Here is a 72,089-nt window from a genome sequence, read left to right on the forward strand (position 1 = left end):
CTAAACTCTTCTATTAGTTTCAGTAGTTTTCTTGAGGATTCTTTAGGTTTTTCTGTATATAAGATCATGTCATCTGCAAACAGAGATACTTTTACTTCTTCTTTGACAGTTTGGACACCCTTTATTTCTTTATCTAACCTAATAGCTCGGGCTAGGACCTCCAGCACAAAAGTTGAATAAGGTTGTAATAAAGGGCAACCTTCTTTGGTTCCTGTTCTCAAGGGGAATGCTTTCAGTCTCTCTCCGTTTAGGATGATGTTGGTTGTTGGCTTTGTATAAATGCCCTTTATAATGTTTAGGAATTTTCCTTCTATTTCTATTTTGCCGAGAATTTTTATCATGAATGGGTGTTGAACTTTATCAAATGTCTTTCTGCATCAATTGTTTATTTATGTGATGGATTACTTTCATTTTTTTTTTTCTAATGTTGAACGATGCCTGCATACCTGGTATGAATCCCACTTGGTCATGGTGAATTATTTTTTTGATATGTTGTTGAATTCTATTGGCTAGAATTTTGTTGAGGATTTTTGCCTTAAGTCCATGAGGGATATTGTTCTGTAATTTTCTTTTTTTGTGGAGTCTTCAGCACATTTTGGTATGAGGGTTATGCTAGCTTCATAGAATGAATTTTCTTTATGCTCTGAAATACTTTTAGTAGTAGTGGTGGTAACTCTTCTCTGAAAGTTTGGTAGAATTCTCCAGTGAAGAAGCTATCAAGGCCAGAGCTTTCCTTTGTTGGGAGTTTTTTCATTGTTTTTCAATCTCTTCTTTTGTTATAGGTTTATTTAGTTGTTCTGCCTCTGTTTGTGTTAGTTTAGGTAGGTAGTGTGTTTCTAGAAATTTGTCCATTTCCTCTAGGTTTTCAAATTTGTTAGAGTACTACTTTTCATACTACTCTGTTATGATTCTTTTAATTTCAGTTGGGTCTGTTGTGATATTGCCCATCTTATTTCTTATCCGGATTATTTGCTTCATCTTCTGTTTTTCTTTTGTCAGTCTGGCCCATGGTTTATCGATTTTGTTAATGTTTTCAAAGAACCAGCTTTTGGTCTTGTTAACTGTTTCAATTACTTTTGTTTTCTATTTCATTTAATTCTGCTCCAATTTTTATTATTTGCTTTCCTCTTGTGCCTGAGACTTTCTTTCGTTGCTCTCTTTCCATTTGTTCAAGTTGTAGGGATAATTCTTTGATTTTGGCCCTTTCTTTTTTTGTATGTGTGCATTTATTGATATAAATTGACCTCTGAACACTGCTTTAGCAGTGTCCCAAAGATTCTGATAGGAAGTGTTTTCATTCTCGTTGGATTCCATTAATTTTTTTTTTCCGTCCTTAATTTGTTCTGTAATCCAATAGTTTTTGAGCAAAGTGTTGTTCAAGTTCCATGTGTTTGATTTCTTTTCCTTGATTTTTCTCTTATTGATTTCTAGTTTTATGGCTTTATGCTCAGAGAAAATGCTTTGTAATATTTCAATGTTTTGAATTCTGCTCAGACTTGCTTTACTGGCCTAATATATGGTCTATTCTAGAGAATGTTCCATGTGCACTAGAAAAGAAAGTATATTTGGGTCCTGTTGGGTGAAGTGTTCTGTGTATGTCTATGAGGTCCAGTTGGTTAATTGTGGCTTTTAGCTCTTCCGTTTCTTTATTGAGCTTCTTTCTGGATGTTCTATCCTTCACTGAAAGTGGTGTGTTGAAGTCTCCTACTATCATTGTGGAGCTATCCATCTCACTTTATTATGCTGTTATAGTTTGTTTTATGTATCTTAAAGCCCTGTCATTGGGTGCGTAGATATTTAATATGGTAACATCCTTCTGGTATATTGTCCTTTTAATCATTATATCGTGTCCTTCCTTATTACTTGTGGTAGATTTAAGTTTGAAGTCTGTTTTATCAGAAATTAGTATAGCTCTTTTTTGATTGTTGCTTGCTTGATATATTTTTTTCCATCCTTTGAGTGTTAGTTTGTTTGTGTCCCTAAGTCTAAGGTGTGCCTCTTGTAGGGAGGATAAAGATGGATCATGTTTTGTTTTTTTTTTTTTATCCATTTTGCAACTCTCTGTCTCTTTATTGGTGCATTTAGTCCATTTACTTTCAATGTGATTATAGATAGGTATGAATTTAATGCTGTCACTTTGATGTTTTCTTTTGTGTGTGTGTTGTTGACAGTTTCATTTTTCCACTTACTTTTTTGTGCTGAAAATTTTTTTCTTTATAAATTGTGTGTTCTTCTTTTTCACTGTAGTTGAGTATGTTTTTGCTGAGTCTATGTTTTTCTTGTTTTTTATTTTGAAGTGTAGGATTGTTAGTCTTGTTTGTGCTTACCTTAATATTTACGCCTATTTTTCTAAGTTTAAACCTAACTTGTGTCTCCTTATATCGCCTTGATTTCCTTGCCTTATGGACAATCTATGCCTACTTTATCTATTCCCTCTTTATTATGTTAATGTTGTCATCTTTTACATAATGACATCACCGATTCCTTGTTTTGAGTGTTTTTTTTTTTATTTTGATTTGTTTTTGTGATTTCCCTATCTGAGTAGATATCTGGTTGCTCTATCCTCTGTTCTAGTTTTGTGTTCATATCTGATATTATTGATTTCTAACCAGAGAATTCCCTTTAGTATATCTTGTAGTTTTGGTTTGGTTTTTGCAAATTCCCTAAGCTTCTGTTTATCTGTAAACGTCTTAATTTTGCCTTCATTTTAGAGAGACAATTTTGCTGGATATATGAGTCTTGGTTGGCAGTTTTTCTCCTTCAATGCTTTATATATCTCATCCCATTGCCTTCTTGCCTGCTTGGTTTCTGCTGAGTAGTCTAAACTTATTGATTCTCCTTTGTATGTGCCTTTTCACTTATCCATGGCTACTCTTATAATTTTCTCTTTATCTTTGGTTTTGGCAAGTTTGATGATAATATGTCTTGGAGAATTTCTTTTGGGATCTACCTTGTATGGTGTTAGATGAGCATCTTGGATAGATACACTTTTATCTTTTACAATGTCAAGGAAGTTTTCTGCAGACAAATCTTCAACAATTCTTTCTGTATTTTCTGTTATCCCTTCCTGCTCTGGTATTCCAGTCATTTGCAAGTTATTCTTCTTTATAGAGTCCTACATGATTCTTGTGAATCATGATTTTCCCCCCACGTGTCTGTCAGTTTGTCACACTGTGGGGGCTTGTGTGTTGCTGTGATGCTGGAAGCTATACCACTGGTATTCAGATAACAGCAGGGTCACCCAAGGAGGACAGGTTTCAGCTGAGCTTCCAGACCAAGACACACTAGGAAGAAGGACCTGGCAGTCTACTTCTGAAAAGCATTAGCCAGTGAAAACCTTATGAATAGCAGTGGAACATTGTCTGATATAGTGCTGGAAGATGAGCCCCCCAGGTTGGAAGGCACTCAAAAGATGACTGGGGAAGAGCTGCCTCCTCAAAGTAAAGTCGACCTTAATGATGTGGATGGAGTAAAGCTCTCGGGACTTTCATTTGCTGATGTGGCCCAACTCAAAATGAGAAGAAACAGCTGCAAACATCCATTAATAATCAGAACCTGGAATGTATGAAGTATGAATCTAGGAAAATTGGAAATAGTCAAAACTGAAATGGAACACATAAACATCAATATCCCAGGCATTAGTGAGCTGAAACGGACTGGTATTGGCCATTTTGAATCAGACAATCATATAGTCTACTATGCTGGGAATGACAACTCAAAGAGGAATGGTGTTGCATTCATCGTCGAAAAGAACTTTTCAAGATCTATTCTGAAGTACAACGCTGTGAGTGATAGGGTAATATCCATACGCCTACAAGGAAGACCAGTTTATACAATTATTATTCAAATTTTTGCACCAAACACTAGGGTCAAAGATGAAGAAACAGAAGATTTTTATCAGCTGCTGCAGTCTGAAATTTATCAAACATGCAATCAAGATGCACTGATAATTACTGGCAACTGGAATGCGAAAGTTGGAAACAAGAAGAGGGTTCAGTCGTTGGAAAATATGGCCTTGCTGATAGAAACAATGCCAGAGATCGAATGATAGAATTTTGCAAGACCAACGACTTCTTCATTGCAAATACTTTCTTTCACCAACATAAACGGCGACTATACACACAGAAATTAAATTGATTACATCTGTGGAAAGAGATGATGGAAAAGCTCAATATCATCAGTAAGAACAAGACCAGGGGCCGACTGTGGAACAGACCATCAATTGCTCATATGCAAGTTCAAGCTCAAACTGAAGAAAATCAGAGCAAGCCCATGAGAGCCAAAATATGACCTTGAGTATATCTCACCTGAATTTAGAGACCATCTGAAGAATAGATTTGATGCATTGAAGACTAGTGACTGAAGGCCAGACAAGTTGTGGAATGACATCAAGGACATCATCCATGAAGAAAGCAAGAGGTCATTGAAAAGACAGGAAAGAAAGAAAAGACCAAGATGGATGTCAGAGGAGACTCTGAAACTTGCTCTTGAGCGTTGAGCAGCTAAAGCAAAAGGAAGAATTGATGAAATAAAAGAACTGAACACAAGATTCCAAAGGGCATCTTGAGAAGACAAAGTAAAATATTATAATGACATGTGCAAAGAACTGGAGATGGAAAACCAAAAAGGAAGAACACACTCGGCATTTCTCAAGCTGAAAGAACTGAAGAAAAAAATTCAAGCCTCTAGTTGCAATAGTGAAGGATTCCATGGGGAAAATATTAAACAAGGCAGGAAGCATCAAAAGAAGATCAAAGGAATACATAGAGTCATTATACCAGAAAGAACTAGTTGATGTTCAACCATTTCAGGAGGTGTCATATGATCAGGAACTGATGTACTGAAGGAAGAAGTCCAAGCTGCTCTGAAGGCATTGGCTAAAAACACAGCTCCAGGAATTGATGGAATATCAGTTGAGCTGTTTCAACAAACAGATGCAGTGCTAGAGGTGCTCACTCGTCTGTGCCAAGAAATATGGAAGAGAGCTTCCTGGCCAACTGACTGGAAGAGATCCATATTTCTGCCTATTCCCAAGAAAGGTGATCCAGTCAAATGTGGAAATTATTAATGACATCAAGGACATCATCCATGAAGAAAGCAAGAGGTCATTGAAAAGACAGGAAAGAAAGAAAAGACCAAGATGGATGTAAGAGGAGACTCTGAAACTTGCTCTTGTGTGTTGAGCAATGTGGAACAATATCATTAATGTCACACGAAAGCAAAATTTTGCTGAAGATCATTCAAAAACGGCTGCAGCAGTATATAGACAGAGAACTGCCCGAAATTCAGGGTGTCTTCAGAAGAGGACGTGGAACCAGGGATATCATTGCTGATGTCAGATCTATCCTGGCTGAAAGCAGAGAATACCAGAAGGATGTTTACCTGTGTTTTATTGCCACAGGCAATAAAATGCAAAGGCATTCGATTGTGTGGATCATAACAAACTATGGATAACACTGCGAAGAATGGGAATTCCAGAACACTTTATTGTGCTCATGAGGGACCTTTACATAGATCAAGAGGCAGTTGTTCGGACAGAACAAGGGGATACTGATTGGTTTAAAGTCAGGAAAGGTGTGCATCAGGGTTGTATTCTTTCACCATACCTATTTAATCTGTATGCTGAACAAATAATCCGAGAAGCTGGACTATATGAAGAAGAACGGGGCATCAGGATTGGAGGAAGACTCGTTAAGAACTTGCGTTATGCAGATGACACATCCTTGCTTGCTGAAAGTGAAGAGGACTTGAAGCACTTACTAATGAAAATCAAAGACCACAGCCTTCAGTATGTATTACACCTCAACATAAAAAAAAAAAACATAAAGAAAACAAAAATCCTCACGACTGGACCAACGAGCAACATCATGATAAATGGAGGAAAGATTGAAGTTGTCAAGGATTTCATTTTACTTGGATCCACCATCAACAGCCATGGAAGCAGCAGTCAAGAAATCAAAAAACACATTGCATTGGGCAAATCTGCTGCAAAGGACCTCTTCAAAGTGTTGAGGAGCAAAGATGTCACCCTGAAGACTAAGGTGTGGCTGACCCAGGCCATGGTATTTTCAATCACATCATATGCATGTGAAACCTGGGCAATGAATAAAGATGACCGAAGAAGAGTTGATGCCTTTGAATTGTGGTGTTGGTGAAGAATATTGAATATACCATGGGCTGCCAAAAGAATGAACAAATGTGTCTTGGAAGAAGTACAGCCAGAATGCTCCTTAGAGGCAAGGATGGCGAGACTGCGTCTTACATACTTTGGACATGTTTTCAGGAGGGATCAGTCCCTGGAGAAGGACATCATGCTTGGCAGAGTACAGGGTCAGTAGAAAAGAGGAAGACCCTCAACAAGGTGGATTGACACAATGGCTGCAACAATGAGCTCAAGCATAACAACAATTGTAAGGATGGTGCAGGACCAGGCAGTGTTTCGTTCCATTGTGCGTAGGGTTGCTGTGAGTCGGAACCGACTTGACAGCACCTAACAACAACCACACATGATTCTTAGGGTTTCTTCATTTTTTTTTAATTCTTTTATCTGATTTTTCTTCAAATATATTGTTGCTAAGTGTTTTATCTTCTGTCTCTCTAATTCTGCCTTCCAGTTGCTCCATTCTGCTCCTCTGACTTTCTATTGAATTGTAGAATTCTGTAATTGTTATCTTCTGAATTTATGATTGCTGTCTCTCTATGGATTCTTGCAGCCTATTAAATTTTTCATTATGTTCTTGAATAATCTTTTTAATTTTTTCAACTTCTTTATCTGTTTTCCTTGGCTTTTTCTATGTGTTGCCTGATCTTGTTCCTGATATCTTGAAGAGTTCTGTATATTAATCTTTTGTATCCTACATCTGGTAATTCCAGTAATATGTCTTCATCCAGGAGTCCTTGATTCTTTGTTTTGGGAGTTGTTGAAGCAATCATGGTCTGCTTCTTTATGTGATTTGATATTGACTGTTGTCTCCTAGCCATCTTAAGTTATTGTATTAATTGATTTTATGTTTGCTCGCTGTGTCCTAGTTTCTTGCTTTGTTTTGTTTTGATATGCTCATATAGGCTACTAGAGTGAGCTAACTTGATTACTGGAGCCTTTGAAGAACTAATGTCCTGTTACTGGATGGCTAGACTTTTTACCAGGCATATGAGCCTAGGAGTCCTTTCACTATTCTTGTATAGATTCAGCTCACGTGTCCTTATAGTCGGTCACCTAGTGTGTGGTGTAGGCTCTCAGATACTGTCTTAGAGGAGCAGTGGTGATAGGTGTATGCACAGGTTTCTGGTAGCAGCAGGGGGTCACACTCTGAGGAAGGCAGGAGGCTGACAGCCTTCCCCAAAGTGTCAGTGAGGAAGGAACGTCCCTGTTCTCTAGAGTGCTCTGGTGGGTGGGCTCTGCATCGGTATCTTAGGCACTCAATGCTTATACCCGTAAGGACTGGTGGGCACCACTATCCTTGGACCCATTTCGTGGGTGGTGAGTTGGCGTGGATGGAGCCTCCAGTCCTCAGACCCCTGCTGTGGGTAGGTAAAGGCCCTGTTTAATAGGCAGAGTGGTATCAAACCTCTAAAACCTGCCTCTCCACTGCAGAGCTGAAACAATTATAGTCAGGCCTCAAACATATTTGCCCTTGCAATATAACAGCCAGATCTTATCTGGTGTAGTCAAGCCACCAGGATTCATGCAGAGTGAAAGACAAAGTCTGTAGATCGCTTGTGCCAGGGCTGGAGCTGCTTCTGCTCTGAGCTTCCAGATTAGGAGAGTTGGCAGAGTATTTTCCCCCCGTGTGTTAATTTGTTCCCTCTCCAAGGCCAGGAGAATGACTCAGGGAGCACAGCAGAGCCTATCTCAGGCCCAGGGAAATCAACCGCTAATGAAGTTGGCTGGGGCAGGGGGAGGACGGATCAGATACATAGGAGAGAGTTCTTTTGAAAGAAGGAGCTATTAGATCCTTGCAGTAAATTAGACAAAATCACTTATCTTGTGATGAGAGTGCTGTTTTATCTCAGATTCCAGAGGTGTGTGTAGCCTGTGTGTGCTGGCTGGGTCCCCACCGAGATCACCCCGGGGGTTAGAGCTGAGTCCTGTGCTTGCCTTCTTTCTCTGAAGCAGCTGTGTCCTAAACTCCACCGCCAGTCCCGTGGCTGTCACACCAGGGGGCCAGGGGTGCCAGCACTTTGGTTGCCTTCTTTCACTGAAGCAGCCACTTCCTCAACTCCACTGCCAGCCCCGCTGTAGAAACGCCACAGGGTCAGGGGTGCAACACTCTGCTTACCTTCTTTCACCGAAGCTGCCATGTCCCGGGAAACTGCCATCAGCCCTGCTGCAGTTGGGCCAAGGAAAGCACCAAGGAATCAGAGCTGAGGCACTGCCATGGGCTTGGCAATTCCTCACTGCTTCTGCACCATATCTCCCTTCCCTGTCACTCGGTCCAATTCCTTAACTTTGCCTTTGATGCTCAGGGTTCCTACCTCGTCATATATGTAATTGATTCACTTGTTTTTTTGGGTGTTTGTTGTAAGAAGGATCACCAGAAGCATCTGACTACTCCCCCATCTTGGCCCCGCCTACTGGGTTTTTCTTAATGAAAAGTTATAAAATAATAGAAGAATGTTAAACTGATTGCCAATAGAATAGCAAAGAAAGACAAAGGAAAGAGTCAAGGGACCCTCCCAGCAGAACAGAAATATTTAGAAGGTTATTAGAAAATAAGACGAATAAAGTAGAAATTGATGGGATTTCATTTACATGTAAGTGGGTATAATGCAATGGAAAGTACTTTTATGATTCTGAAACAGTTGCTGAAAGTTTAGGAAGACTGTTAGACTGAGAGGGTATGAACAAAGTTAATAGGATCAAGAAAAAGTTCGATTGAAAAATTGGAACGTTTAAATAGATTTTTGCCATATAAAATACTTAGGCTTATTCAGTATGTTATAAATTGCATAAGAAATGTTACCAAATCAGAAGATATACTTAATTTTAAGTTGAATATTATTAACAAATTTCAGAAATTGTATAAGTTCCTAGGGATTTGTCAATATTCTCTCTGCCTCTAATATGTTGGAATGCTACTTTGCCTAATAATGAATATTATTAGAATATCCTGACATTTTAGTATTATGTCTGAAAATTATTGTGTGTTGTATCTGAGCTCTTTAAGTTATTATTGAGTTGACTTTATTTAGCTTTACATTAGTTGTGTAATTAACTTTCATCAGGTCTTTCACTTTTAAGACTTATTATTATAAATTAACCATAGCCATTTTTAAGTTAGTCATCATCAGATAAGTTTTACTTTACCAATTCACTGAAAACACTTAACCAAAATATTTTAACAAAAATACTGTATTTGACTTAGAAAATGAACCACACTTAGTTCTCCATCCTTGTGCAACAAAATTAGAAGGAGTTAAACCTTGGATCCATTTGTCCCAAATTAGGAGGGCTAAGGCACCTTCCTAGACTTGTCAGCCCTCCAAAACCAAAGTCTGTTGCTGTCAAGTTAATTCCAGTGACCTAAAAATTACATTTAAACACCTTCATGGCCAGAATCAGATTACTTTAGAAGTAGAGAGCTAATCCCAAGTGTCATGGATTGAATCGTGTCCCCCCAAAATATGTTCCAACTTTGTTAGGCCACGATTCCCAGTATTGTGTGGTTGCTCTACATTTTATGATTGCAATTTTATCTTAAAGAGGATTAGGGTGGGATTGTAACACCCTTACTAAAGTCATAGCCTTGATCCAATGTAAAGGGAGTTTTCCTCGGGTGTGTCCTGAACCACCTAGTATCTTACAAGAGATAAAAGGAAAGGGAAGGGAGCAGAGAGGGAGGGACCACATGTCACCAAGAAAGAAGCACCAGGGGCAAAGTGCATTCTTTGGACCCAGGGTTCCTGCACAGAGAAGCTCCTAGTCCAGGGGAAGATTGATGAGAAGGACCTTTCTTCAGAGCCAACAGAGAGAGAAAGCCTTCCCCTGGAGCTGACACCCTGAATTTGGACTTCTAGCCTACTAGACTGTGAGAAAATAAACTTCTCTTTGTTTAAGCCATCCACTTGTGGTATTTCTCTTATAGCAGCCCTAGATGACTAAGATAGAATTTGGTACCAAGAGAGTGGGGTGTTGCTCTAACAGATACCTAAAATGTGGAAGCAGTTTTGAAACTGTGAGTGGATAAAGGACAGTCAGTGTCAGAAAACCAGAGGCAGCAGAACCAGGAGACCAGGACCAGACAGAGCTGGAACTGACCCATGGAGTGAAAGACCTGAGTGCCTTTGTACAGGAGGCTTAGTGGCCTAGTGGGGTGCCTTCAGGCACTTATTGGTGGAGCTAAAGAGCTTCGGAATGGGTGAGCAGTTGAAGAACAGTGGATTATCCTAATCATGAAAATTTGAAAAGTACTTAAACATTAGAATAAAAAAAAATTATACAGAGGAAATATACCTGATTTTTTTCTCAAAAATAAAAAGAAAATTAAACAAGGGCAAATATATAAATTATTCTTATAAGAGTCCGCTTGCTAAGTATTTCTCTAAATTCTTCTTGCTACTAATCCTTAAGAGTCTCAATGATTTCTGTGCCTAATATCACATCATCCTTTGCTAATTAAAAAGTTTTCCAAGTCCATCATCTGCCTTTTATGATTCATTAGCTTCACCACAAACAAATGATCTGGAATTTCAGTGATATGCCCTTTCATCTGAAGTGCCCCTCTTTTCCTTAATAGTGAATAGCCTCTCATCTTCTAAAACCCAGGCCAAATATCATCCCGTCTGAGAAGACTTCCTCCACTGCTTTTCCCCCAGGCAGAACCCATCCTTTATTGAAATGCGTACTCACAGGTCTTTATACATATCTCTTTTAGACCTCCTATATCACTGTATTATAATTATTTGTTCCATGAACAAATGTTTAACAGTCATTAAGAGACCTATTAATTTTCTATGACAAAATAAATTCAAAGGTAGGCAGGTCAAGATTGTTATAGTGGCTCATGTCATCTTTCTACTGTCTTCAAAGCTCAAACTCTGCCTTCCAAGCTCAAGCTTTCCTCAATGTCACAAGATTTTTGTTGTAGCTCTGCTACTACAGTCATGTCCTAGATAGCTAGAAATGCCCCTCCAACAGTCCTGAGTATACCTCCTTCCCTTTCTATTGAGACCACTTCTTAGTTGATTTCATTTATGTCCAGGAAATGTTGTGAAGTGTGGGCAACCTTTCCCCACTGAGGTGAGACCAGTATGTCAGTGGGGAGTGCTGCTGGGGAGGTGAGTTTAATTATGGTGGTGGTGGTGTGAAGGAGAGCAGTGAGAAGGGAGCTGCCACTGCTGTTGCTATTGCAGCTCAGAACAGGAAGTTCTTGAGCTCTGCATTCTGGTCATATCCATGGCCCCTTGAGGTGGAGACCTTGCTCAGTGGTGATATTGCATCTCCCAGCACAGATACTGGAAGTGCAACTGTGATTAGCAATTGTTCTCAAAAGGAGTAAACTAATTGATGCCTTAAGTGCTGCTTAGCTCTCATAGTAGCTACACTTGAACTGGGAGTGGCCATGTTAAGAGATAAGTGCTAGACATTTCCCTATAATTTCCTTTACCCATAACCCTGACCCATCCAGGAAGTCTGTACTCATTGCCTCTAGATAAGAGTGACACAGTAGAAAGAGATTTTAAGAATGTTGTTACCTGGCTTTTGAGTTTCAAATATAGCCCCTCAAGTTATAACACAAAAGATTCATGGATATAGATAATGCAATACATTTGGAAGAATGCAAATGGTATAAAAACAAAGCTTCTCACTCAAACAGAAAAGATCTCTAGGAAATAGTTTTTTTTTTTTTTTTTTTTAGAAGGTGGTGGGTTCTTGAGGATAGAAACACTGTGCCCTGTGCCTCTTCCAGGGAAATGTCATTAGTGAGGGAAATAAATGGAAAAAAAAATTGGTTAGGGGTGTCTGAGTAGAGGAAACTGTTGTCTTCCTTCCCTAGTGGAACCAAAGGAGACAGCAAGATCCCAATGCAGCAAAAGCTGATCCATATGTTTAGATACTAGTTTAGGCCTGAGACAGCCTGTCTCAGCCTGTGTACCTGAGAGGGGCATGGATAGCTGAGATGGAGCTGCGTCTGATGGAGCTTTTGGGGTTTTGAACAAGAGATGACATAGTAGTGACCTATGTCCCAGCAGATCCCAGCCTGAATAAATGATGACTCACCCAGATACTTCCCTCTATCACTGATATCTAGGTCCGTTCCATATAACTTCCACCTCCAGCACTGGAACTCAGACTCAACCCCGGGGGAAAAGGAAGTAACCCCAAATTGATTAAGGCTGCACCACCACCACTTGGTCGAATGGAGGCTCATAGCAGAAATTAAGTTCAGTTACACATCTTACACATCTGTGTTTTGGTACTGAAACCTGTATTCTCAACACATTGAATACAAATTATCCATTATTTTGTGTGGTTATTTGACTAATGTTTGTCTACTTCACTAAATCATAAACTTCATGAGAGTGGGAACTGAACTTGTTTTTGCTCAAAAATATATCCCCAACACCTAGCATTTTCCCGGCACTTGAAGGCACTATGTTTATTTTCTAAGAGCATGACAAGGCCATTGATGAATGACTAATGAAAGAAAAAGAAAGAAAGAAGGAAAGCCAAGATATCTCAAATATCTCATTGGTGCTATTAAGTACCAGGCCTTGTGTTTGCTGTTTTATACTCATTATATCAATCATTAAATCCTCACACAAAGTATTATTATTATCATTATTTGTATTTTATAGAGGAGAAAATGGAGGTTCAGGAAGGTTAACTCACTTGTTTAAGGTCATTTAGTTAATAAGAAGTGAGTCTGGGTATGTCTGACTACCACACCATACTACATACCATGCTATCTCTCAGAAATCTAAAGACTTGATGAAATTTTTTTCCCTCACATATAAGAAAATATATGCGGATCAAACTTTATTCAGCATGTGTATGTACATCTTTACATCACTGGCACATATGATGGAGAAGGTAATTAATATAGTGGCCTTCTTACATTTATAGAACACTTCTCATTTTTTCAAAGCATTTACACATTTACTTTCTAAATAAATCTGACAATACAGTTGCACTTCATGAATAGTTCAAAATGAATAGTAGAATGTGGACTAATTCACCTAGCCAAATAAAACAACTTACTGATCATATGTAATCAGTGCAGAATATCAGAAAAGCTTTTTTATTTTAAGAGTGAATTATGGTTCTCCCTTCTAGTAGAATATCCATTTCAAAGTATATTGTCTCCTTGGTGCAGAGCTATGTGGCCAGTGGTCGTGCATTATAAAATTCAAAACTATCTAGTGGTGAAAGTGAGGCCACATTACTTAATCTCGTAATGGTTGACTTTGGGATATCTATACATCTTGAAAAAATAAAAGCTTTTTAGTATTTTCTATAATAAATGAAGAAGCAGATGTTGGCCCATGGGAGAAGAAAAAAAAATCAATATTGAGAATAATGCCAGACAGATCTGTGTCAGAACTAGGCCCTTTGGCTGCTATATGAAATTGTAAATCCATTGGTTTTACTCCACAGAATATGCTAAGAAAACTATTATAAAATCAGACCAGGAATCATAGCAAAAACTGTTAACAAAAATCTTAAATATTTCTGAAATTCCTGCTTAAATTCCTGGCCCCTGAAGACATTGCTAGGTGGCCTATGCCTGTCTTTTATGCCTTCTTCCTGAAATAAAACATTCCCTTCCCTCAGTAGGTACCAGGTACTCTCATACTGTCTCCTCTCATCATTCCAGATCTTTTCTGTCTAAATGATGCTCTGAGCTTCTCTGTTCATCCTTCCTATTATACAGTTCTCTGTGGAGTTTTCATATTGCAAATCATTGGATAGATTAGAGATGACTGATAATATATTATTTCAGCCAGGAAGATTGATTTATTAGCTACGAATGCATTCTGCTGAAAATAACAGAAAATTTCATTATAGGAGCTTAAAGAGAGATGGGTTTGTCTCATACAACAAGAGAGTAGGTAGTCTAGAGCTGGTGCGGTAGCCGAATGATGCCACAAGAAATATAGATTCTTAATAATTTCCTTCTCTGTCGTTCTTAGCAATATAGGCTTGTTGCGTCATGGTCATAGATTAACTACTATGCCTTGGCCTCACAACTGAGGTTCTTGGCAGGAAAATGGGAGGTAGTATGAAGGGACAAAATGGTTAAGGGCTTTCATGTAGTTAGGTTTCACCTTTGGATTCGGAAATAGATGCCCTACTCAAGAACCTCCCCATACATTTCGTTGGCAAGAGCTATGTCTCATGTATACTCACAATTATTTTACACAGCTAACAGGGAAACTGGGAAATAGTTTTATTTTTGGCTGATGCATTACCACCATGAACAAAATCAGGCTTCTAATAGTAATAAATAGGAGGGCATATGTATTTGATAGGCAACAACCAGTATCTGCCACAATAGGTATTCTGAGAGAACATGGAAAGAAAGAAAGAAGGGAGGGAAAGAGGAAGGAAGGAAGCAGAAAGAAGAAGAAAAAAAGGAAGGAAGAGAAGGAAAGAAAAGACAAAAGAAAATTTTTTTAAAAATCCAACGGTAGAATTCCAGGCATCAATGAAGCCTAGAGGAGATATTTTGGAGAATATTTGGAGGACTTTTTTTTTTTTTGAGGTATTTTTTGTGACTCCTCGAATTATTCATATAGACACAGAAGCCTCCATATAGAATCCAACAGATTTTTGTATGTTTATCTTGTATCCTGATACTCTGCTGAACTCTTCTATTAGTTAATGAAGTGATGTTTGGAATACTCCAACTATTGTAAAACTATCTGTTTCTGCCTTAAATTTTGTCAGTGTTTGCTTTATATATTTTGGGGCCCTGATGTTAGGTACATATATATTTGTCATTATTATATCTCCTTGATGATTTGACCCTTCTATCATTTTATAATGTCCTTCTATGTCTCTTATAACAGATTTCAAAGTAAAGTCTATTTTGTCTGATATTAAAATTCCCAGCCCAGCTCTCTTTTGGTTACTATTTGCATGGAATATTTTTTTCGATCTGTTCACTTTCAACCCATTTATGCCCTTGGATTTAAAATGTGTCTTTTTAGACATCATGTAGTTGGATATTGGTATCTTTATTCATTCTACTTCCTTCCTTTTGACTGGAGCAGTTAGTCCATTTACATTTGCAGTAATTTCTGATAAGGAAGGACTTACTTCTGTCATTTTTTTTTTCTGTATCTTATGCCGTCTTTGTCCTTCATTCCCTCCAAAAGTGCCAACTTCTGTGTTTTATTGATTGCTTGTAATGAACCATTTTGATTTTCTTATCCTTTCCTTTTGTATTTTTTAGATATTTTCTTTTGGTTATGATGTTTGCTTCTAACATCTTACGTGTGTAACAACTTGGTTTTAATTGATAGGAACTTAAGTAATATACAAACCCTTTATACCTATGCTGTTCCTCCCTTCCTCCTCATTTATGTTATCACTTATTATGTATTTATACATCAAGTGTCCTGTAACTTAAATTTATACTTATTTTTATGCATTCATCATTATAAAGCATAAAGGATGTAACAATTAGAATTATCAAGCAAAAATACCTTTAAACTTGCCCTTGTACTTGCCCATGCAATTAACATTAATGGAGGTCTTTTTTTCTTTTTCACCTATGTATAGTTTTGAGTTATTTTCTAGTGTCCTTTTTTTTTCCTTTCTGAAGGACTTACTTTAACATTTCTTGTAGGATCTGTCTAGTGGTTATGACCTCTCTCAGGTTTCGTTAATCTGGGAATTTCTTAATTTCACCCTCATTCTTGACAAACAGTTTTGCTGGATATAGTATTCTTGGATGACACTGCCTTTCTTTCAGCACTTTAAATATGTCATTCTACCATAATTGGGATGACATATTTAAAGTGCTGAAAGAAAGGCTTCCAAGGTTTCTGAGAGACTAACATTTAATCTTACTAGTTATCCTTTGTATATGACTATTTGCTTCTTTCAGGATTCTCTCTTTACCTTTAGTTTTTGAGAACCTGATTATAATGTGCCTTGATGTGGATCTCTTTGGGTTAATCCTACTTGGAGTTCAGTGAGCTTCTTGGATTTGTAAGTTCATGTTGTCAGATTTGGAATGTTTGATGCCATTTTTTTTCTTCAAGTATTTGTTTTTTTCCCCTTACTCTTGCATCTCCTTCTGGCATTCCCATGATGTGTATGTTAGTTCTCTGGATGATTTCCCACATTTTCATTAAGATATGCTTAGCAGTTTTGAACCTTCTCTGTTGTGGTTCTTCATTCTAATTAATTTCAATTACCTTATTCTCTAGATCTCTGATTTTTTCTTTAGATGGTTGAAAGCTGTATTTCTAGTGAGTTTCATTTTAGTTATTGTTTCTTTCTGTTCCAGTATCATTGTTTGGTTTCTCTTGATAATGTGTGTCTCTTTTTACATATATTCATTTTGTTCATGCATTGTTTTCCTAATTTCATTTAGTTCCTTGAGTTTTTCTTAATCCTTGGAACTTGTTTAATATTGCTCATTATTTTGGTTTTCAGAAATATGACTTATCTCTCTTCTCTTGTTAACTTGTGGGGAATCATTTACAGTGTCTTTGTGTGTCTTGCAATTTTTTGTTGAAATAAATACATTACAATTGTGTACTTACTACAAAATTTTGAGCCACAACAGTAGAAGGTGTTAACTTTCTTAATTTCCCCAAATATACAGTGCTTTCAACAGCATGCATTTCTGCAAGAAACTCTTAGAAAGGCACCATCTTCAGACTTTGATTACTACTCCATCTTCTTCTTTGCGTGTCTTAAGTTAGCTAGTGCTACTCTTACACAAATACCACATGTGGGTAGCTTTAATGAACACGTTTTATTTTCTCACAGTTCTGGAGGCTAAAAGACCAAATCAGGGTCACAGTCATATTGCTTTCTTTCTGGGCATTGCATGTTTCCTTGATCCTCACATGACATCTGCCTTTTGCCATTTGTGCTTGCCTCTGTGTCTTATCTGCACTTTTTATAACTGAAAAGTGATTAGGTTTAGGACACACCCTACACTGATATGGTCTTATTAACGTAACAGAGAAGACGTATTTCCAAACAGGATTACATCCACAGGTATAGGGGTTAGGATTCCAACATGTATTTTTGAGGACACAATTCATTCCATAACACTGTGATATCTTCTGCTTAGCCCAGACCAAGGTTTCAGTTTTTCAGCAGCTCCCAGACAGATCTGAAAACACACAACTTAAAGGGGTGCAGCCTTTAGACTTTGGTTTATTTCTCCCTCCTTGCTCTATGAGGCCCCCTTTAGTGGCTCCAAAAGTGATCTGAAAACACACATTGAATAGAACACCCTCAGATGGGTATATCCCATGGTCCTTAGTCATCCCTCTCTGCTCTGTGAAAGCTATGAGTCCTATCAGACTGCAGGTTGAGTGTTTTAGGCTACCTCCAGACATAATGGAATATACTTCCTGAACAGTCCAACAGCAAGATCTGTCCTATCTATTTCAGAACCGGAGACTGGGGCTCTTCTCAGTGCACAGGAAAGCCATGGGTCAACTAGGGCTGTGGCTGCATCCATCCATCTGCCACACTAGGAGGGGAGGGGCAGAGTCACACTGAATAGTACACTCAGGAGGTCTATACTGTTGGTGTCGGAGCCAGAGATTGGGGCCTTTCCCAGTGCACAGGAGATTTGTGCATTGGCTGGTTGTGCAAAGTGGCTGCAGGGCCACTGGAGCCTTATCTTGAGGGCAGGAATAGTGGAAGAAGAGATTTTCTTACCATATGATTTATCCCTGTCTTTATTCAGTTTGCAGATCCTTGCTGTGGTTCTTTTTCCGTCATTTCAGAATTTTCACAGGGCCAAATATGGGGTTCTAGTTGCTTTTCTTGGAATTCTTGTGGACCCAGTGGGGATCTTGGATCTGCTCATGCTGCAGTCTTCCCAGAATTCTCTGTACATACTGTTTTGAAGCCTATAGTTTAACTTAGCACTGGATTGTGAATATTTTCCCAAGTCAATAAATATTCATCAGCAGCATGACTTTTAATGGCAGTATAACTTACTTCCATATGGATTTACTATAATTTACTTAAACATTTTTCCATTGGTGGACATTTTGGCTGTTTATTTTTTTCATTATTATGAATAATATCATGACCAAAATTCCTACATATCAATTTCTGCATAGGTCTTTGGTTACTTCCTTAGTATAATTCCCTAGGACAGAAATTGTTATATGAAAGGTCATGCATTTTTTAAGACTTTTAAATGTTCTTTGCCAACATATAGCTGACCTTATCATACTGTGTTTACATTTTGTTGCAGAAAAAGAAACTAGCTTTTTTTACATGAAGAAACAGCTACACACATATGCAAATTATTTACTATTCTGCACATGATGAAACATCTGTAAAAAAAGGCATTTATTTCTATCAGAAATTTCCATCTAAACACAGATATCACAAAATGAGGATGAAAAAAGACAAGCACCAAGTGATTTTCCATTAGCAGATTTGTGCTCTTCCAGAGTGTGTGTATCCTGGACATTCAACGTAAATGGAAGTGTAGTGGGGACAAAATGGTAGAGGTCATTCAACAAGCCTATATTTAGTCTGTACTTGTCAAGGTATTATTACTCTGCATTTGCATGTGCATAGGACAGGAATACTGTTGACAGTCATTTAGAGAAAAACTGAGACTCTGGTTTCATGAACTGCCAGGAAAAGTTTGCCAAAGAATGTAATATTCAATTAATGGGCTACATGTAGCAAGGGATGTAGAAAGCCATCTGACCAGGCAAAACCAAAGCCAGATGGGTAGGTTACAACTGAAAAAATTGACTTGTGTTGATCAGAATTGAAGTTTGTTTTAATAATTATATCTTAATCTCATTACCATTCTCCTACATGGAAAAGGGCCCCCCAAAATATGCTATAATGTGACAGAAAATATTCATATACTGAATATAGACAAATAGAAAATTTTCAAATAAGTCCTGAACCTAATGCTCCATTGTAAATATGTCTGTAGAAGGAAAATAGATGTTCAAAAAAGGAAGATAACATATAATAAGGATGGGGATGGGGGGGCTCATTGAGTTCTTTGAAAACATTTGTGCTCTGACTTACTAATTTTACATTGATTCTTTGACCACCTACTCTATGTTAGACACTGTGCTAGGCTTTGAAAAAACAAAAACAAATAAGGCAAGGTCCTAAAGGTCTTTAAGGCCTTATCTAATGGAGAAAATAATAATAATGGATAATTTATTTTGAAGGCTTGGTATATGCATCAGGGTTTTTGGTTGTAAGAAACAAAATTTGAATGTGGCTAATTTAAGCATAAAAGTAGTTCATACATTCTCAGTCTAACAGGACCAGATGACCAAATTTAAAGGTTTCACAGGTTGTGCTGCTGAGATCACTGACACTCAAATCTGCCACTGGAAACCTTATTTCTACTGTGTCTAGTAACTGGATGTAATTGTTTTTGTCATAAAAAAAAAAAAATCCCAGTGCCTTCAAGTTGATTCCGACTCATAGCGACCCTTTTTTTTTTTTTCACAGCCAGGATTATTTCTGGATGATCCCAATGCCTTCACAATACTATCTTCCATTTAAAGTGTGGGGTGGGTGCTTCTTATTTTCAGAGGCAAAGTATTCCAATGCCCTATTTTCAAAGGAATTTGGGAAAGTTATTATCTATTATTTTTCTCTTCTATAGTGGGAAGTGACATTTCAGAAGCAGATTGCAAGGGCTGTTTTCCAAAGTACGTCTGGGCGGATTCAAAGCTCAACATTTCCACTAGTAGTAGAGTGCTTAACCATTTGTGTCACCCAGAGAACACACTATGAAGCAGTTCTACTCTGCACACATGGGGTCACTATGAGTTGGAATTGACTAGAGGGCAACTAACATCAACAATACTGGGAAGGGGGTTATGTCTCATAAGATGAAGGATTGCCCAAACATATGAAGATGTTCAGGTGCTAGGGAGCTACAAAGAATTACAAATATCCTCTATGTCACGTACCATGCTAAGTGATTTATGTACATTTTCTCTTTTAATCTGCAGAATCATGTGTTAAGTAGATGTGGCTACGTTTCACTGAAAAAAATAAACGACCTCCAAAACTCAGTGGCTTATAACAACAAGGATATCTCACTCATGCTACATGTCCATTGTGGGTCAGCAGGGTGTGAGGGGATTGTTCTCGTTGCCCTTACCAGGTATACAGCCTGACAAAGCCTTTACCATTTTGTAACACCACCATCTCAGTACGAGACACCAGGGTTTACTATATCAGAGGATGAGAGAGCAAGAGTTAAATCATGGTGATTAAGTGTTTTTTAGTCTGGAAGTGACCAGTCATTTCTACTCCCATTTCAGTGGCCAGAACTACTCATGTGACCATGTGTATCTAACTTAAAGGAAGCTGAGAAGTATGATCCGTCATGTGGACAAAAGTAGAAAGTTTATTTTGGGGAATATTAGTAATGTCTACCATAGTAGGCACTATTGTTATCAGCGCCTCCATTTTGAGGAAATGTAAACACAGAGAAATTAAGTAAGATAGTAGTAAGTAACAGAACTAATATTTGAATATTTTCTGTTACATTAAGTTTTATAATAACAATGATATCTAACATGCAATGAGAATTACTAAGTGCCATTTTAATTTCCACAACCCTTTGAGATAAGTCCAATTAATGTCTCAATTTAATAACTAAAAAAAAATTTTTTTTTTTTTTTTTTAGGAAAAAGGCTATGAAAAGTTCTGCAATTTACCCAAGATCACACAACTAGTAAATGGTGGATCAAGCCTGGAAATAGATGTTTTGACCACTATATTATATCACCTCCACATGCTCTGCTTTCCAACACAATATAGCTAATGTAAAGAAACTAGTCTGTTGTAGATTGAGTTGCATACCCCAAAATATGAGTTTGAATCCTAACCCCTATACCTCATGGTGTTATGTTAATGTGGCTATGTAAGTGTGTTTTCAGCCAATCACATTTGAGATATAAAAAGAGCAGATTAGGCACAGAAGCAAGGAAGCACAGCTAGGGAAGGATAGGTGCCATGCCACATGAAGATTGCCAAGGGATCCAGGAACAGAAGCTGAAAAAAGCTGACAGAGAGAGAAAGAAAGCCTTCTCCTAGAGCCAGTGTCCTGAATTTAGACTTCCAACCTCCTAAACTGTGAAAAAATTAATTTCTGCTTGTTGAAGCCACCCACTTGGGATATTTCTGTTATAGCAGCATTAAATAACTAAGACATTGCCCATTTGAATGAGTGTAATCTTTTATTCAAAATGGGTTTCTTATAATAGATCTTTAGAGCTGCAAGAAACTTTAGAGATTGTTTAGAGATTTTTGCACATGAGGAGATTGATGTCAAAAGAGGGAAAGGGGTTTATGTGGAGTCATCAATATTAATTGGTGGAGCTGGGACTCAAATGCAGGTTTTCAACAATGCTTGGTCTGCTATTGAAATTTCTGGAAGTTTTCTGCATCTTTAGACGCTAGAAGTACCTCAGAAGCTCACCCTATACCATATCTCATCTAGGGGTCACGGATATATACTCCTTCATCCAATTACAAGTATATTCTCACTTATTTGCAGGGAAGCTGTGGTGTGGGGAGAGGGAGTGGGAGAAAGAGTATTCAAGTAGATCGACTAATCAAATTTAATAGGGGAAAATTAGTTAAGGGTCTCGTAGAGTGTGTTTCTGCTTTAACAACTGTGAATTGACTAAAGGAAGAGGAATAAAAACTAGGCTTATCAATAGCCAATTAGGCAGAGAATACCTGGAAATATGCCTTTATAGCTGTCCTAAATGGGCCCAAATCAGAAACTGGTCTAAAAAAATAAAGTGAAAAAAGGTGAGCAGGCTTCATCTTCTGAGGTTCACATCCATTTATAGTATTTCACTCTCATTCCAACTGTTTGTTGTGATATTTAGAATAATGTTTGCTTAGAAAACTCCAATCCCACAGTTAGGATGCACTATTGTTACTTATATTTGAGTTAACAGATAATTCTATTGGAATCCTAATTACACAGAATGCTCAGTGTGCATTGTTGAAAAAAGTGGCTGTAAAACACTGTTTCAAATCAAATCAACATTTATAGCCCTTGCCTACTATGTGGAAGGTACCATGCAAAGTGTTTTGTCCCAGAAATTTTATAACAGCTTGAAATTCAGGAGCAAGAAGGGCCAGATAGGGATGAGTCAGAATCTAATTATTAGGAGAGGAAGCAACTCACTGGTGGCTAAAATTAGGGTATAAATGTGTTCTTCTGACGTACAGAGAATGACATTTCTGAATGTAGGGCTGGACAGTAGTTAGGTGTTGGATAGAATCCATGTTTATTAATAACTACACAATTAAAGTAGATGTGTTGTTTCTGTGCCCCTTGATGGTTTTATGCAACTGATTTCAGCTATCATCATTGGAGATTTAACACAAATTCTGCTCCCATTGGAAATCCACAAAATCAAATTAATAGCTTAAACTTTCTCCAAACAAATTAATGCCACATGCTACAATGAACAGCGATCTGTTTTATTTATTTATTTGTTTGTTTGTGGGGCCAAGATGGCAGAGTAGTCGGATGCTTTCTGTGGTCCCTCTTACAACAAAGACCCTAAAAAACAAGTGAATCGATTATGTATGAAAATCTAGGAGCCCTGAACATCAAAGATAAAGTTGAGGAGTCAGACTGAGCAGCAGGGAGAGGGAGAGACAGTTCAGAAGCAGCAAGGATTTGCCAGACCTGACCTTTATACGTTATTCCCTCTGACTGGAACATTTTCTTCAGGAGACCTCCCCTGTTATATGATCCAGAAGACCCTTACAATTCTTTTTCACAAAATACCACCTTTGTTTTTTTAGTTATTTTATGCCTGCTTCCCACACTTCTCCATGAAGAAAGAGAATGCACCTGTGTTGTTCACATTCTATACTCCAATGCTTACCACATATCATTTTGTAACCTGCTTTGTTCATCTAACACTGTATCATGTACATTTTTCTAGGCCGAAAAACATAGATCTATTCACTCATTTTAACTACTGTGTAATAGTCCATTGTATGAATAATTCATTATTTATTTAATGAACGGTCTATTAAGGGACACAAGTTGTTCCTAATTTTTTGATAATTTAAACTAGGCTTCAATGAGCATTTTTTACTTGTCCAGTTTTTCCTTGGAATAAATTCCCGAGAAGAATTACTTCATCACAGTATATGTGCTTTTAAAATGGTCAGACTACCATTTTTCAGACATGTTAAGAGCTTGGAAGTTGTTACTCCTGTACTTTCAACAAGTTAAAGCTTGGAAAACTGAAAATTGACTTTTATTGAACCCATCAGAGAACTGAAGTCACAGGGAAAACTGCCACCCTGAAATCTGAACAGATGGGTGAATCCATAAAGTTACAACTGAGATCTGCTTATGTGGGGCAGAAGCTACTGGAGCCATAAATTGGTAGAAACAGTTAAGTTGTAAGTTTGAAAAAATTGCTGGATGCTGAGCAATGTATGGAAACCCTGGTGGCGTAGTGGTTAAGTGCTATGGCTGCTAACCAGAAGGTCGGCAGTTCAGATCCACCAGGTGCTCCTTAGAAACTCTATGGGGCAGTTCTACTCTGTCCTATAGGGTTGCTATGAGTGAGACTCAACTTGACGGCAATGGGTTTTTCTGGTTTTGGGCAATATATAAAAAATAATACACACAACCAGCTAGGGTTCATTTCAAGGATACTGGGATGGTTCAGTGTTAATAAACCAACCAATGCAATTCCTCACATTAACAGCTTTAATAAGAGAAACCATATGATCATATCAGTAGATCCAGAAAAAGCATTTCACAAAATGCAATACCCCTTCAGGATAAAAACTCTTAACAAACTAGGACTAGAAGGGAGCTACCTTCACCTAGTAAAGATTATTATATACGAGAAAACCTACAGCTAACACCATACTTAATGGTGAGAGACTGAACACTTTCTCCCTAAGTTCAGGCACAAGGCAAGTATATCCTCTCTCTCACCATCCTTACTTAGAATAGCGCAGGAGTTCTTAACTAGTGCAATTAGGCATGAAAAGGAAATAAAAGGCATACAGTTTGGTAAGGATGAAATTAAACTGTCCCTATTTTCAGATGGCATGATTGCCTACATAGAAAATTCCAAGTAATGTACAAAAAACTGCTAGAAGTAATAACTGAGCTGAAAAACAAGAATTAAGTGAAACGACTAACACTACCCAATTTTAAGACTTACTTTAATCAAAGTTACCATAATCAAGACAATGCTGTATTGGCAAATGAACAGAAATATTAACCAATTGGACAATATAGAGAGCATAGAAATAGTGCCGTTGCCACTGAGTCGATTCCAACTGCCCCACAGGGTTTTCAAGGAATGGCTGGTGGATTCGAACTGCTGACCTTTTTGGCTAGCAGCCGAGCTCTTAACCACTGGGCCACAAACTCACACAAATATTGTTGTTGTTGTGTGCTGTCGAGCCAATTCTGACTCATAGTGACCCTATGGTCAACTGAGTTTTGACAAAGATACAAAAGCAATTCAATGGAGAAAGAAAAATCTTTTCAACAAATTGGACATTTATATGCAAAAAAGGAACCTAGACACAGACTTTACACTTTATGCAAAAAATAATTAAAAGTTAATCATAGACCTAAAAAAAATTCCAAAACTATGAGATTTCAAGAAGAATCTATTGACCTTGGGTTTAGTGATAAGTTTTTAGATACAACACCAAAAGAACGATCAATGAAAGAAAAAATGGATAATCTGAACTTTAGCAAATTTAAAAATTTTTACTCTGTGAAAGACACGGTTAATGGAATGAAATTACAATCCAGAGATTGAGAAAAAATATTTTCAAATTCAGGACATACAAAGGACTCTTCAAACTCAATAATAAGGGGAAAAAAAAAAGCAATTAAAAAGTGGGCCAAAGATCTGGACAGACACCTCAACAAAAAAGATATAGGGTTGCCAAATAAGCATTTAAAAGATGCTCAATATTGTTTGTCATTTGGGAAATGCAAATTAAAACAGCAATGAGATACCACTATATTGGCAAATATATAAAAAAAAATCTGACTAACAACAATTACTGGCAAGTAGGTGGAGCAACAGGAATGTTCATTCATTGATGGTGGGAATGCAAAATGGTACAGCCAATTTGGAAGTCAGTTTGACAGTTTCTTACAAAACTAAACATAGTCTTATCATACGATCCAGCAATCACACTCCTAGGTATTTTCCCAAATGATTTGAAAATTACATCCATACCAAAACCTGTACCTGAATGTTTAGAGCAGCTTTATTCATAATCACCAAAAGCTGGAAGCAATCAAGATATCCTTCAATAAGTGAATGGATAAACAAACTGGTATATCTACTCAATGGAATAATACTCAACAATAAAAAGGAGAGGGTTATTAATTTACTCAACAACATGAATAAATTTTAAATGCATGCTGTTAAGTGAAAGAAGCCAGTCTGAAAAGGCTGCATATTGTATGATTCCATTTATATGGCATTCCGAGAAAGGCAAAGCCGCAGAGACAATAAACAGAGCAACGGCAACCAGGTGTTCAGGGAGGTTGACTAGGTGAAACGTAGGGGTTTTTTTAGGGTGATGGGACTATTTTGTATGATATTATGGTGACTGACACATTATGCTACGCTTTTTTCAAAATCCAGAGAAGTTTGTAGCACAAAAAGTGAATCTTAATGTACAGAAATTAAACAAAATCAACTAGAAAGTCAAGGTATCCCAGGACAGTATGCAGATTGTGGCAAAAGATTGTAACTGCATTACAAATGTATGAAAGAACCTCACTGAAGACAGTGGGGGCAAAAGGTGCTGACTTAAGTAACCTGGGAAGTGAGTGGAGACTGTAAGGCTAACTACAAAAGAAACGATTCATACCCACTGCACCTTACCATAGTTGTTTTCCATAGGGGTATTGGTAAACAATTCTGAAGTCACTATAATATATACCAGAACTGAAAAATTAAGTAAATGATAGATTGTGATATCCAGGCTACTTATTGTTGGAATGGAAGTTTACAACCAAGCAAAGGGAGAGGGCTAGAATGATTGATGTGGTAATGGGTAGTGTTGGAGATGTCAGCATGAACTCGTGTTTATCTTAATATAGATATAGATAGATACATATAGAACACTTAAAGATATACGCATATACACCAGTTAGTATATACACACGTATATTTCCTTATTCTGTCAGCAAGAGGGCCTGGAAACCATGCCATCCCAGTAGCAACAAGCACACCTAGCACCCAAATTTTGGTTTCTGATATCATTTCCCAGTATGTGCAATCGGGGCTCCTTGGAGAAAGAGCTGATTTTAGCGCTGGTGCAAGGAATATACAGATGAGCCCGGAACATCTTTTAGTGTCTGAAAATTCTTGTATGTGCTAAAAACAAAACAAACAACCTCCCCTCCACACACACACATGCAAAAAAGGTATGTCAAAGGGACATAGGACCCAAGTGAAAGGTTTCTGAATGACCAAAACTGGAAACAATTTTAGCAACAAAAACAAATAAAGTGGTCTTGGATTATAATCCAGAATATAAAATAAATATCCATGAGCCCTTAAGGATATAAACCAATTATTGAATAAATAAGCGAATGGAAGACAATAAACAAATCTCCATTAGAATAATTCCAAATAATTTATGTGGATATTCCACCTTCAAAGAAATGAAGCATAGTGCTGGACTCCTTAAGTGTGTGCTGTGCATTGTGTCTTCCCTCCAAAAAGTATAGAACGGAAAGGGGAAAAAAAATAGTAACCTTACAGTAGAAAAACCTGACAAACACTACCTCAGCCAGGTGATCAAGGTTAACATCAACAGTCACGAATCATATTGACAATGTTTATCCTTGATATGATGTAATAACTATGACATTTTACCTCTGTAGACTTCCTCCCCAAAGCCCATAAGCCAAGTCTAAACATGAGAAAAACATCAGGCAAATATTCTACAAAATACTTGGCCAGGTCTCCTCAAAACTGGCAAAGCTCTTCTCAATACTGTCAAGGTCATTAAAAAGAAGGAAATTCTGAGAAACTGCCATACCCCAATTGTAACACAGTAACGTCAACAGTTTTTTTTAACGTCAACAGTAGGGGAAACTGAGTGTGGGGTATATGGGACTGTCTATAATACTCTTTCAACTTTTTTGTAAATCTAAAACTATTCTAAAATAAAAAGTTCATGACTTTTTTCAAAGGAAGTAGGCTAGAGTATAAGATTTCTACTAGTAAATATAATTTAGTGATTAAAAGTTTAGTGCTACGTCAGGAAAACGCAAACAGATCGGAAAGAGTTACTCTTGTTGTTGTTAGGTGCCATTGTGTCGGTTTCAACTCATAGCAACCTTTTGTACAACAGAATGAAGCACTGCCCGGTCCTGCACCAGCCTCCCAACCGTTGTTATGCTTCAACCTATTATTGCAGCCACTGTGTCAATACATCTCATTGAGGGTCTTCTTCTTTTTCATTGACCCTCTACTTTACCAAGCATAATGTCCTTCTCCAGGGACTGACTCCTCCTGACAAAATGTCCTAGGTATGTGAGACATAGTCTCACCATCCTTGCTTCCAAGGAGCATTCTGGTTATACTTCTTGCAAGACAGATTTGTTCATTCTTTTGGCAGTCCACGGTACATTCAGTATTCTTCTCCAACATCAGAACTCAAAGGCATCAATTCTTCTTTGGTTTTCCTTATTCATTGTCCAGTTTACACATGTATAGGCAGCAATTGAAAACACCAAGGCTTGAGTCAGGAGCACCTTAGTCTTCAAGGTGACATCTTTTCAGCACTTTGAAGAGGTTTTTTGCAGCAGATTTGCCCAATGCAATGCGTCCTTTGGTTTCTTGATTGCTGCTTCCGTGGGTGTTGATCGTGGATCCAAGTAAAATGAAATCCTTGATAATTTCTATCTTTTCTCCATTTATCGTGATGTTGCTTATAGATCCAGTTGTGAGGATTTTTGTTTTCTTTATGCTGAGGTGTAATTCATACTGAAGGCTGTAGTCTGTGATCTTCATCAGTAAGTGCTTTAAGTCCTCTTCACCTTCACCAAGCAAGGTTGTGTCATCTGCATAATGCAGGTTGTTAATGAGTCTTCCTCCAATCCCTATGCCCTGTTCTTCTTCATATAGTCCAGCTTCTTGGATTATTTGCTCAGCATACAGGTTGAATAGGTATGGTGAAAGGATACAACCCTGACACATACCTTTCCTGACTTTAAACCACACTCTACCCCCTTGTTCTGTTCAAACTACTGCCCCTTGATCTATGTACAGGTTCTTCATGAGCACAATTTAGTGTTCTGGAATTCCCATTCTTCACAATGTTATTCATAATTTGTTATTATCCACACAGTCAAATGCCTTTGCATAGTCAATAAAACACAAGTAAACATCTTTCTGGTATTTTCTGCTTTCAGCCAGGATCCATCTCACATCAGCAATGATATCCCTGGGTCCATGCCCTCTTCTGAATCCAGCTTGAATTTCTGGCAGTTCCCTGTGGATATACTGCTGCGGCTACTTTTGAATGATCTTCAGCAAAATTTTACTTGTCTGTGGTATTAATGATATTGTTCAATAATTTCAGCATTCAGTAGGATCACCTTACTTGGGAATAGGCATAAATATGTATCTCTTCCAGTGGGTTGGGCAATTAGCTGTCTTCCAAATATTTTGGCATAGACAAGTGAGTACTTCCAGCACTGCATCCCTTTGTTGAAATATCTCAATTGTTATTCTGTCAATTCCTGAGCCTTATTTTTCTCCAATGCCTTCAGAGCAGGCTGGACTTCTTCCTTCAGTGCCACTGATTCCTGCTCATATGGTACCTCCTGAAATTGTTGAACGTCGACCAATTCTTTTTGGTATAGTGACTCTGTGTATTCCTTCCATCTTCTTTTGATACTTCCTGAGTCATTTAATATTTACCCCCACAGAATCCTTCACTATTGCAACTCGAGGCTTGATTTTTTTCCTCAGTTCTTTCAGCTTAAGAAATGCAGAATGCTTTCTTCCCTTTTGGTTTTCCATCTCCAGGTCTTTGCACATGTCATTATAATAATTTACTTTGTCTCTTGAGCCACCCTTTGAAATCTTCTGTTCAAGCCTTTTACTTCGTCATTTCTTCCTTTCGCTTTAGCTACTCGACATTCAAGAGCCAGTTTCAGAGTCTCTTCTGACATTCATTTTGGTCTTTTCTTTCTCTCCTGTCTTTTTAACGACCTCTTGGTTTCTTCATGCATGATGTTGTTGATGTCATTCCACAACTCATCTGGTCTTCGGTAATTAGTGTTCAACGTGTCAAATCTTTTCTTGAGACGGTCTCTAAATTCAGATGGGGTATACTCAAGCTCATACTTTGGTTCTCATAGACTTGTTCTAATTTTCTTCAGTTTCAACTTGATCTTGCATATGAGCAATTGATGGTCTGTTCCACAGTCAGCCCCTGGTCTTGTTCTGACTGAGGATATTGAGCTTTTCCATGGTCTCTTCTCACACGTGTAGTCAATTCGATTCATGTGTATTCCATCTGGTGAAGTCCATGTAGTCACTGTTTATGTTGGTGAAAGAAGGTATTTTCAATGAAGAAATCATTGGCCTTGGAAAATTCTGTCATGTGATCTCTGGCATCATTTCTATCACCAAGGCCATATTTTCTAACTATCAGTCCTTCTTTGTTTCCAACTTTCACATTCCAATCTCCAGTACTTATCAATGCATCTTGACTGCATGTTCGATCAATTTCAGACTGCAGAAGTTGGTAAAAGTCTTCAGTTTCTTCATCTTTGACCTTAGTGGTTGGTCAGTAAATTTGAATAATGGTCGTATTAACTGGTCTTCCTTGTAGGCGTACGGATATTATCCTATCACTGACAACATTATACTTCAGGATAGATGATGAAACCTTCTTTTTCACAATGAATGCAAAGCCATTCCTCTCCAAGTTGTCCTTCCCAGCATAGTAGACCATATAATTGTCCCATTCGAAATGGCCAATACAAGTCCATTTTAGCCCACTATTGCCTAGGATATCAATGTTTATGTGTTCCATTTCATTTTTGACGACTTCCAATTTTCCTAGATTCATACTTCGTACATTTCATGCTGTGGTTATTAACGGGTATTTAGATCTGTTTCTTCTCATCTTGAATCATGCTACATCAGCAAAAGAAAGCCCAAAAACTTGACTCCATCCACTTCATTAAAGTCAACTGCACTTCGAGGAGGCGTCTCTTCCCCAGTCATCTTTTAGTGCCTTCCAACTTAAGGGGCTCATCTTCCAACACTATATCAAACGATGTTCTGCTGTTATTCATAAGGTTTTCACTGGCTAAATCTTTTCAGAAGTAGACTGCCAGGCCATTCTTCCTAGTCTCTCTTAGTCTGGAAGCTCAGCTGAAACCTATCCACCATGGGTGACCCTGCTGGTATTTGTATACTGATGGTATAGCTTCTGGCATCACAGCAACATGCAAGCCTCCACAGTACGATAAACTGACAGACATGTGGGGCTACAGGCCTAACAGTCTACAGAAACTACAGCCTCGTCTTCCCTGAGACCAAAAGAGCTAGATGATGTCTGGCAACCACTATGAACATTTCTGATCAAAGCCACAATAGATGAATTCTAGTAGAACAAGAGAAAAATGTAAAAGGGAACCTCAAATTCTTAAAAAGTCCAAACTTACTGAACAGGTTGAGACTAGAGGACTCCCTGAGACTACCGCTCTGTGATACGCTTTAAACCTTAAACCGAAATTATTCCTTGAGGTCACCTTTTAGCTAAATAACAGATTGGCTCATAGAATAAAGAATATCCCCTGTGAGTAATGAGATACTTTAAAAAATTATCGGTATGAGACAGAATGGTCAAAATCACCCTAAAGAAAAGATGAGATGGTAAGGAGGCAGGGAACCTACAGTACTGGAAATGGTACAATGAGAAAGGAATAAATGAGAATGATGATACATTATGAGAAATGTAACCAATATCACTGAATAATTTGTGAAGAAATTGTTAAATGGGAACTTAATATGCTTTGTAAACTTTCACTTTAAATGCAAAAAAAATGTGATTTTTTAAAAAAGAAATTATTCAATTGTTCCACGTACTCTAGGAAGATCTAGATCAGATAAACAGACTGGTAAATTTAATATGACATATATTACTGGGTATTGTTTTATTTAATATACAAAGAGTTAATTATGGAATTTTAAAGCTATAGTTAGACACTTTATTACCTATTTGTATACTTTTGTGTTTTTCTAATTGCATATATATATATAAATATTTATTAATAAATAATCATTTGAAAATTATTATGTGAATAATGTGGTAAAGGGGATGCCTTGGAGAAATTCAAAGAGGCTATCAACTGTGAGAGACAATCCTCTATTTGTAACAAAAGGAAATGAGAAAAACTGCTATGCTCACTGAATAAAGGCAATATTTGGTGCTGGCAGGATGGGCAACTCATAGTGCCAAATCATTTAAAAATCGATTTTAGTAAAAATGTTGATACTTCTCATAATAAAAGAGATAAATTGGCCACAATATTAAACCAACATTGATGGAATAATTTTATAGGTATTGGCAAGGATGTTTCCAAAACATGTCTTAACTGCCAATGACACAATCCTGACAAAATTGAAAAGATGGGACATATGCAGAAACCAAAGCTTCGAGGCCTCTTAAACACCTCTAAATGGACTTTATACAAATGCCTTCTGCAATGGATCATGCATGTGTTCTGGTTAGGGTTTTTATTTATTTTTTATTCCCAGGGTGGATTAAAACTTATACCTGCCCGAGGGCTACGGTCCTAACTATAACAAAAATGTTACTTTATTTTGTTTTTCTAACCTCAGAAATTCTCACTTTTCTCCCTAGTGACAGAGACTTTCACTTTGTTGGCATTGTTATTAAGAAACTTTTTGTAAAAATTTGCCTTCGTCTCAAAATCTTAACTGTCCTAATCGTCCACAGTCCTCAGATAAAGTAGGGAGGGCTAATGGAATCCTAAAATTAAAATTAGCAAAGCTCTTAGGAACCCTTGTTCTTCCATGGCCTAATATATTACCATTAGCTTTAAAGTTTATAAGGTAAACCTTCCTGGCACCCACACTTTATCTCCTTATGAATTTATAACAGTCTGTCCCATGCATTCCATAATTTCACTGTCAATCTTAGAGTCTACCCTATTACAAGGCAGATAAGATTAACTCCTGCAAGGGGCTCATATGATACCTCCAGTTTTATTACCATCAGATATTAGATACACTTCCAGAATATCCACCTAAACAGCCTCTGCATAATACACAGCCTGGAAATTCAGTCTTCTGGATAAGACACCAGACAAAAACTGCTCTTGAGCCTCAACAAAAAAGACCCAATCAGGTACCTCGACACCTGACATAGCAGTAATATTTCAAAGTATTTATCTTTGGATTCATGTTTCCCAACTCAAAAGATAAAACACTTCATCCTGACTATTGCACATCCATTGCAATCTGAAAAACTTAAGCTAAAGATTCATAGGAATCATCCAGAAGCCACGAATTCTGAGGTGGACCACCGTCACCTAAGGCGACAGAACAAGACGATGACTTCAGAAGTGGACTGTTTCAACATAAGACTACAGAACAATATTAGTTTCGTGATTCTTCAATACTCTTTCTTGCCCATTTACTACTGATCTTTTCCTGTTATACACTTCGATATCTCTAAAACACTAACAAGATCTCTCTTATCTTCATTCTATTATTTCCGACTCCTTATGGTCTCCTTTTACGACTTAAGGAAACACAAAACTCTCATATGTTTTTCCAGACTATGGATGCTTCCCTGAATTTAACTGATTTCTGGACCTGCCATCCCATACCTGACCCTGCTGACAAAAAGTGTTAGCTAGTAAGAAGCAGTTTGTGCTATAACAAATACATCTTATTGCATCTGTATAAATATTATAGGACAGATACAGGAGTCTGTGATTAAGCCAAAAGAAAAAAGCCACGTGATTCTCTAAAACAGATCCAGCTGGAGCCTGGGACATGTTTTAATGGCCTTCATTTCATAATCTAGGCTTCTGGATTTATTTCTGATAATTGTGTGTACTATAATTGAACAATGTATTCTGCCCAGAGTCTAAAATGTAACTGTGCAGCCATTGTCTTGTCTGGTGGTTCAAAAACCCATCTTACAACAGGAGGAGGAGAAAAAATTAACCTTGCATCAGCTACACACTACCGCTACCTTCAATGCGTGTTCCTCTGATCCTAATCAGCAGAATCTTGGCAATGGTGAATATCTGAATGTTATGTAACAATGTATTGTGTCCAGACCATCTGCCCTTGCCCCAAAGAGGAAAACAAGAGAAAAAAATAGCCCCTTAGATACAGGGTCTGACCTGACTTCACAACAATGTTGTTGTTGTTAGGTACCCTTGGGTTGGTTCCTACACAGCTGGTAAGATGTGTTTTCATTCTCATTTGATTGTGTGATTTTCTTTATAGGTCTTTAATTTTTTCTATAACCCAAGAGTTTTGAACAAGGTGTTGTTCAGTTTCCACGTATTTGATTTTTTTTCCTTGCTTTTTCTGTTATTGATTTTGACATTTATGGCTTTATGGTCAGAAAAGATGCTTTGTAATATTCCGATGTTTTAGATTCTGTTAAAGCTTGTTTTGTGGCCTAATATGTGGTTTATTCTGGAGAATGTTCCATGTGCATTGGAAAAGAAAGTATACTTGGCTGCTGTTGGGTGGAGTGTTACGTATATGTCTATGAGATCAAGTTGGTTGATTGTGGCTTTTAGATCTTCAGTGTCTTTACTGAGCTTTTTACTGGATGTTCTGTCCTTCACCGAAAGCAGTGTGTTGAAGTCTCCTACTGTTATTGTGGAGCTATCTATTTCTTTTTTCAGTGCTGTTAGAACTTGTTTTATGTATTTTGGAGCCCCATCGTTGGGTGCATAAATATTTATTATGGTTATGTCCTCCTAGTGTATTGGCCCTTTAATCATTATGTAATGTCCTTCCTTATCCTTTGTGGCGGATTTTGCTTTAATGTCTATTTTGTCAGAAATTAATATTGCCACTCCTGCTCTTTTTTTATTGTTTTTTGTTTGATGTATTTTTTCCTTTATTTGAGTTTTAGTTTGTTTACGTCTTTAAGTATAAGGTGTGTCTCTTGTAGGCAGCATATAGACCGATAGAGTTTTTTATGCATTCTGCCACTCTCTTAATTGGTGCATTTAGTCTGTTTACATTCATCTTAATTATTGATATGTATGAGTTTAGTGCTATCATTTTGATGTCTTTTCATGTGTGTGTTGTTGGCAGTTTCTTTGTTCCATTTAACTTTCTGTGCTAAGTCATTTTTCTTTATGTATTTTCTTTTCATCTTTTTCACTGTGGTTGATTTTTTTTTCTGAGTCTTTGTGTCTGTCTTTTTTTTTTAATGTGTGGGATTGTTAGTTCCTTTTGTGGTTGCCTTAATATCTACGCCTATTTTTCTAAGTTTAAACCAATCTTTTATTTCTTTATATCATCTTGACTTCTTCTCTGTATGAAAGATTTATGACTACAGTTTTTAGTCCCTCTTTTTTGTTTTAATGTTGTTGTCTTTTACATATTGACATCTCTGCTTCCCTATTTTCAGTGTTTTAGCTTTGATTTATTTTCACGAGTTCCCTATCTGGGTTGAAACCTGATTGTTCTGTCTTCTATTCTAGTCTTGGGTTGTTATCTGATGTTATTGATTTTCTAAATGGAGGACTCCCTTTAGTATTTCTTGTAATTTTGGTTTGGTTTTTACAAATTCCCTAAACATTTGTTTATCTGGAAATGCCCTAATTTTGTCATCATATTTGAGAGACAGTTTTGCTGGATACATAATTCTTGGCTGGCAACTTTTTTCCTTCAAGGTTTTATATATGTCATCCCATTGCCTTCTTGTCTACATGGTTCCTGCTGAGCAGTCATAGTTTAGTCTTATTGACTCTCCTTTGTAGGAGACTTTCCTTTTGTCCCTAGCTACTCTTAAAATTCTCTTTATCTTTGGTTTTGGCAAGTTTGATTATAATATGTGTTGGTGACTTTCTTTTGGGCTCTACCCTGTGTATGGTTCAATGAGCTTCTTGGATAGATATCTTCTCATCTTTCACAATAGATGAAAACGAGGCAGTTGATCAAGCAGAAAAATGGGTTACCTCGTGGTTTAAAATCAGGAAAAGTGTGTGTCAGGGTAGCATCCTTTCACCATAGTTATTCAATTCGTATGTTGAGCAAATAATCCTAGAAGCTGGACTATATGAAGAATAACAGGACATCAGTATTGGAGGAAGACTCATTAAGAACCTGCATTATGCAGATGACACAACCTTGGTTGCTGAAAGTGAAGAGGAGTTGAAGCACTTAAAAGATGTCCCAGACTCTAGCTGGATCTGTTTTAGAGAATCATGTGGCTCTCATTATTGTGAGAGGTTTTAGCCCAGTTAAAGAGGTAGAGAGGCAGGGAAAAACTGTAAAATTATAATCTGGACTTTAATTCTGTATTCTGAGAATCTAAAAAATAGATGTGTTAATATGATTGTTAAATGATGCTTTTCAAGTAAAACAAAAAACTCTTTGTGTAAAGACAAGGCCGTGGAAGCTCCATAGACACATCCAAACTCATTGAAGAACCAAATTGCTGGGCTGAGGGCTTTGGGGACCACGGTCTTGGGGAACATCTAGCTCAAATGGCATAACACAGTTTATAAAGAAAATGTTCTACATTCTACTTTGGCGAGTAGCGTCTGGGGTCTTAAAAGTCTGTGAGTGGCCATCTAGGATACTCCACTGGTCTCACCTCACCCCTTCAGGATCAAGGAATAATGAAGAAAACTAAAGACACAGGGGAAAGATTAGTCCAAAGGACTAAAAGAACACAACTACCACAGCCTCCACCAGACTGAGTCTAGTAAACGAGATGGTGCCTGGCTACCACCACACCTACTGATCTGAAAGAGACTGGAGAAACTCGGAGAGTATGGCCCCTGGACTCCCTTTTAGCTCAGTAATGAAGTCACTCCTGAGGTTCACCCTTCAGCCAAAGATTGAACAGGCCCATAAAACAAAATGAGATTAAAGGGGCACAGCAGCCCAGGGGCAAGGACCAGAATGCAGAAAAGGACAGGAGACCTTGTAATAGGGAACCGAAGGTCAAGAAAGGAAAGTTTTGACATGTCTTGGGGTTGTAAACCAACGTCATAAAACAAGATGTGTACTAACTGTTTAATGAGAAAGTAGTTTATTCTGTAAACCTGCATCTAAAGTACAATAAAAAAAATTTATTAAAAAAATGCATGTTGCCTGAGAAACAAGAAGCAGGGCAAAGCAGAAAAAAAATTCTTTGTGTAGATTAAGGTTTGTTATTGTTAGTTTTTGATCCCATGGGTGGAGGGTAGAACTGCCCCATAAGGTTTTTAAGCCTGTGACCTTTTGGAAGCAGATTGCCAGGCCTTACTTTCAAGGCACCTCTGGATGAATTTGAACCACCAACCTTCCGTTAGTATTCCAGCACTTAACCATTGCTCCATGAGGGGTTCTAGACATTCTCAATTCATATGAAAATACAATTCCAAACCAACTCTACTGCTTGAGGCTAATTTTCATATATAATTTGTGTGGCATCAGAGGGCATACCTATTCTTCTTCAAGGGGAGACATGAGGAAGAATAAAGTTATTTTGAAATGTCCTATGTGCAGAACCAGGGGCTTGGATAGTGCAAACTGTTTAGCACTTGACTACTAACTGAAAGGTTAACAGTCCGTGCCCAACCAGAGGGAGGTGCCTCAGAAGACAGGCCCGGCAATCTGCTTTAAACAGCTCACAGCCTTGAAAACCCTACAGAGCACTTCTACTCTGCACACGTGGAATCACCATGAGTGGACTCGATAGCAACTAACAACAACAACATATGTAGAGGCAATTATAGGGTCCAGACTGAAATTATTAGAGGGAAAATATCAGTAGGGCTTGTAAGAGGTATTTCTGAGCCATCTCGTATCAGCGATTCTGTGCCCTGTTTCTAAGCATATCTAAAGATCTATTGGGACACTCAAGATTACGATAGTGGGCAATATTGTATAGATTTCTTTCTTGAATGATCCTCCAATGGCTTTTCAGTAAATGCTTTAAAATAGCTCTGCATCCTTCTATATTTTAATGGAAGAATCCTGTTGAGAATTACCCTTCAGAGCTGTTGCTCCAGTTAGCCATCTAAAGTAACATTCCCAAAGAGAGAAATATGAGAATCTGGCACACTAGAGTCCTGCTGATAGAAACTGTTAGGGAGACATCATTCTGAGTGTTAGAATTGATTTTACTGTTTCACTACCATCAAACAGACTTGCCAAGAGTCTCTGGGTGGGAGGGTTTCTGTAAGGTGGGCCTTAAGGCAGAAAAAGAATAGGGATTTTTTAAAATCTATTTAATGAGGTTTTGAATAAAGGTAGATATGACAGATCCTCAATTAATACCCAGGTGCTGTATCATGTGAATCAAAGGGAATCCAGACTATCCATTTTGAATATAACCCGTGTTCATGACAAGGCTCTATTATTGCCAAGAGGGCTGTTTTTGACCCAAGACGGCAGTAATATTTAACCAAGTTTGATGATAGGCTGAAGTAGGAACTTTTCTAAGTGCCAATTTAGCCTGGCTGAATTTGATGTTCAGTTAAGGAGCTTACTTCGTCTTACATACTTTGGACATGTAATCAGAGGGACCAGCCCCTGGAGAAGGACATCATGCTAAGTAGAGGGTCGGCAAAAAAGAGGAAGACCTTCAACGGGATGGATCGACCCAGTGGCTGCAACAACGGCTTGAACATAGCAACAATTGCGAGGATGGAGCAGGACTGGGCAGTGTTTCCTTCTGTTGTACATAGAGTAGCTATGAGTCAGAACCTACTTGACAGCTCTTAACAACAACAACAATGTCCAACCCTGTTAGACTTTCACAGGCTAAAAGAAAATGTCAATGAGAAATTTCCAAAAAAATATTCATTGTCAAAACACTATGCCCCAAAGGATATGCACCACCTCGGAAGGTTGCCTTTAAGAACTCTATGCCCCTCACATTATGATCATATTAAATCCATTAACCCAAGAAGGATGAAGCTTCAGGAGATTTTCATTATTTCTAACAAAAACCAAGCATACTACAGGAACTTGAACTAGAGAAGCAATTGGTTGTATTCCCAATTGAAGAGGGAACAAATGCCTCAGTAAAATGTCAAGGAACACACTGTACAATATGTAATGTCCTTCAGATAAAGGATGAAATGTCCTTGGACTTCCTTTTGTCCTTCAAGGTCCAGAGAAATCTATCTATTGGCATGTTTGTTGGAGCTCTTGCCAATGAATAACTAAGTTTAGCTAAAGCTTTAACTTTGTGAGGTCATCAGTATCTTTGACTGAAAGCTTAAAAAACAATCTATCCTTTTAAGAGGAGCCCTGGTGGTACAGTGGCTAAACAGCTCAGCTGCTAACTGATAGGTCAGTGGTATGAACCCACCAGCTACTTTGTGGGGGAAAGATGTGGCAGTCTGGTTCTGTAAAGATTACAGCCTTGAAAACCCTATGGGAGAGTTCTACTCTGTCTTATAGGGAGTTATGAGTCTGAATCTACTCGATGGCAACAGGGTTGTTTTTAAGACACATTTAACTTTCCTATCTGAAAGCTGGATTGCTTATTTGTACTACTAAATGTAATCAAATAATTGTAGGTATTTTGCATATTTTCTTTAATATCTCGGTATATTCATGTCACACCCCTCTCTAACATGTGATGCTTACTAAATACTTATTATGTATTTACTCTCTGCAATGCAGTATGCTAGGGGCATGGGTGTGAATAAACATGTGGATAAGATGGAGCCTCTGTGCTATAGTCTGATAGGAAAGATAAAGATAAAACATTTACCCAAAAACTACCACAAAGTAGAACGGTATAGATAAAGGGAATGAGGTGGGTTCGAAGACAATTTCCATTTATTGATCACCCTCTGTGCAGCAGGCATTTTTACATACACTATTGTATCAGTTGCTCATATTACAAGTCTACAAGGTAGTTGTTATTATGTTCATTTTACATTTGAAGAAACCGGTTGAGAGAGGTTAAGTTGCTCTCAGACACCTGGCTAGTTAAATTCAAAGCTGGGATTCATGCAAGATTGACACATTATCTCTGTCCCTTTGATCACTGGGGTCTCTGGCCTCTCATTTGGGTACTCTCCATTTGATAACCCACTACCATGGTGTTCTTTTTTTCCTCTCCCCAACCTACACCCCCACTCAACCTCTATTAAAATCAGATTTCAGTAGAAGGCAACATATGTATGGTGAGCTTTGGAATGACACAGAATGAAGTTATTAGCTCTACCCCTATTTAGTTGCATGACCTTGGGGTTCAGAAAGATCATGGTAAAGCAGCATTTGCTTTTGGCTTAAATGATTATTAAGAAATGAAAATACAAAGATGATAAGGAAAATGTTAGGGATAGGGAAGGTATTATATATATAGAATATACAATAATTGAATTTATAGTGAAGGGGAATAAAAGAACAAAGGGAGGTGAATCAACACATCTCTAAGACTTAGAGCTTAAGTGAGTGGATGTAAGTGACTCCATTAACAGAAATAGGGAATATGAGAAGGGAACATGTTTGGGACTGGGGGAAAGGCGATAAGAATAGTGTTTTTGAACATTTTCAGTTAGAAGTATCAATAATACATTAAGATGGGAATGCCTAGTAAAAAACCCAAAACCAAACCCATTGCTGTCGAGTTGATTCCAACTTATAGCGACCCTACAGGTCAGAGTAGAACTGCCCTATAGAGTTTCCAAGGAGCGTCTGGTGGATTTGAACTGCCAAACTTTTGGTTAGCAGCTGTAGCACTTAACCACTATGCCACCAGGGTTTCCGAATGCCTAGTAGGCCAATGGAAATTAAATTAGCTTAATCAGAAAAAATAATCAACTAATATGAAACATTCCAAGTAGTCTTACCTCTTAATCAATCTGAAAAGAACATAAAGAATGACGTGAAATTTTAGACGCTAAATGCGGTAATGAGGATATCTTTGACTTTTGTGGCCCCAGAAATCACGAGTCTATTCCATTTATACACAAGGTTGTTTTTATCTTGAATAACGTACTCTTCCCAATTCTGTTTTTGCTATGCCAGGGCTTCAGGGGACTCTGTTTATTTCTTCAGCCATAAGGGATTTTATGTTTATATTAGTGATGCAAACAGAAACAGGAAATTAGCCAGTTTTAGATCCCTTGGGTATAAACATCACAAAAAAATTGGATAAGGTGGTTTCACAGGTTAGATTTTCCACCTTATTGCTAGATATGATTAAAATGATGTTGTGCAGTGGATTCTTTGGCTCCAAGGTTACTTTTCACTGTTATGAGGTTTGTATTCTAGATTCGGCATGCTTTCATTCATAATACATATTTTGTGTACCCTAGCGTATGCTAGGAATATAAATATAAATGTAATCTGTAGGTATGAAACTTTCATGGTAATATCATCTGAGGGGAAGCAGTAGATTTATCAATTTACTATTCTCATTTCTGATGACTTTGTAGCAGGGATGATAAACAGCAAAAATAATATTAAAATGGGTTTATCTCTTCACTTTCTCTTAGGAGACTGAGAAAGTTGCTGTTTCAAGGTGATGAAGTGACACTGAATCTGATATTATGGAGTGAGGGTTGTGGGAGCAAGAGACCTGAGAAAAATACGGGTGCTCAAAACGCAGAACTAACTATAAGATGTTGCCTAAGGAGTATGATTTGAGAGGTTCCAGCAAGGTCTCACTCCCTTTCCCCTCATCTACCGGGGCCAGCATCTTTCATTCACTATTGGGCAGCTTAACATAGAATTCAGATGTCCCTGTAAGAAAAGGTATGGTGACTGATACCTATCATGGAAAGCAGTATTTGTTAGGAAAGAGAGGGGAAGAGAAAAGTGAAACAAAGGGTAGTGGGTTCTTGAGTGGCGGAAGGCACCAAGGTGGAATAAAAAGCAATAGAGAAAAATAGGTAGAGGAAGCAGAGGCAAACATTGCTGATTTTACTATTTTACTGAGGTACTCTTTGGCCTGAAGATCAGGGGTCTATTGGAGATTACTAACATACATTGCATAGTTGGCAAGTCAGAGATTTGCCCCTGGGAAAAGCAGCTCGTATTATCCAAGTTCAAAAAAGATGGATTTGTCCCGAAATGCTTATGTACCAGCTTCAGAATTTACTAATCACTTTACAATTTCTTGTATCCTCTATCCAAAGCACTCTCTTTCCTTTCCAATAGTGAAGGAAACTAAATCAGAATCAGAAATTTGCTGGTTGAGATAGATTTACAGGGGAAAAAAAAGACAGAAGGTGGTTTTGAGAGATATTTCATTTTCTTAGAGATAATATACTTTTTATTGTATCCTGGAGTACAGTTTTCCAGTGGCCATGATATTATTTCTGGCCAAGATAGTAACTCTACTGAAGGATGGGCTGGAGACACCCTGAGAGTTATCTCCACAGGCTTGTGTTTCTTAGGATACTAAACTCACCTTTAAGTTCTTTTACTTACCTCCACTTTTCTCAGATACACCTTAAATCTCTTTGTAGTTACTAACTCCTAGTTTGCAATAATCCTATTTAAGAAGGGTGTCCTTAGTGACTTCAAAGAAGGCCTCTAGAAGATAGCAATCACTTATAGTGCCTTAGAGGAAGCAAGATTTTCACAAAAGATGGTGTCCTTTCCTTGACTTTTTATCTCATCTTTCCTCAAAAGTTCATTAAGAACAAGGGCTAACTATCAATGCCATTTTATCTAATCACTTAATATAGGGATTAAAGAAATAGATTTTTTAAAGAACTTGCTAGCTCCTTAAATTAGAAGATATATTTTGATTGCCTAATTGTACGTGCTTATTCTCTCTCCTTCTCTCATTTACAGAGAAAACGGAGGCAAATGTGTCAATACTCTTTTCCTTAGGTACGACATATAATGACCACTTTCTACCTACCTCTGATCCCCACCCTCTCACTCTCACCCCTGAATCCTACCCAGATCCCCGTTAGCTCACCAATCCCCGCGGCTGGGGGATTAGTCCCTAACTGTAGACTCAGGCCCAGCCTGAGCTCTGGTATCAACCCTGTTCCTAGTGAGGAAAAATTTGAGATCTAAATCAGTAACACATTAGTTTAGAATCAAATTGTTTTTTTCTGTTCTGACTTTATATATTGGTAGGAAATGTTATGGCAGTTGGGCTTTGGCCTTACACTCTACCTTCCATGAACTAAGTGTTTCTCTTGGTATCCACTTTTGTATACTAAGATTTTGCCTTGTTTTTACTCTGAGTCAAGTTCTGGCCTTGAACAATTCTGTGGTCAGATATTTCCTACTGGCTTTCAGCAATACTCACTAATTGTCTATACCAACTCCTTTAAGAAAAAATCACTAATTGCTGAGACCTCTCCAGCTTTAAAATAATTCCTGTTAGGTTTGCCTCTTTTTCAGGTCTGGACTGTTCTGCTGTCAAATGATCTGATACAGCAGCTTCTATTTAAGCGCATAGACTTTTCATATTATTTCAAGGATGGATATTTTACAATTAAGACAGTGTCCAGGCATTTACTCTAAGATATTCAAGAAGAAATGGCTTAAAATAATAATATTCTGTGTCCGTCCAATTGCAAAAGATTGCCTCAATTGTTAATTTTGTTAGATGTGAAAGTGACATGGTGGCTATACATTTCTTAAAAGAAAAAACAAAACAAACAAAAACACAATGCCTTTATCAGAGTTGCATACTGAAGTACTATGAAAGAAACGACATGATGTCTGATATTTGCTTTAAAATACTCCTGAAAAAAAAAGTTCAATGTGGACCTCAGGAGGATAAGGGGTGGGGAATGTATGAATCAAGATTGGCAAAATGTTGAATATTGTTGAAACTGGTTGATGGCTACGTGGGTGTTTACTATACTATTCTCTCTACTTTTGTAGATAATGGGAAATTTCCATAATAAAAAGGTTTATAAAAATGTTTTCTTACTTTATAGACCTATTATTCACATGCATACATATGGATGTATCTGCACACACATATATGTGTGCATATATATAATGAATTCAGAATTTGAAATCCTCGTGGCATGGTTGAGAAAACATGGACATTGATAGTAGCTAGATCTGGGTTCTAATCTGGTTTAACAACTGATAAATTATGTCACCTAGGGATAAATTTAGAAATTATTGTATGGATAAAATAAAACAATGTGTGTAAGTGCCTACAATAGGGTCTATCACATAGGATAGATAGATGGATGGATGGATGGATGGATGGATGGATGGATGGATGGATGGATGGATGGATGGATGGATGGATGAAGAAATATAATATCTATACTCTTCTACTTATCTCTAGGGCATTTGTAGAGAAAAGACTGCACTGGAAGTCCTGCATAATGCCTGGCATTTCAAAGATACATGCACACTTATATGAAGCACATGATTGCTACATGGCCAAATCAGCTTCTTCTTATGTTCTGTTTCACAAAACTGTTTTCATGTTTGAACTGTTGGATTAGGCATTAGTCAGACACGTTTGTTTTTCTATAGCCTTCTTGTATTACTCCCTAGTCCCATGGGAACACAATTTGTACTATCACTTTGTATATGAGAATGGAGGCCCAGAAAGGTAAAGACAATTGTCTGAATTCATGCAAAAAGTAAGTGGCAGTGGTATAAATACTATTTATTAACATATTATTTATATTTTACATATTTTTCTGCTCAATCTTGCTGTTATTTTAACATCTTTAGGTTACTTTGATTTTCTTCTCCATGAACTGGGTAGGGAAGGAAGAGCAAACACCAAAACACCATCTTTGGCTTTTAAAATGCCAGAGATGAACTGGAAAAAAAATTACTCTTCAATATATTTTATTTAAAAAGAGTTGTGGTCATTTCATGTTAAGCCTTGCTCATGATTTTTTTTTCTTATCTGTTCTTTCTCTTTGCAAGTAAATGATTTGTTCATATTATACAATATCCCACCAAACTGGGGCTCTGCAAAACTGAGATTTAGCTTGGGGCTACTCAGCTTTGAGTAAACTAAATGACACACACAGACATGGATTATTCTTAAGGTGTAATAATTGTCAGTCCAGTCCAAACCATTTGTCAAGCATTAGTCTTAACTATTCCTTTCTCAAGTTAAAACTAGGGAACAGTCATTGAATTGGGTAAATCTAGAGAAAGCCTCAGAGGGCTAGTCACCCAGAGCTCCCCTGGCTAGAAACAGGCCCTAGGAGGCCACAATTGCATTTCTGTCCTGTTAGCCTTAACTACTTGCCCGGAAAAGAAGGGGAGGTAGCCAGGAATGCTGGGACTAGATATTATAACAAAGGTAAGGGGGCAACTATGACAGGAGGTCATGCAATTATTTTCTGCCCTATTCAAGGTAGAACAAATATTTGTGCCTTGAAAATAATAAGGTAGAAAAGGGGTGGCATTGTGAATGGCTCGCAATAAGAGGAATGATTGTTTTCTATCAGGAAGGTTTTCAAAATAGTAGAAATAGGACACAGTGAGATACAATTCCTTCTTGTTTACTTGTTCCTTTTAAATGAGTTATGCATTTGAAAAGGATTAGTATGATACATAGGTACTCATATAGGATTTAATTATGAGAAAGCATTGCCAGTACTTATCTTTGGGTTTGTGATAATTACTATGCAAATGAAGGACTACTCTACAGGAAAACCTTTGTGTGTGCACGTGTGCACATAATCATAGAATATTAAAGCCAAAAAGGACATTTGAGAACATTTAACCCAACCTTGTCATTTTTCACATGAAGAAATTGAAATACAAAGAAGAGTTGCAATGACTTGACTAAAGTCACATAGCTCAGGAGTGGCAAACCACGAATAGAACTTAGCTTTCCTCAAAACTTAAAATTACTACCTAAATTTGTGAAACAGCATTGAGTAGTGTCTTAGTCATCTAGTGCTGCTATAACCGAAATATCACAAGTAGATGGCTTTAACAAAGAGAAATTTATTCCTTCACAGTTTAGTAAGCTATAAGTCCAAATTCAGGGCATCTCTCTCTGTTGGTGCTGGAGGACGGTCCTTGTCATCAGTCTTTCCCTGGACTAGGAGCTTCTCTGAGCAGGGACCCCGGGTCGAAAGAATGTGTTCTGGTACTGGCACTGATTTCTGGGTGGTATGAGTTCCTCCCCCACTTCCTTTTCTTTTATCTCTTGTAAGATAAAAGGTGGTCCAGGCCACACTCCAGGGAAAATCCCTTTACATTGGGTCAGGGATGTGCCCTTAGTAAAATGTTAAAATCTCACCCTAATCCTCTTTAACATAAAATTACAAGCACAAAATGGAGGACAACCACACAATATAGGGAATCATGGCCTACCCAAGTTGACACATATTTTGGGGGGACACAATTCAGTCCATGACAAGTAGTGATTAAGACCGTGGGCTTGAAGTCAGAATACCTGAATCTGCAATCTTGGCTCCCCCCACCCCTTTTTTAGCTGTGTAACTTTACCCAAGTTACAAAGCTCTGTGTTCCTTGATTGGCTTGTTATCCTACAGTGGCACTTCATTGCTCACAAACAAGTGATTAAAATAGTTCCTGGGATATAATAAGCAATCAATAGATATGAGTTTTCATTATTACTAGTTGAAGTTTTGTTCCTTTTTTTCCCCCTACTTTACCATGATTCTCATTCTACCTTAGAAAAATCCATGGTAACCTTTCTGAATCATTGCCAGATTTTTAGAGTCGTTACAGGAAGGAAATCTGTTGGAAATAAACAGGAAGTATAGATAATATTAATCAACTAATGTGTTCATGCATAATCCTTAATTGGAATGATGTAAGCAGCCATGAAATCTATAACCATGTGTTCTATTTATAGCTTCAGTCCTGAGAATACCAAGACAGCAGTGGTAACTTTATCAAGAATATCAACGTTTGTTTTCAATGAGCTCATCCATTAACTAGCATCCAGCTGTGTCCTGGAAGGGGGTGGTAGTAGGGTGGGGTAGGAAGAACAGAAGGCCAAACTGAGTTTCAGAGTGGGGAAGGGAATGAAACCTATTCCTTTCTCTGGTGATTGCCTTGAAAACAAGCCAGTAATGACCAGTGTAAAAAGTACACAAAATAATTTTCTTTCAAGAAGTTTAAAGGAGATTAAAGCTTCCCCCTGCGGCTAGGAACATGGGCCTGACTGAATCCTGTTACTCTTAGTCAAGTTCATTTAAAACTAGAACTGAGGAGTGGGGAACACTGTATTGTTCTCAGCTGTTTTTAGGGGGTCCCTTTCCCACTTCTGATCAACATGAGGCTGAGGCTAGAGTACCAGCTGAGCTCCTCAATTTATTTGCTCAGTTAAGACTTAAGCCTAGTCCTAATGTTTTTACTCAGTGCTTTTCAACTAATAACTAATGTTTCTTGGTTTTTACTATATGAACTTCTGTTTCCTCATATTATAAACTGAGAATAATACTAGTACCTGCCTTAGAAAGTTGTAGTGAGGATTAAAAAAGATAATACACATATTGCATTTGGAATTGGCCTGGTACATGGTAAGTGCTCAAAATAAGTTAACTGTTACTCTCATGCTCCAGTCTAGGAAGGCTCCTCTTATAATTCAGTATTAAGAATCGCATCCAGTGACGCTTCTGTTCTAGCTTTTGTTATTTGTATTATTATTGTCTCTGGTACCAGAAAATGAGCTTGTCTCTGATACTAAGGTTATGAACTTACATATCTTGTGCAGAGGTTTTCACTGAGGTATGTTACAGGAATAAGATTCTTGCCTTTCACTTGTCAATAATGAGCAGGCAAAAAAAAATTTTTTTTTAAGGCATGTAGAGTTTTCCACATGAGCAAAGCTTTACTGAAGAGACTTGCAAGAGGAGACGAGGAAGGCCTAGAGCAATGCATACCCCCATCTCACAGAACAAAATACGGGCCTGGGTTTTTAAAAGTTCTTGGGTGGGAAAAGATTCATATTTATTCGTAGGCTCAGGCAGGGATATATTAACTACTGTGAACGCGCAGCAGCTTTCCAAAATGGCTCCTGTCCCGGAGGCCTCTGGAATTCGTAGCAGGACTTATTATGGGTGTCATGCCTGCACAGTCCCCTGGCTGCTGCTGAAGCCCCTCACTGCCCCTGGTGGAAGGTCACATAGTGGTCACAGGTGGATGTTCTGCACATGTCCTTAGGGCTGGTTTTCCCCAGCTGCTTCTGAAAGGCAACTTCAAAGAAGTTTGTGGGCTAGTTTTACATACCCTGCCCCATTGTTCTGGGGAATGGCTTTGTTTCTGTGCCCTGGATCATTTCTTGTTACTTTGTTTGCAGATTTGGGGGGCCCTCTGTTCCCTGTCTCATTAAGTCCCTATGTTCCACACCCAACCTCCTATTACCTCCCTGATAGTATAGCCTATCTCTCTTTTACTTGCTTCTCCTCTAACCACACCAGTCTCTGTTGTTCCTCAAACAGGCACCTTCTGATCTCAGGGCCTTTGCTCCTTGTTTTAAAAAAAAAATTCATCTAACTTTTAAGTGGTGAAGCTAGAATTCAAACTAGGATTCTTTTCATACCAAGTATAGTACATAGAAGTCACTTAGTAAATTTTGCTAACAGTGAACAAATGACTCTCAATTTTATTCTTTTATTCATCAAATATTTATGGTCCTACCTTGTTCATGATATTACATTTTACATAGACCAGTAAGTAGCATCTGGTCACCATTAGAATGGATGACATTTTCCCAAGAGCCGGGTGACTATCCCAGTGACGTTATTTCATAACACCTATGCTGTAAAGATATTTTCCCCTCACTAACTTTATGCAAGTTGACAAGGAGGTAGATTGAGAACATTCCATGGAGGTGTCTCCTAGACAAGTGTTTCCAGAGTTATTTGCAATAGCTATTTTAAGGAGCCCCGGTGGTGCAGTGGTTAAATGCTTAGCTGCTAATCAAAAGGTCGGTAGTTCAAACCCACCAGCCACTCCACAGGAGAAAGATGAGGCAGTGTTAAAAGCCAGTGCTCATTATTCACAGAAGGGCCTCTCTGACTTTTTCCCCACATTTATAAGGAGGCTGGTTATTAGGTGTTCAAATCCTCAGCAAATTACAAGTGTGAAGAGGGGCTACAAGAGGCAGGCATGATGACAGCCGTACTGACAGCTGACAGTTTGACAGAAGATGGGGAAGGGATAGAAAAGCAATAAAGCCCAGAAACAAGAATGCACGAAAAAATAGCTATCTAGGGTCATTTAGCATAGGAGGAATCATGCCCTGAAGGCATCATTGTGTAACATAGCACAGTACTTCAGATTCAGAATGATGCACCTAGCTCATTAAAACATCAGCCAAAAGCAAAAGTTTAAAAATTATAGATTTTTTTTGCCATTTAAAAGGACAAGGGGAAAAATCCTAAGAAGCAACAAATGTTCTCAAGTGCTCAATTTTAACTTGTCTAAACCGTGTATCATTAAACCATGAATATAAAGGAAGATATACATTTATTCAGTTTTTCTTTTTTACTTCAGTAGAAATTAGCCTTATTCAAAATGAAGAAGGAATCAGGATTATTATTATTTTTTACGAGCGTCGATAGTAAAAAATAAACCCTCAGCTATATGGAAAATTGTACTGATTGGAATGATTCATTCCTGAAGCTTCTTCATAGCTGAAGTTTACTGCAGTTATATAGCAAATTAATCAGCATGAGTGATTTTTCTCTAACTTGGCCATCGCAGACAGAAAATTGCCTACACTGAAATATCTGTTAAATTGGCCCTCGATTAATGCCTTTCTGGGCATGGTAATGTTGCAGAGCACTTTAGGCAATGAGATACCAAACGCTGAGCTGGCTACAAACCCCTTTGAGTAAAAAAGAATGTTTGGGATTATGACTACAATGGTGCAAAAGATAACAGCACATTCCTAGAAGCAACATTTCCTTCCTAAATTGTATGCGTACCTTGTAAATAGAAAAAGGATTATTTGTTTTTACATGTCTCTTTAAAAAAAAAATTGGGCCCTAATATGTTATAAAAATTTTTATTTTTTCATCCCATAGCAAGGTAGCTGAGAATGCTTTAATACATGTTCTTGTTATCCTGGATAGGTACTCTTATCTGCCTGTGGCCAATAATGTGAGGATGAGCAGAAGAGAGCTATAAATTCGGCATTTGTCTATAAATCCATTTGTATACTTAATGACTACCTTTGAAAGAGGAATGAAAACTTCTGTGAAGTGCCAAGGTACAATGAAGAATTTCGGAAGCAGAAGGACTTTTACTCAGCAATGGCAAGAAAATGATACTTCAAATGGCATGTTTCAGCTCAGTCTCTAAATTCTTAATCTAATATTCTGAAATTCAAATTAGGGTGATATATTCTAACCTTCATGCAGCTTTTCTGAATATAAAGATTGAACTGTCCAACATTATGGCTGATGCCAACTAAATGATTTTATTTATACAGTCTCTTAAATTAGAATGACAGGATATTTCTAGCAAAGATAATCAATTAGCAAGTTACTGTTCTGCTACTTTTTCCTACACTGAAGAGACATATTCAGGAATTGATTGAGATGAGAAAGCTTCAGACAGCTTTGAACCTAGAGGCTCACAAACCCGAATCGTTCCTAGATACCTATACCTTGATATTTCCGGGATTCAAATAAGTAGATCTTAAGATAAAAACTAATTGTAACGGCATATAAAATAGACTGGTTTATGTTTCAATGTATTGCTGGTCTTAGTTGGTTGAGCATGTTACGAAGCAGAAGTATGATAGGCAACCAGTCGGTCTAATTACGGTCGTTATTGGTCAGGTACAAAAATAATTAAAAACACACACACCCGACCATGGGCTATCTCAGAGCTAAATTGTAAACTGGAAGAGCACTCCCTTCCTTACCATACTCTGGGAAAGGAAAACATTTCTCTCCTCTACGCCCCTCTCCTCCCCTGCTCTCCTCCCCTCCCCTCTTCCTCGCTCCCCTCCTCTCCCCTGGTCTCTTCCCCTCCCCTCCCTTTCTCCCCTCTCCTCCCCTCCCCTTCCTCTCTCCTCTACCCTCCTCCCCTCCACTGCTCTCCTGCCCTCCCCTTCCTCTGTCCCCTCCCCTCCTCTCCTCTCCTCTGTTTTCCTATCATAGCAGTGTTAAAGTATTATCATCGAACCTGTTAGGCAAGCAAGACACCTCAGCAGATCTTGGATAAAAGGTGATGCTTTCTACATATTTTGCTTGTGTTTTCTGCTTCTAATGTAATTTACTGATCTGGTTTGGTGGTGGGGATGGTGAATACTGTTGGTTTTAGTCACTTGTGAGTTCACTTTGAATGTATTCATATGCTATGTCATACAGTAGTATCTCTTAAGCCTGACTAAATGGAACTGATTGAGCTGCACAGCAAGCACGCTGCCGGAATCTGCTTAGCAAGAAGTGCAGTTGGAATTGAACGCTTCGGTAGACAAACACAGGCAAGGCTATACACTTCTTTACATGCTGGATGATATATTAGTTTTATGTTTGTTTGGTTTTCAATTTCTTGGATTAGATGCTGTTTTCTCTTTCAAATTTGATAATGTGGTAGTCAGAAATCGTGCATGTATGCAGCACTTGTGCAGAGTTTTTAGGCACGATCTCGGGAATGCCGATGAGGTCTGAAATAAAAATTTTTGCTAACATTAGTGAGTCTAGTTAATTTTCCAGCTTCCTCCTTGTTTAGTTTATATTTGTTTTGAAAATGTCTCTGTTTTAGAACAATCACAGCTACAGTGGACAGTACAGTCATCGCTCAGTGTAGTAATTGTGATAGAAAATGATAGAGGCTGCCTTTTCTGTGAGCACGTTTTCATTAGGGAAACTCAGGAAAACTTAGAAACCACGATTTGACTGTATATCTGTAACTTATAATATCAAGGTAGGAACATAGAAAATATTTTCTTTTCAAACATAAATGTACTAGATGCAAGGATTTTAAGGTGGATAAAATTGTTTACAATATCATACTGGGCATGAATGGGGTCAGTATTTACAAATGAAAGGCAAAGAATGACATTGGAGAAGAGTCCTTTCTTTTCCACGATTTTATACTATTCTAATGTAATGAAGAGCATGTTTCTCATTTATGCTGTAGAGTCAGATTTGCTCTTTGGATAGGACACAAATAGAATGTTCACATACCTGTTAGCCTAGGAATTTTTACAAAGACGTTTGTACTTTGTCTAAGAAAAAAATTCAGGAGGAATCTATCTCAGGAGGGCTGTAGCTTTTCAGTATTCATGAAACATGGCAAAATCAGTCAATTTGGTATGAATTTTATTATTTTAATGAAATGTGAATGCAAAAAATAAGTTTTATTTGCTTTAGTAGCATTTTGCTTTACAAAGTCTAGATATCACTAATATCATTGGGCATGTCTAGGGAAATGAGAATGCTAGAATTTGTTTCCCTGAGCATGTGACCATCAACTCAGACTAGTAGGAATGCTGATTATCCGAAGTGTTTCATTCAAGATGATTCTGATGTGACTAGCTAGTTGATAGATACCTGTGTGTGTCCAACCAGACAGAAACGAGTCCTCTGCTGACAGATTAGAGATGTCAAAAGCTGGAAAAAAAAGTCATCTATACTTGTCATTATCAAAATTGTATAGGGGAAATGAGCAAAAGGAGAATTTATGATAACAGAAAAGGGTGAGTCAAACGCTAGAGTGATAAAAAATCCAACTGACAAGTTGAATTTCAAACCTGAACCGACACTTTTGAAGCACATTTAATTAGATCCTGGCTATTGAATTCACCTATTGAGTACTGCCTTATTGAGAACTACCTTAGTTTGCCAACTCCGTATAATAAATAATCTTTTAATATGCAGTTAGAGTTTTCACCTGTTGTAAGTTTTTCATGTAAAAATGGGAAAGATATCAGTTTGAAACTTCTGGGTTTTTCAGTGTTTTAACATGTCCACTGCAAATCACTAGTTAAATAAAACAATTTGAGATTATCTCGTGTTACCCAGCAGGTTTGTAAATAGGATTAAAAACATAAATAAACTGCCTATACCTTATTGATTAGTAAATTTTATATGACTTTTTGAGACCTGTAACTATCTCAGAGGCATCAGCTCTGCATGTGGCCTATGACGTATGTTCCAACTCTGAAAACACTTCAGAAAATTGTACTTTTAAATATTTACGTATTATGTCACTCAGCTTTTGATGTCCATTTCATTCCAAGGAATGCATTTAAAGGCTTCAGCAGTATCATGGTGCTTTGGTTTTTTGCTTAGCAGAAGGACAATTAGTTCAGAAGTAACTTTTCTGTCATTTTCCTTTTTAGTGCCATTTTACTGCCTGCATTTGGTAGAAAGCTGTTCCATTACAAAATCAATATGAAATGGCCGAGTTTTCCTGGTTTTCAAGTGATATCTACTGTTTCCATAGGAATTACCTTGGACTCACCCACTGGCCGAGATTTGCCTTTTAAATATATTGCAGTGCCAAAGAGTGATTAGAAATCCTTGTTTGACATATTCTGGATGCTTCTTTGCTTTAAATATATTTATTTAAGATCTAAGATGTGACGGTGAAAATTCATCAGATTCCAGGATGTTCTAGATATATAACAAGACATGCAATTCTGTGTTTAAGTTTGGTGAACTGTGGCATTCAATCAAATATTTAATTTTTATTACCAGGTTGTCCTAGCACTGATGGTAGTGAGATGTTTGTTCCTTATTTTCTATGAATGCAATTATAATTTGGATATAGGCATGATTTAGGGGATTAAAGCACATTGGACAAGACTCTCGAGATATATATGTATCTGTATAATAATCATGTTAGGACTTTTCTTGGGAAATGGGAACTAACGTAGTGAAGGGACACTTTGTTATGGTGAGCTGATCCAAAAGATGGTACCAGAATATGTCATGTTCCATTGCTAATGCACAGCAACCACTCAACAAATCACCAGGTATTTATTCAGAGTTTGCTATATACCAAGTTCACACAGGAAAAGTAAAATGAAACCGTATGTGTTATATTCTGTTCAATTGTTAATTAAGTAAAGGCTGCAGCTAAATGCTAAGCCGATTTAAAAGGTGCATTTACTCTAAGAAGCATTGACTGCATGTAATCAAGGCAATTTTTACAAGCTGATTACAATATGCCTATTATAAAAGGAAATGCATTTAATAAGCACGTACAGGAATTTTTTAAAATGTCGTTAACAACAGTCAACTGGGGTTAGAGATTGATTATACAGTTTCTAGATTATCCAAATCATTGCTTTTTCCTTTTATTTGCCTATCTTTTTGCTCTTTTTTTTTTTCTCCCTGAAGCCTGAACAGGTAACCCTTTATACATTTTATTTCACTGCTTATTAGTTCCTATGGGAAAACATTTAATGGGAGAAAAAGTTGAAATAAGATGTTTGAGATGATTTGTGGATTGATTTCCATTATCCACGCTATCTCTACACAATGACGTTATGGTTAATTAGAAGTTGATTATAATATCAAGCTATAACCTCTCAGCACACCAGTTATATCAAAGAAGGCAGATATTTTTTGTCCTGCTTTCAAAAGTTGATTAGATCTCTCATAAATGCTGAATTAAAAAGAAAAGCAGATAACATGGAGAACTTTGGTACCATACAAAGCCCTGAATGGATTATACAACTAACACAAGAAGATTAATCAGCAGCTGAGGAAGGTTAATAGAACACAAATAAAATAGACATTACACTTTAAGACTGACTCTCTGGTTTGGTTTTTTTTTTTTTTTTTTGGTTCTCCGGTACATCCAGTAAAGAGATTATTGAGTAAGCTTCTAGATAGCATCAATGGTATCTACCCTGCTGATATGTAAATCAGTCTGGCTGTAGATAAAATTAGGAGTCCTGGTGGTACAACCATTAAGTGCTCGTCTGCTAATTGAAAGGTTGGCAGTTGGAACCCACCCAGTGGCTCTGAGGGAGAAAGACTTGGTGATCTGCTACTGTAAAGATTCAAAAACCCACTGCCGTTGAGTCGATTCCGACTCATAGCGACCCAATAGGACAGAGTAGAACTGCACCATAGAGTTTCCAAGGAGCACCTGGTGGATTCGAACTGCTGACCACTTGGTTAGCAGCCATAGCACTTAACCACTACGCAACCAGGGTTGCCCACTGTAAAAATTACAGCCTAGAAAATCCTATGGGGCAGTTCTCCTCTGTCACTTGGAGGTTGCTATGAGTCAAAATTGACTTGATGGCATCTAACAGCAACAGCATGGTTAAGATTATTTGAGACTGCCACCATAAAAAAAAAAAAAAAGGTTTTAATCCCCCCCCTTTTTTAACCTATATATAGATACCAATTGTGAAAAAAGAAATTTATAATTCCAACAGCTAAAATCTGTTGTCTTTACTAAGGATTAAATTTTACAGAAGGTAAGAAATTATGAAAAATGTGAGAAGCATGTAAAGAAGAGAGTGGCAAGAATATAGCAGTCAGATGCTGGGAAACGCCATCAGAGTGGATATTAGCTGATGGTGGGAGTTTCCATTTTCTGAGTGAGCCAACCTTTGCTTTACTAAATGGCACCCTAGGGCTGATTTAATATAAAATCACTTCTTGATTATGTACATAAATGGGGGTTTACAGTGATAGGGATATTTGAAAACTGTATATTTAACCAAAATTTGTTGCATAATATATTACAAAACTAATTTTGAAGTTGGGCATGATGCATTTAACTTCCTAATTGCATGTTCCATTGGGTTTATAAGGGCAGGGGAGAGAGGACAGAGGGCAGGGGAAAACAAGATTAGGACAAAAATGCTGTGAGTAATCCATATGCAGTTAATCGAGGCTTAGCTGTTTATTTTGACGTTCTGCTTACTGTTCTGTTGAATAATCATTGGAAAACATGTTTTTCTCTTATATCTGTAGCTACTGCAGATGTTTCCAGAGGGTGCAATTTTTAATACACTGAAAAAACATAAGTGGCCTAGGTTTTAAAATGTGCAGGGTTCCTTCATGCATATGCCAATATACACTGTGGTCAAAGAAGTCAGGCTTAATTTGCCAGAGTTCATGTTAGCCGTGGAAATTCTACAGTCCTAAGGCAGTAGTGGTAACTGATGGGGATTAGGGGATCACCAAAGGGTGGAACACACAGATATAATTTTTCTCCCCTCATGAAGGTGTTTATATGTGTTACTTACACTCCAAATACATTTTAAAAAACCCATTGCCGTCAAGTCAATTTTGATGCATAGCGACCCTATAAGACAGAGTAGAACTGTCCTATAGGGTTTCCACGGAGCACCTGATGGATTTGAACGGCTGACCTTTTGGTTAGCAGCCATAGCATTTAACCAACTACGTCACCAGGGTTTCCATGGACACCATGAATAAACCTTTTTGTCATGATCCCATCTTGAGTAAAGAGCCTGCTGTCTTAGAGTCGGAGATTGTGTCTGTTCAATGCAAGTGGGGATTTCACTGTCTTTGCATTACCTCTCTTCAGGTTTAGCCTTTGTTAAAACTCACTTGTCGTCTGTGGTTGAGACCATTTCTGATCATTCCATTTATTATATAAATTGGAAATTTTATATTTTGGTATATTTTAATAGTCAGTCACTACAACTCTGACAGGCACAGCCATGTCAGTAATTAACTGAAAGCTTTGTCATTCTAATTAATATGCACATAATAAAAGAATAAACAGTCCAATTGCTCTCTGCTATGGCAGAAAGCTCCTTTTGTGACAAAGATAATTAAATCACCAGAACTGTAAACTTACTTGATGACTGTAGGTTAACTGAAGTGCAGCTTTTACTCATCTATACTCTTAATGCAGTTACAAATCCAGCTACTGAGTGCCTCAGAGACACAGCTAAAAGAGAAAAAAAAAAAAACAGGAGAATTTCAGATGATGTGGAAAGATAGACAAGGGATCTTCTGATATTGTTTGTTACATATTTTAATAATTGGAAGATTAAAGGGAGAGTTTCATTTTTAAAGACGAATCTGAAGGGAGAAAATTTAATTTTGACTGGTAATACAGGGAATTCACTTAGTGTTTAACAGCAAAAGTTAAGAATTAACAGAATAATTGTACTCTTAAAAATGACATTTAAATTAAATACCTCTGTCAATGCTTCATTGCTATATCAGCAATGGATCTTCAAATCTCTCTGGTAATATGAGTTTTTCTCTTGTATACTAATAATTTTCTTCTGTTATTATAAAGTTTCTGTTTACTCTTGGGCAGTTTATTATTATGGAAGAGATCCTGAATATCATTTATAATTTTTGAGATATGCGTAGAGAAAGCTTAAAAATGTCTATAGTTGTTGTTTAAACAAAATACTTTCCTTCTAATACTGTCAATACAAATAACCCGACCTTTCTTGTTTCCTGGCTGATTCTGAGACCCAAGATAATTGGACAGTTTTCCATAATACCTCACTCTCATTTGATGTTGTTTAACTGGAAACCATCACAAGACATAATATCTAAAATGGGCTATAATTTTGTGCTGAATTTTGAACATCCATTTGTTTTAAAAAATCTGTAGGAAATTTCCTGACATAAGCAGCAACATTGATACGTCTACTTTTAGTTTTGCAAAGCAGTATTTTTCAAGTTGCCCGATAGCTTTGTGACTAAATGAGCTTTAGAAAGAGACAGGATGAATTGATTTGGGGCGGGGGGTGGCCACGGATTACCACAATATTTCTGGTAACTGCCTAGAATCCGTGAAAGATTACTCCCTTTTAACCCTGAGCACATCTGGTGTCCTTGACTCTCTTGTTACATTTTAAACACCTCATGGGGAGGGGAATGATTTCCTTAATGTAAATCATTATCAGTTGAGAGTTTGTCAGAAATTAATTTCCCAGAAAAGGCCCATCTAGAATGGAAGATAGTATATGGATAGTCAAAGGAATGAAAGGAGAGATGAGTGAATTTGGGGTAAGGGATTGACAACAAAAACTGACCTAAAAAGTTTGTTGCGTTGCTGCTATTTGTGACTGAATCCAGATACTGCCCTTCACTGGGGTCAGAATTTTAAAACCAGATCCTACTCTCAGCCTACACTGAAATTTTGATGCGTTGAATTTTAAATAACCTCTTTTCCTATTAGCTTTCATAATGTGCTTGTTCTTTATTATATGGTTATTTTTGAGACTTGTACTTATGGCAATTACACCAACAAAATTGACAATAGATAAATATAAAGAAATACATATAATTATATCTCAGTTTATAGGAAGAAGCTATCGGGAAAGATCATAGTATTAACTTCAAAACCTACAGGTTAGTTATGCCCTCTTTTTTTTTTGCTAGTCAGACTCAATTGATTGCATTAAAAATTCAACACTAGAATTTTTTTTTTCCTAACAAAGTATGGTTTATATTATAAGGCTGATAGGAACATCATATAATGATGTGGAATCACTGAATATCTCCTTAGGTAAAGAATCAATAAAACTGGCCAGGATTCCACAGTAGGTCACTTTGATCATAAAGCATTGATTGTTCTCATGGTAACATGGACTTAGGCAAATAGAAGGCATAAACATTTTACTTTATTAAATTGAGTTATAAAAAAACAATACATTATTACCCCTGAGGGAGCAGGAGAGCAGTGGGATGCAGACCTCATATTCTCATAAAAAGACCAGACTTAATGGTCTGACTGAGACTAGAAGGACCCCAGAGGTCATGGCCCCCAGACCTTCCATTAGCCCAAGACTGGAACCATTCCCAAAACCAACTCTTCGGACAGGGATTGGACTGGACAAAGGGATAGCAAATGATACTGGTGAAGAGTGAGCTTCTTGGAGCAAGTAGACACATGAGACTATGTGAGCAGCTCCTGTCTGGAAGGGAGATGAGAAGGCAGAGGGGGACAGAAGCTGGCTGAATGGACATGGACAGAAATAGAGGGTGGAGAGAAGGAGTGTGCTATCTAATTAGGGGGAGAGCAACTAGGAGTATATAGCAAGGTGTATATAAGTTTTTGTATGACAGACTGACTCGATTTGTAAACTTTGGTTTAAAGCACAATAAAAAAAATCAGTAAAAAATGCATTATTATTATTATTAAAAGAGTCATAATTTAAAAGTAAAATCCCAGTTTTTATTTTTCCCTTAGAAAATATGTAGGTGATTTTGGGATCAAAACACTGACAGAAAGAAAAATATTCAAGGTACTTTACATTAGTCTCATTCAATTGTAGAGTTGGAATGAACCTTAGAAATCATTGAATTCAGTTCTGTTATTTCACCATTGAAAACTGTAAGATCCATAGAAAATAAATGAATGGTTACAGAATCCAGGCTTCCTGAATCCCAGTTGTGTATGCTCTTCAGTGTACTTTTGCCATTCTACTGACTTATATTTGATATGTCAAATAAATTTGGAGTTTTGTACTCTTGTTTTTCTTAATAATTTATTGCTGTTAGGTGCCATGGAGTTGGTTCTGACTCATAGTGACCCTACATACAACAGAACAAAACACTGCTTGGTCCTGCACCATCCTCATGAACGTTGTTATGCTTGAGCTCATTGTTGCAGCCACTGTGTCAATCCATCTCTTTGAGGGTCTTCCTCTCTTTCGCTGATCTTCTACTTTACCAAGCATGATGTGCTTCTTCAGGGACTGGTCCTCTGGACAACACGTCCAAAATATGTGAGATGTAGTCTCCTCATCCTTGCCTCTAAGGAGCATTCTGGCTGTACTTCTTCCAAGAGAGATTTGTTTGTTCTTCGGGCAGTCCATGATACAGTCAATATTTTTTGCCAACTCCATAATTCAAAGGCATCAATTCTTCTTTGGTCTTCCTTATTCATTGTCCAGCTTTCACCTGAATGCATATGAGGCGATTGAAAATATCATACTTTGGGCCAGGTGCACCTTAGTCCTCAAAGTGACATCTTTGCTTTTCAACACTGTTAAGAGGTCTTTTGCAGCAGATTTTCCCAATGCAATACATGGCTTGATTTCATGACTACTGCTTCAATGGACGTTGATTGTGGATACAAGTAAAATGAAATCTTTGGCAACTTCAATCTTTTCTCCATGGTTAGGAATATCTGTAAGGATATGTATATGTTGACAAATCACTTTCTAGAAAAGCTATACAAATAAATGCAGTTACCAGCAGTCTATGAAAACATTATTTGACATCAAAACTATGAGGTTTTATGTATGCATGTATATATAATGTTTGCCAATTAAAGAGCAAAAAACACAATTTCATTGTTTTAATGATAATATCTTTTATGCTAGTGAGTTTTAATGGCTTTGTATATTTATTGCCCTCTAGCATTTATTTTTTGTATTATTTTTATATTTTCAAGTCTTCTGTACATTTGTCTACTAAGCGTTAGTATTTTCTCTCAGTGATATGTAAGAACATTTTATATAATAAGGACATTAATGTATCATCATATTTATTGCAAATATAGTTTTATTGGCTTTCCATTTTTGCCTTTTAATATTGTTTATAGTATTTGACATATAGATTTACAAATTTTTTATCACATAGGCTTCTTCAATAGCTCTTATGTTTAGAAAGTTCTTACCTATCTTGAGATCTAACAAATATTATCCCTTTATTTTCTTGTTAAACTTTCAATTATTTTTACATTTAAATATTTGACCCATTTGGAGTGAATTTCGGTGTTAATTATGAGGTGATTATACAACTTTGTTATTTTTTCCAGTTCACTAAAACAATTATTTTGTAACAATTTATTAGCTGATCCTTCTTATTCCCACTGATTTGTAATGCCACCATTCTGATAAAATTGGACTTATTTTTGGGTGAGATCCTTTAGAAAACTAGCACTGTAGCATTCTTCCCCCAAAATTCTGAGCTGCTTAGTGCAGTCTCAAATGTTAGTCATAGTTGCACTCTTTATGTATACACATTCCATGATCTTTGATCACAGAGTCCATAGATTCTTTCAAATACCTTCTTGCCCCAGCCTCCTTAGTGCCTATAATGATGCTTAGTACAACAGTAGATATTCAATATGGCACAGTGACTAAGGGTGAAGGTTCTGGAACTAGACTATTTCGGTATGAAGGCTCTGCCATTTACTGGCTTTTTGCAAGTAATTTAACTTCTCAAGGCCTCAGTTTCCCCATCTGTGAAATAGGGATAAATAACTGTACCTATATATTTTTTTCTTATATATTGTAGTGAAGGAGCCCTGGTGACACAGTGGTTAAATGCTTAGCTGCTAACTGAAGGGTGGGCAGTTCAAATCCACCAGCCACTCCACAAGAGAAAAGACCTGGCAATCTTCTCTTATAAAGATTACAGCCCAGGAAACCCTATGGGGAAGCTCTACTCTGTCCTATAGGGTTGCTATGAGCTGGAACTGACTTGACTGCACACACAACAACAACAATATTGTAGAGATTTTGTGAGAATCAAATGAGATAATACATGCAAAATTTTTGAGCCAGTGCCTAGAACATATAAGTACTCTGTGTTGAGACTTTAAAAATTATTATTGTTATTGCTATTATTATTATAACAATAACAATGATATGGGACCACCCCTGAATAGAAATAGAAAGTGTCCTACAGAGGAAAGGAGGAAGTTCACAGTCTGCTTGATGTCCAGAAGCTGCCCTGGAAGCAGAGGTACTCTCAGAGGTAACTTTACAACGACAGTCTTACAGTCTCCTCTTTGGTCACAGTGTCATATGACAAAAGGAATCAAAGGACAAAGGGAGGGAAAATGCAGAAGGGTATTCTCTAGGTGCCTAGGCAACATACTTATTCTATCATTTTGTTAGAAATAATAGGAGAGTATAACCATTTTTACCTTGCTGGTTGTGATGGAGTACTAAAGTAATATTTAAAATAGGTCCTTCATTGAGCATTTTTGGCCTCAAAATGAGGTAATGACCTTTTTGGTCTTACAATTATTCTTTTGGTCTTAAAAATCATAGAATTTTACACATAAGGAACCATCTAATTCAAATCCCCTAATTTTATAGATGAGGACACTGGCACAGAGATTTAGTGTCTTTCTCAATAAAAAAAGTTACATGTTAAGCTTAGAGTTTCAACTCAGGAGTTCTGACATACAGCCAAGTGTTCCTTAAATTATCTTCCTATCCATAATTTATAATTTACCGGTACATAGACCAAGAGTCAGTTGTTGGAACAGAACAAGGGGATACTGATTGGTTTAAAGTCAGAAAAGGTGTGCGTCAGGGTTGTAGTCTTTCACCATACCTATTTAATTTGTATGCTGAACAAATAATACAAGAAGCTGGACTATATGAAGAAGAACGGGTCATCAGGATTGGAGGAAGACTCATTAACGACCTGTGTTATGCAGATGACACAACCTTGCTTGCTGAAAGTGCAGAGGACTTGAAGCACTTACTGATGAAGATCAAAGACCACAGTCTTCAGTATGGATTACACCTCAACATAAAGAAAACAAAAATCCTCACAACTGGACCAACGAGCAACATCATGATAAATGGAGAAAAGTTTGAAGTTGTCAAGGATTTCATTTTACTTGGATCCACCATCAACAGCCATGGAAGCAGCAGTCAAGAAATCCAAAGATGCATTGCATTGGGCAAATCTGCTGCAAAGGACCTCTTCAAAGTGTTGAAGAGCAAAGATGTCACCCTGAAGACTAAGGTGCGCATGACCCAAACCATGGTATTTTCAATTGTATCATATGCATATGAAAGCTGGGCAATGAATAAGGAAGACCGAAGAAGAGTTGACGCCTTTGAATTGTGGTGTTGGTGAAGAATATTGAATATACCATGGACTGCCAAAAGAACGAACAAATCTGTCTTGGAAGAAGTGAGGCCAGAATGCTCCTTAGAGGCAAGGATGGCGAGACTGCGTCTTACATATTTTGGACATGTTGTCAGGAGGGATCAGTCCCTGGAGAAGGACATTATGCTTGGCAGAGCACAGGGTCAGCAGAAAAGAGGAAGTCCCTCAACGAGGTAGATTGACACAGTGGCCTCAACGATGAGCTCAAGCATAACAACGATTGTAAGGATGGCGCAGGACTGGGCAGTGTTTTGTTCTGTTGTGCATAGGGTCGCTATGAGTCGGAACCGACTCGACGGCACCTAACAACAACAATGAATCTGTATGCTGAGCAAATAATCCAAGAAGCTGGACTATACGAAGAAGAATGTGGCGTCAGGATTGGTGGAAGACTCATTAACAACCTTCGATACACAGATGACAACCTCCCTTACTGAAAGTGAAGAGGACTTGAAGCACTTACTGATCTTACTGATGGGGATCAAAGACTACCACATTCAGTATGGATTACATCTCAACATAAAGAAAACAAAAATCTCTGCCACTGGACCAATAAGCAACATCATGATAAATGGAGAAAAGATTGACATTGTCAAGCATTTCATTTTATTTGAATCCACAATCAATGCCCGTGGAAGCAGTAGTCAAGAAATCAAATGATGTATTGCTTTGGGAAAATCTGCTACAAAAGACCTCTTTAAAGTGTTAAAAAGCAAAAATGTCACTTTGAGGACTGCGGTGCACCTGACCCAAGCCATGGTATTTTCAGTTGCTTTATATGCATGCAAAAAGCTGGACAATGAATAAGGAAGATCGAAGAAAAATTGATGCCTTTGAATTCTGGTGTTGGTGAAGATTATTGAACATACCACGGACTGCCAGAAGAATGAACAAATCTGTCTTGGAAAAAGTACAGCCAGAATGCTCCTTAGAAGTAAAGATGGCTAGAGTTCCTCTCACACACTTAGGACATGTTATCAGGATGGACCAGTCCCTGAAGAAGGCCATCATGCTTGGCAAATTAGAGGGTCAGTGAAAAAGAGGAAGACCCTAAACAAGATAGATTGACACAGTGGCTGCGACAATGGAATCAAACATAGCAGTGATTATGAGGATGGTGCAAGACCAGGCAGTGTTTCCTTCTGTTGTACATGAGGTCGCTATGAGTCGCAACTGACTCAATGGCACCTAACAACGACAAATGCTATTTGTATAAGGCCTTCACAAGTTTTCACTCTCTGAGTGTGATAAGACTCTCAAATACGGCCTCGAGATTTCTAGGGCTATTTTGAACTAGAACAGCAAATACCTTATTTTGTTTCTCTAACTGGATAGTTATAAAAACATGGAGAAAATGAAAGAGAAGTACCTATGGCTGATAAAAAAAAAAAAAAGTGCTGTTAATTCTTTCTCTCTCTCTCTCTCTTAAAGGTGTTAAGTTAAACTTGAGTCTCATTTTGCTCTGAGTTGAATCTATATTTTTCCCTCAGTTATGAGAGTTGGATATACTGCCGTATGCAAGTTTTTAGAATTCTAAAATCTTGTTACCTAAAGCAGAGGTTCAAAGAGATGGGGTTTTGAGAGAACAGAGCTGGAGGCTCCTCGGTTCAATACACATAAAAGCACAGTATATTCTTATATTTATCCTTGTGCCCACAATTTAAACCATTGTTTAAAAATATTATAAAACTGGAAGTTCACTATGCTGTAAGAACACAAAACAAAGAGCTGATTTAATGAAAGAAAGAAAAAAAAAAACAGACAGAAAGAGAGTCACCTGAGGCTTTTGTGATGGGAATGTTAATAAATTTTACTAACATCACCAATATCTCTGCTCTCTCTTGAACCTTTCCTCATTTATAAGCTGGTTTATGTTAAGGGAAACTATTAATCCAAACTTAATTCTTCTGAACAGGGATCAGTGCAGCCCAGTAAAGCAGTTTAGTAACTGAATTAATTTTTATTTGATTTTCTGTCTATGGGTCACCTGTTAGGGACATAGAGCTCAAGGAATAATACTAATAAAAAAATTAGTTGCATTTGTGAATGAAGTGCATGTATATGAACAGTCATTTTGGAAAGCACCTTTCCTCCCAGCTGCTCTGAAGCTACTCACTGTGATCAATCATTACCACTTTGGAATAACAGGCTTCACATGAAGTTATTACCAGGTGGGGCATGATTGAAGCACTGTCCATTTCCTTTTCTTAAACTCAAACTTGGTAACCATAGTCCACTCAGAAAATATGGTAGTGCTATCAATTTTTGGATAAAAATCATTTTGATCTCTGATAGGAAGTTCCCATTGTCTTTCATTAAATGTACTTTATGACACAAAATAAGATTGCTAATGTACCTTAGGAAGCTTGGAAATTATTTGAGACAGTGTTTTAAGAGTTATATAATTGTTTATATGTATTCTATCTCCATTTTCAAATTAAATTATGGATTTTGTTGTTGTTAGGTGCTGTCAAGTCCATTCCAACCCTACGTGCAACAGAACAAAACACTGCCCAGTCCTGTGCCATCCTCACAGTTGTTGGTATGTTTGAGCCCACTGTTGCTGCTACTGTGCATTTTGAATGTCTTCCAACCTGGGAGGCTCATCTTCCAGTATTATATCAGACAATATTCTGTTGTGATCCATGGGGTTTTCACTGGCTAATTTTTGAAAGTAGATCATCAGGCCCTTCTTCCTAGTCTGTCTCAGTCTGGAAGCTCTGCTGAAATCTGTCCACCAAGAATGACCCTGCTGGTAATTGATTTGAAATGCTGGTGGCACAGTGTCCAGCATCAGAGCAACATGCAAGCCCCCACAGTACAACAAACTGTGGTGTGTAACACTGTAGCCAGTTAAATTGTCCAGTCCTCTAGGAAGGCCAGTATTTTCCTGCCAGTACTGCTACTGCAAAATGTTAAATTATTATAAAACCATAGACCAAGTGGTCAGTATGAAAAACAGACCGTGATGAGCAATTTGCTCTTATCTGTGTGTTTGTCTGTCTTCCCTAATGATGCTCATTAAGGTCTTGTACATGGGAGAGAAATTTAGTATTCAGCACTCTTTTCTAAATGTCACTGTTCAGTTGCTTCTTTGTAAAAGGACAGAGAAAATATTAGAAGCAATTCTGGCTTGCTTGTTTTGTGAAATGAAATAAAACATTTTCCTTTTTTCTTTCTAATGTTGTTAAGCAAGAATGTGCAACCAGTTTAAAACAACAAATATGTATATATATATATATTATTTTTGCTTTGGTATTATTTCTATGACCCAAGATAAAAAAAAATAGTGCCCAATTAAAACATAAGATTTTTTTTTTTTACTTGGGTACTATTTCTATGAGGAGCCTTATTGGAGCAGTGGTTAAGAGCTCAGCTGTTAACCAAAATATTGGCAGTTCGAATCCACCAGCTGCTCCTTGGAAACCCTATGGGGCAGTACTCTGTCCCATAGGGTTGCTATGAGTTGGAATCGACTAGACAGCAATGAGTTTGTTTTTTTTGGTTTGTTTTGTTTTATTTCTATGAAGTACTGGTTTTATCTTACAAGTACTGTGCAAATCACTTTCACATACATTATCTCATTTGATCCTCAAAGCAGCACTTTGAATTAAACAATGCAGATGCTAATGGCCCCATCTTGCAGAGGAAGCAATTGAGACTCAAATTTATTAAATGACTTGCTCAGGACAATTAAGAGATATGGCAGAAATAAGAATGTTAGATTTCTGAGTAAAGGGAGAAATTGACAAACTCAGACCATACAGATAGTTTAGATCATTTGATGCTGGAGTAGATTCATTTGTCAGTGCCAGAAGTGAGTGGATATGAAGTCTACTAGTATTTTTCCCCTGGCTAATGCAGGAATCATGAATGCAGTCTAAATCAGCACAGTCAAGTTTCCATTTGCAACTTACCTACGAAAATAATGATGCAATGAAGGATTTAAATATATCCATTCAGAAACATCTTCTTTGAAGAGACTAACCCCAATGGGATGAATTTGACACAGTGGTTGCAACAATGGGCTCAAACATAGCAACGATTGTGAGAATGGCGCAGGACTGGGCATTGTTTGGTTCTGTTGTACATAGAGTCGATATGAGTTGGAACTGACTCGACAGCACCTAACAACAACAATCACTATTTTGTATAGTCAAAGCACAAGTAAATCATATTCTTCGTCATGATTCACCTGGCCTTCAAGTTAAGCGAAAGTGCTGTTATTGAGATTCTACAGGGGATACACCCCTCCCAGATACACATACTTAAGCTTCCTGAATATATTATAGATAACAAGCTATCTCCTCAGTGAAAAAGGAATATGGAGAATGTAGCTTGTTTTCCCTTATGTGTAACTACTTTTGTTACGGCAAGAATACTATTTTCCCATGACACTGAGTCACTAACAGCTCTAACAAATTCATGGGATGGTGAGTCAGATGCAACACAAGAAAGAAGAATCAGGGAAGCTATGAAAAGTAATTAAGTTTATTTTACTCATAGTCTCCAGAAACAGCGAAACAGCATGCCATGACACACACAGGGCCACACAAGGGTTTGCATCTGGGGACAAAATAACAGTAAGCTGTAATTATATGAGAGGGCTTATGTATGGCAAGTAGCGTGGGCTTAGCTACATTGTACAGGCTTCCTGGGAACTGGACATTTTGAATAATTATGAAGGCTCAAGGGGCATATGTGCTGTCCCTAGTTGGGTACCTGTCCTGGGATGATTAGGATCGGTGCCTAATGATCCAGAAACGTGGGATTCTGATAAGGGGAGTGGTTGGAGAATAGACTTAATCAGCTGCTCAAGAAGGGGAACAGATTGGCCTCTAGCCAAGAACTCAAACCTGTCTGAAGACAGCATTTAATGAAAATGGTATTGTACTAACTAATTTGGTAACTTCCTTTACAAATAGATGGGAGAGTGGTTTTGAAAGATTTAACCTGTTGCCATCGAGTCGATTCTGACTTATATAGGACAGACAGAGTAGAACTGCCCCATAGGCTTTCCAAGGATCGGCTGGTGGATTTGAACTGCCAGCCTTTTGGTTAGCAGCCAAGCTCTTGATCACTATGCCACCAGGGCTCCTTGAAGGATTTAAAACCCCAAAACCAAACTAGTTGCCGTTGAATCGATTCTGACTCATAGCGACTCTATAGGACAGAGTAGAACTGCCCCATAGAGTTTCCAAGGAGCTCCTGGTGGATTCGAACTGCCAACCTTCTGGTTAGCAGCCGTTGCACTTAACCACTACACCACCGGGGTTTCCTTGGAGGATTTAGGCAGGCAAAATACAGTAAGTATACAGCAAAGCTATATGTATCACTTTCTGTCTTAGTCATCTAGTGCTGTCATAACAGAAATACAACAAATGGATGGCTTTAACAAAGAGAAATTTATTCTCTCACAGTCTAGTAGGCTACAAGTCCAAATTCAGGGCGCCAGCTCCAGGGGAAGGCTTTCTTTCTCTGTCGGCTCTGGAGGAAGGCCCCTGTCATCAATTTTCCCATAGTCTAGGAGCTTTTCTGCACGGGAATCTCAGGTCCAAGGGATGTGCTCTGCTCCTGATGGTGCTTTCTTGGTGGTATGAGATCCCCATGTCTCTCTGCTGGCTTCTTTCTTTTATATCTCAAAAGAGCATGACTTAAGATACAATCTAGTCTTGTAGATCTCATCAACATAACTGCCGCCAATCCATCTCATTAACATCATAGTGATAGGATTTATAACAGGAAAATCGCATCAGATGACAAAATGGTGGACAATCATACAATACTGGGAATCATGGCCTAGTGAAATTGATACATGTTTTGGGGGGACACAGTTCAATCCATAACCTCTTCCAAATATTTTTAGTATTTGGTGTTTTGAAATTAGTCCCTCTCTCATTTTATTTTTTTACTGTGTACTCCATTAACAGGAAGGCTATTTGATTTGTTTGGTAGTAGAGAAAAAATATACTCAGGAAAGAAGCCAGAACAAATACCAAGATTTTCTTTTGAAGGAATTGAGCTGAACTTTATTTAAAAGAAGAAAAACTGAGAGATGGTGGCCAAATTGTGAAGTAGAAGTACGTATGTCTAGGCCCAAATTCCACCCAGACCCACTCTGCCTGAGTAGCATCTTCTCATGCTTTGAGTCTTTTCCTGATATCTTTTCCCCTTACCCCCTTATTACACTAAAACTTTGATGCTCTCTGCAACAGTCTCTTGGCTAGGGAATTGATAAACCACCAGTAAGATGCTAATGAGCACAAATGAAGTTTAATCTGTCATCCTCTGGGCCTTCGGATTTGAGCATTAACTTAAAAAAGGGAATGAAAATATCACCCATTTTGGCTGGCTATTAGCTACTGGGAAATTCGAGGGGGCGGGAGATGTGCACTGTCATGTCCCTCATGTAACACTATGTACAGAGATGCATACTGCCTGCATGTGTACTACAAATTTTAACAGAGGATGGAGTCTAAGGATGGGGAGGTGGTAAAGAGATGAAGTAGGAGATGTAGTTCACATTAATGCTATTGATTTTAAAATATGAAACATTCTATGCATAGTCATATAGTAATGAGTTCTAGAATTAGTAGTACATGGACCTTCTGCAGAATAGTTCTCACTGGGATAATTTCCTCTTTCCCTGTCTACTAGTACGTATATAGTAAGTGCCATAATGGAATTTCAGTTCAGATCTCTGCCTGACTCCAAAGCCACTCCTCCCAATACATCAGAATTTCCACACAAGGCTGAATCCACTATGACTGTTCTTTTCTCCATGTTTTTAATCCCACTGAATTCAATTTTACTTCTTATTTTGCTCCCAACCCCATCTCACCATACCCTGTCCACTTCTCGCATAGCGTGTGTTTTGTGTTCTTAGGCACTTCCATTCTCTTGTGAAGAAACACCTCTATATCTGGCTATGTGCAAGGGCCCTGGAGCCAGATTTCTTATGTTTAAGTTCTGAATCCACCACTTACTAGCTTACATGTGCAAACTTGATTTGGATACATCTTTGTGCCTCAGTTTCCTATTTGTAAAAATAGTATCCTATTTGTTTCTATCTTGCAGGTTGTTTATTGGATTAGATGAGAAAAAAAAACATGAAAATAACTTAGAACAGTGCTTGATACGTTATAAACCAAAACCAAAAACCAAATCCAGTGCCGTCGAGTCAATTCCAACTCATAGCGACCCTATAGGACAGAGTGGAACTGCCCCATAGAGTTTCTAAGGAGCGCCTGGTGGATTCGAACTGCTGACCCTTTGGTTAGCAGCCGTAGCCCTTAACCACTATGCCACCAGGGTTTCCTGATATGTTATAAGTATTCAATAAATGTTGGCTGTGATTATTCTACCATATACATGTATATATATATATATATATTTAATGTTGTGCATTAGGTGAAGGTTTGCAGAGCAAAATAATTTCTCATTCAAAAATTTATACACAGTATAAGTTTTTGTATGAGAAACTGATTTGAATTGTAAACTTTCACTTAAAGCAGGATAAAAAAAAACTTATACACAAATTATTTTGTGACAGTGTTACAATTCCCACATTGTGTCAGCACTCTCCCCATTTCACTTTCTCACGTCAGGTTTTCCGTGTCCATTTGTCCAGGTTTTCCTGTCTCTTCCTGCCTTCGTGCCTTTGCTTTTGGGCAGATTTTGCCCACTTGGTCTTCTATATTTGATTGAACGAAGGAGCACATTCCTTACGTGAGTTATTGTTTCTGTCTAATCTTGGGCTGAAAGGTGGACTTCAGGAGAGACTTCAGTTCTGAGTTAGCAGGAAGACCGGGGGCCATAGTCTCTGGGGTTCCTCCAGTCTTTGTCATACCAATAGGTCTGGTCTTTTTTTGTGAATTTGAATTTTGTTCTATGTTTTTCTCCCACTCTCTTCCAGACCCTCTATTGTGATCCCTGTCAGAGTAGCACCATCTAGTTCTTCTGGGCTCAGGCTGGTGGAGGCTGTGGTTCATGTGGTCCATCAGTCCTTTGGACTAATATTTTCCTCATGTCTTCTTTTTTTTTTTTTTCGTTCTCTTTTGCTCTGGACGGGATGGGACCAATAGATGGCTGCTCACAAGCTTTTAAGATCCTAGATACTACTCATCAAAGTAGGATGTAGAACGTTTTCTGTCTTTCTTTTTTTTCTTCGTGCCTTAAGTGGAAGTTTACAAATCAAGTCAGTCTTTCAAACAAAAACTTACATACACCTTGCTATGTACTCCTAGTTGCTCTCCCCCTAATGAGACAGGACACTTCTCCTCTCCATCCTGTATTCCCTGTGTCCATTCAGCGAGCTTCTGTCCCCCTCTGCCTTCTCATCTCGCCTCCAGACAGGAGCTACCCACATACTCTCATGTGTCTACTGGAACCAAGAAACTCACTCCTCACCAGTATCATTTTCTGTCTTATAGTCCAGTCCCATCCCTGTCTGAAGAGTTGGCTTTAGGAAAGGTTCCAGACTTAGGCTAACAGAAGGTCCGGGGACCATGACCTCTGGGCCCCTCCGGTCTCAGTCAGACCATTAAGTCTGGTCTTTTTTTACAAGAATTTGAGGTCTGGATCCCACTGTTCTCCTCCAACAGGGATTTTCTGTTGTGTTCCCTGTCAGGGCAGTCATTGGTTGTAGCCAGGCACCATCCAGTTCTTCTGATCTCAGGCTGATGTAGTCTCTGGTTTATGTGGCCTTTTCTGTCTCTTGGGCTCATAATTACCTTGTGTCTTTGGTGTTCTTCATTTGCCTTTGCTCCAGGTGGTTTGAGATGCATGTTAGATGGACACTTGCTAGCATTTAAGTCCCCAGATGCCACTCACCAAAGTGGGATGCAGAATGTTTTCTTAATACATTTTGTTATGCCAGTTGACCTAGATGTCCCCTGAAACTGTGGTCCCCAAACTCCTGCTCCTGCTATGCTGGCCTTTGAAGTTTTCGGGAAACTTCTTTGCTTTTGCTTTAGCCCAGTTGTGCTGACCTCTCCTGTATTGTTTGTTGTCTTTCCCTTTACCTAAAAGAGTTCTTGTCTTCTATCTAATTAGTGAATACCCATCTCCCTCTCTCCCCACCCTGTAACCATCAAAGAATATTTTCTTCTATGTTTAAAGTACTTCTTAAGTTCTTATAATAGTGGCCTCATACAATATTTGTCCTTTTGCAACTGATTAATTTCACTCAGCATAACGCCTTCCAGATTCCTCCATGTTATGAAATGTTTAACGGATTCATCGTTGTTCTTTATTGTTGCATAGTATTCCATTGTGTGAGTATACCATAATTTATCCATTCATACATTGATGGACACCTTGGTTGCTTCCATTTTTTGCTATTGTAAACAGTGCTGCAATGAACATGGGTATGCATATATCTAATCGTGGGATTGCTGGATCATACGGTAGTTCTATTTCTACCTTTTTAAGGAAGTGCCAAATCGATTTCCAAAGTGGTTGTACCATTTTACATTCCCATCAGCAGTGTACAGGTGTTCCAGTCTCTCCACAACCTCTCCAACATTTATTATTTTGTGTTTTTTTTTTTTTTGGATTAATGCCATCCTTGTTGGAGTGAGATGGTATCTCATTGTAGTTTTGAATTGCATTTCTTTAATGGCTAATGATCGACAGCATTCCCTCATGTATCTGCGAGCTGCCTGCATGTCTCCTTTGGTGAAGTGTCTGTTCATATCCTTTGCCCTTTTTAAAATTGGGTTATTTGTCTTTTTGTTGTTGAGTTTTTGCAATATCATGTAGTTTTTTAGAGATCAGATGCTGATTGGAATTGTCGTAGCTAAAAACTTCTTCCCAGTCTGTAGGTAATCTTTTTACTCTTTTGGTGAAGTCTTTGGATGAGCATAAGCGTTTGATTTTTAGGAGCTCCCAGTTATCTAGTTTGTCTTCTGGTGTTTGCATTTTTAGTAATGTTTCGTATACTGT

This window comes from Loxodonta africana, chromosome X (assembly GCF_030014295.1).
Source record: "Loxodonta africana isolate mLoxAfr1 chromosome X, mLoxAfr1.hap2, whole genome shotgun sequence".
Lineage (NCBI taxonomy): Eukaryota > Metazoa > Chordata > Mammalia > Proboscidea > Elephantidae > Loxodonta > Loxodonta africana.